At 41.9% G+C, this 60,948-nt stretch overlaps 1 pseudogene; it reads left to right on the plus strand.

Annotated features, from left to right (window-relative positions):
• Positions 1–4,306: 4,306 nt before the first annotated feature.
• LOC139415401 (meiosis-specific protein MEI4-like) lies at positions 4,307–40,590 on the plus strand (annotated as a pseudogene).
• The last annotated feature ends 20,358 nt before the right edge of the window (positions 40,591–60,948 follow it).

Consider the following 60,948-nt stretch of genomic DNA (forward strand, 5'->3'; position numbering starts at 1 on the left):
ATCTTATTTACATGAGTATTCAGACCCTTTGCTAATGAGACTCAAAATTGAGCTCAGGTGCATCCTGTTTCCATTGATCATCCTTGAGAAATTTCTACAGCTTGATTGGAGTCCACCTGTGGTAAATTCAATTGATTGGACATTATGTGGAAATGTACACGCCTCACGGTTAACAATGCAGGTCAGAGCAAAAACCAAGCCATGACATCAAAGGAATTGTCCGTAGGCACAGATCTGGGGAAGGGTACCAAAAACATTCTGCAGCATTGAAGGTCCCCAAGAACACAGTGGCCTCCATAATTCTTAAATGAAAGGAGTTTGGAACCACCAACACTTTCCTAGAGCTGGCCGCCCAGCCAAACTGAGCAATCGTGGGAGAAGGGCCTTGGTCAGGGAGGTGACCAAGAACCCGATGGTGATTCTGACAGAGCTCCTCTGTGGAAATGGGAGAACCTTCCAGAAGGACAACCATCTCTGCAGCACGCCACCAATCAGGCCTTTATGGTAGAGTGGCCAGACGGAAGCCCCTCCTCAGTAAAAGGCACATGACAGCCCATTTGGAGTCTGCCAAAAGGCACCTAAAGAACTCGAACCCTGAGAAACTAGATTCTCTGGTCAGATGAAATCAAGATTGAACTATTTGGCCTGAATGCCAAGCTTCACATCTAGAGAAAACCTGGCACTATCCCTACAGTGAAGCATGGTGGTGGCAGCATCATGCAGTGGGAATGTTTTTCAGAGAGAGGGACTGGGAGACTAGTCAGAATCTAGGGAAATATGAACAGAGCAAAGTACAGCGAGATCCTTGTTGAAAACCTGCTCCAGAACACTCAGGATCTCAGACTGGGGTGAAGGTTCACCTTCCAACAGGACAACAATCCTAAGCACACAGCAAAGACAACGCAGGAGTCGCTTCGGGGCAAGTTTCTGAATGTCCTTGAGCGGCCCAGCCAGAGCCTAGACTTGAACCCAATCGAACATCCCTGTAGAGACCTGAAAATGGAGAGACCTGACAGAGCTTGAGAGAATCTGCAGAGAAGAATGGAAGAAACTCCCCAAATACAGGTGTGCCGAGCTTGTAGTGTCATATTCAAGAAAACTCAAGGCTGTAATCACTGCCAAAGGTGCTTCAACAAAGTACTCAGTAAAGGGTCTGAATACTTATGTAAATGTCATATTTCTGGTTTTTATATGTAATAAATTAGCAAACATTTCTAAAAACCTGTTTTTGCTTTGTCATTATGGGGTATTGTTTATAGATTGATGAAGGGGGAAAAACAATAGAATATATTTTAGAATAAGTCTGTAACGTAACAAAATGTGGGAAAAGTCAAGGGGTCTGAATACTTTCCGAATGCACTGTAAATGGAGAAGGTTAAAACATGGTCAGCGCAGATCAAAATAGTGGCACTAAGTCTCGGAGTGAACAGGGGAGTGGTCCATGGTGCTGTCATTCAAGATCCTTTATTTACCCTGTTCATAATGAGAACGGGACAGTTTTATTTTGGCTTCTGCTCAGATGGATGAAGCCAGCGGGACCACAAGCAGCACATGACACCAAGGCTACAGACCTACCGCAGATCTCACTTGCAGTGTAGTGTTCTTTTTTTTATATGAGGTAGCGGCAAAAATTTGTACCAACAGATGTAGCCTATTGAATAGCCCATCAACCCTGTTCCTGGAGTGCTACCATCCTGCAGGGTTTCACTCCACAGTTGTAACTAACCCAATTCATCTTATAAACCAGCTAATTCTCGGAATAAGGTGCGCTAGATTAGGATTGGAATGCAAAACATAAAGAATGGTAGCTCTCCAGGAACAGAGTTGGATATTCCTGTTATAAAATGTGCATAAAATGCATCCTCCAATTGCAACGTCTGCCTATGCCCACACATATTGTCTCAAGAACATGTTCTATTTTAATACCCTCAGACACCAAGTTAGGCATACCTCATTTCAAAATAGGCCATCATCAATGTCCATCGGGAATGATAATTCTTCACGTTTTACCGGTGAAACTGCATCTGCATGCCAATCATTTGATTGATCTCAATCAGTGTCATGGGAATAGCCTATGCATTTCGATCTTGTTGAATTACTGTTTCGTTAGCGAGTTAGAGCAGATGATAATAGCCTTTCATGTATTTTGTTTTAATCAAAGCATATATCCTGCATAGTGGCTCTGAGTTTTGGCTTATTATATATATTTTTTGACTATTCAGCTTCAGCTAACTATCCTAAAATCTCATAAAAAATGTGGTGTTTTTGGTGTAACAGTAATGTTATAGGCCTGCTATGCTATTCGGTTCTGCTCTATAAAATACTAATGAACTGTTATGTGATCTTGCAAGACATTGATTCAGCTTTGATCTAACTTTACTAAACAAGCACCATTGTGGGAATGATAATATTCTAATTGTAATCATAATAATAATAATAAGTGATGAGAAGGACTATTAGGCATATGCAACATTAATATGGAATTGGTCCCCACTTTGTTGCTATAACAGCCTCCACTCTTCTGGGAAGGCTTTCCACTAGATGTTGGAACATTGCTGCGGGTACATGCTTCCATTCAGCCACAAGAGCATTAGTGAGGCCGGGCACTGTTGGGCAGTTAGGCCTGGCTCGCAGACGATGTTCTAATTCATCCCAAAGGTGTTTGATGGGATTGAGGTCAGGGCTCTGTGCAGGCCAGTCAAGTTCTTCCACTCCGATCTCGACATACCATTTCTGTTTGTTCCTCGCTTTGTGCACAGGGGCATTGTCATACTGAAACAGGAAAGGGCCTTTCTCCAAACTTTTGCCACAAAGTTGTAAGCACAGAATAGTCTATAATGTCATTGTATAGTGTAGCATTAAGATTTCCCTGGAACTAAGGGGCCTAGGCCGAACAATGAAAAACAGCCCCAGAACCTTATTCCTCCTCCAACAAACTTTATCGTTGACACTATGCATTCGGGCAGGTAGCGTTTTCCTGGCAACCACCAAACCCAGATATGTCCGTTGGACTGCCAGATGGTGAAGCGTGATTTATCGTTCCAGAGAATGTGTTTCCACTGCTCCAGAGTCCAATGGCGGCAAGCTTTACACCACTCCAACCAACGCTTGGCATTGCGCATGGCAATCTTAGGGTTGTGTGCGGCTGCTCGGCCATGAAAACCCATTTCATGAAGCTCCAGACTAACAGTTATTGTGCTGACGTTGCTTCCAGAGGAAGTTTGGAACTCGATAGAGAGTGTTGCAACAGAGGACAGACGAGTTTTACTTGCTGTGTGCTTCAGCACTCGGCAGTCCCGTTCTGTCAGCTTGTGGGGCCTACCACTTCGTGGCTGAGCTGTTGTTGCTCCTATGCGTTTCCACTTCACAATAAAAGCGCTTACAGTTTACCGCTGCAGAAATTTGACGAACTGACTTGTTGGAAAGGCATCCTATGACGGTGCCATGTTAAAAGTCACTGAGCTCTTCACTAAGGCCATTGTACTGCCAATGTTTGTCTATGGAGATGGTTGTGTGCTCGATTTTATACACCTGTCAGCAACCGGTGTGGCTGAAATAAACTAATCTACTAATTTTAAGGCGTGTCCACATACTTTTGTATATATACAAGTACCAGTCAAATGTTTGGAAACACCTAGTCATTCAAGGGTTTTTCTTTATTTTACTATTTTCTACATTGTAGAATAATACAGAAGACATCCCAACTATGCAATAACACATATGGAATCATGTAGTAACCAAAATATTTGTTATATTTGAGATTCTTCAAAGTAGTCCCCCTTTACCTGGATTACATATTTACACACTCTTGGCATTCTCTCAACCAGCTTCATGAGGTAGTCACCTGAAATGCATTTCAATTAACAGGTGTGTCTTTTCAAAAGTTAATTTGTGGAATTTCTTTCCTTCTTAATGTGTTTGAACCAATCAGTTGTGTTGAGACAAGGTAGGGGTGGTATATAGAAGATAGCTCTCTATTTGGTAAAATACCAAGTCCAAATTATGGCATGAACAGCTAAAATAATTATTTTTGAAGTAGTGGATATGTTCAGTAGTGAAAACGATTGCAGTTAAGATCAGTAACATGTGTGCGCGCTCTGAAACGATTGACTGCGATCATCGTGCGCGAGAGGCTAACCAACTACCAATGAACTATCTAGCCAGCTAATGTGCTCCTATACAAACTGACAGTCCAGGTGTCAATATCTGATATTTTCAGCATGACATGGTTAACGTTAGCTAGCTAAAATGACCGTTGCGGTATTCCGCCTCATCGGGTTATGAACTCAGCTTGATGGATCACAAAATGGAGCAAAGTCCTCCTGCTAACGTTACCGATGGTGAGCAAGCTAACGTTTGGTTAGCTAGTGGTAGTTTGTAGCATGACTCGTTTGTTTGTTTTAACCAAGGTTTGTTTACAATTTCCAGGGTTGTGCAGCAATTTATCGAGACATTGCTGGGCTAGTAGCCGGCTTCTTGCAAACGCTGCGCTAACAGTTGCTAGCTTTTTCGTCGAAGATGGCTAATAATCTCGTCCCCCGTCTGGGGCCCAGGCTAATTGAGCTAGTTAGTGTAGGGGGACGTGTCTAGTAGTGAACATGATTAGGAGATAGCTAGCTAGGTAACAGAACAACATTACATAGCTACTTTGACAAGATAATTGTTTTTGGTTGCTTTCAGTCATAGACATCGCGGAATGGGGTGATCGGAAAGCTCAACACGCAGAAGCTGTTGTCCTAATAAAGAGTAAATCTTCCAGGAGAAGTGGTCGACAGCACGCAGAACATTTTATCAGGATGAGTGCTGGAAAACCAAAGCCCAGGGCACGTATAGAACAATGAGACCGATATTTCACTGGATGTATAAATGTGAAGCATTCGCTTGGTGTTTACTACTATTATTATTGCTGTTGGTCCCACCATTTTTGTTATATGTATACTTTGACAATGTAAGTAATTTAACTTGCCATGTCAATGAAGTCTATTGAATTTAATTGAGAAAGCCCACTGGCGAGCAGTAAGAAGATTGGAACGAGATAGATATTGGCCAACATTCTCCACATTTTCTCATAGATTAAACATTTGATCTCAATACAGTTTTCTGTTCCCAAAACTAGAATCTGTTATGAACAGAGTGGATTGATGTTTGTATACTTTACCCTTTTGAAAAAGTTGTTTAGAAGGGGTGCAAAGGCTAAATGTAGTTATTGCACATTTCACAGGGTAGGCGTTCCCTAACGTAAATATGCAGATGATGCTAGAACGCACCAACAGGATCTCGCTTGATCGTGCTTCGCTCAGCTCCCCTCCTTGTGTGCTCTGCCCACTATGGCTCATTTGTTCCCATTGGAAACGACAGACCATGGTCTATCTTGGTTTGGTTATGAAAATCTTTTCCCAGGGCAACCAGGAGGAAATGCTTAGACTGCGACAAGAGCTCCTACTCACCCAGATGCTTTCAAAGCCGAAGAACACCAGTGGAGCAGGTGCTGGTGGGTCTCTTTCATCCATCCCCTCCCCCTGCTAGCTAACCCCCTCTCCCCCAAGTGTGACTCATAGTACACCTCATAATATTTAAAAATGTGTCACCAAGATTGGTCAATCACATATACAATACAGTAGGCCCATTGTACTTTAGAGCTGCTGGAGATGCCCAGAGCCACAGTGGCTCTACAGCTTTGTACTGCCACGGTAAATAGCCTCCCTCCAGTTTATTATTTTGTTCAATTGATGAACAGCCTAATTCATGCTCATTAAATGTAGCTCATTGTCAGTTAGTAAAGGACTGCTCTGCATGTCTGGCATGGATGGTAATTGGATTACAATGTCTATGTGAGGAGTGGACAAGCTGCTGTTTTCAGAGTCTATCTATTAGCCGGGTGTATTATTGAACTGAAGGGCATTGTTGCTAATGCATCTAGCTCATTAATGAGGTTATGGACACACAAGGTTGCTTTGGAAACAAGGCCCATCGTCCTTTGATGTGCAAAACACATTTAAGAATGCGGCTATATGAAATTACACAAGGTGACAGTGGATTGCTATAAAGGTGAGAGAGACATGATTGAATGAGGTTTAATAACATAGCTAATTGGGTGAAAACAGCAATGTTTTAGATACAATGCTTCATTCAGTGTCACAGAATATAATGAGGCTGACAATGAGATGTGAATGGTGATCCTAATAAGCTCATGTCTGTCTGACTTGGTGCAACCTGCAGGAGATGGTTTCATGGGCTCTCTCAGGACCTTGTGGGCCCAAGCTCGTTGAAAAATCAGCTCAACTCAGACATGGACTCTGGCTGTGGGACAGAAAACAACAGACACTGCAACCCACTCAAGACTCTGCAGAACCACCCAGTGCCCAGCCAGCCTTCCCACCTGTCACCACCATGGCTCCCCAGATACCATTCTCCAGTCTGTGTGAGTTAGGCCCTTGGGGAAAGGCCATGCTGCTCTGTATGCAGTTCCTCCCATGCCTATGTTGGCTGAACAGGGTGGAGGGGGAGTTGATGGGAGCAGAGGCTGGAGGGCTCAGCCTGAACAGGGATGGAGATGGGGACAGGTTGGTGGGGGAAGACTCAGTGTGCCAGCTGCTGTCCTGTGTGGTGGCAGCTAGTAGGGATGCCAGGGCCCTGCCCCCTCACTCACTGCTCCTGCGGTGTCCCTAGTGGCAGCTCAGGCAGTGGACCACTGGCTCTCCCACAGACAGTCCTCCCTGAAGTTTGTGGCACACATGGAAGATGCCCTGAAAGAGCTCACTGAGATGCTATTATGCAGCAATGACCAGCTCAACAGGGTAAGAGAACATAGTGCACAGCTTATCGTAGTGAATTCATGAGAATAACTTTTATAGTGTGATATGTGTGTAGGTGTTTGAAATGCATCATTCTTACATTATAAACTGGGTGGTTCGAGCCCTGACTGCTGATTGGCTGACAGCCGTGGTATATCAGACCGTATACCACGCGTATGACAAAACATGTATTTTTACTGCTCTAATTATGTTGGTAACCAGTTTATAATAGCAATAAGGCACCTCTGGGGTTTGTGATACATGGCCAATATACCACGGCTAAGGTCAGTGTCCATGCACTTCGCTTTGCGTCGTGCCTAAGAACAGCCCTTACACGGAACCCAAACCGGCTGCGCGTGTGCGCCATGGTGCATAAATTTATTTTGTCCCCCCCACACCAAACGCGATCACGACACGCAGGTTAAAATATCCAAACAAACTCTGAACCAATTATATTAATTTGGGGACAGGTTGATAAGCATTAAACATGTATAGCAATTTAGCTAGCTAGCTTGCACTTGCTAGCGAATTTGTCCTATTTAGCTAGCTTGCTGTTGCTAGCTAATTTGTCCTGGGATATAAACATTGAGTTGTTATTTTACCTGAAATGCACAAGGTCCTCTACTCCGACAATTAACCCACACATTAAACGGTCAACCGAATCGTTTCTAGTCATCTCTCTTCCTTCCAGGCTTTTTCTTCTCTTGACTTTATAATGCAATTGGCAACTTTCATAAATTAGGTGCATTACTGCCACTGACCTCGTTAGTCTTTCAGTCACCCATGTGGGTATAACCAATGAGGAGATTTATTTGTCACATACACATGGTTAGCGGATGTTATTGTGAGTGTAGCGAAATGTTTGTGCTTCTAGTTCCGTCCATGCAGTAGTATCTAACAATTTCACAACTACCTTATACACACAAAAGGAATAGAAAGGAATGAATAAGAATATGTACATAAAAATATATATGGATGAGCGATGGCCGAACGATATAGGCAAGATGCAGTAGATGGTATAGAGTACATTATATACATATGAGATGAGTAGTGTAGGGTATGTAAACATTATATAAAGTGGCATAGTTTAAAGTGACTAGTGATACATTTATTACATCCAATTTTTTTATTATTAAAGTGGCTAGAGATTGAGTGGCTGCTGCCAACATACTGACTCAATGTTAGTGATGGCTGTTTAACAGTCTGTTGGCCTTGAGATTAGAAGCTGTTTTTCAGTCTCTCTGTCCCAGCTTTGATGCACCTGAACTGACCTTGACTTCTGGATGATAGCGGGGTGAACAGGCAGTGGCTCGGGTGATTGTTGTCCTTGATGATCTTTTTGGCCTTCCTGTGACATCGGGTGGTGTAGGTGTCCAGGACGGCAGGTAGTTACCCCCCGGTGATGCGCTGTGCAGACCTCACTACCCTCTGGAGAGCCTTACGGTTGTGGGCGGAGCGGTGATTCAGCCCGACAGGATGCTCTCAATCTGTAAAAGTTTGAGTGTTTTTGGTGACAAGCTGAATTTCTTCAGCCTCCTGAGATTGAAGAGGCGCTGTTGCGCCTTCTTCACCACGCTGTCTGTGTGGGTGGACCATTTCAGTTTGTCCGTGATATGTACGCTGAGGAACTTAACTTTCCACCTTCTCCACTACTATCTTGTTGATGTGGATAGGGGGTGCTCCCTCTGCTGTTTCCTGAAGTCCACGATCAGCTCCATTGTTTTGTTGACTTGAGTGTGAGGTTTTAATTTGACAGCGTGCATGGCTACGCAGTCATTGGAGTACAGGAGAGGGCTGAGAATGCATCCTTGTGGGGCCCCAGTGTTGAGGATCAGCGGGGTGGAGATGTTGTTTCCTACCCTCACCACCTGGGGGCGGCCAGTCAGGAAGTCCAGGACCCAGTTGCACAAGGCGGAGTTGAGACCCAGTTCTTGGGAACTGGAACAATGGTGGCCCTCTTGAGTCATGTGGGAACAGCAGACTGGGATAAGGATTGATTGAATATGTCCGTAAACACACAAGCCAGTTGGTCTGCGCATGCTCTGAGGACGCGGCCAGGGATGCCGTCTGGTCGGCAGCCTTGCGAGGGTTAACACGTCTAAATGCTTTACTCACGTTGGCTGCGGTGAAGGAGAGCCCTCAGGTTTTGGTAACGGGCTGTGTCGTTGTAACTATATTGTCCTCAAAGCAAGCAAAGAAGTTGTTTAGTTTGTCTGGGAGCAGGACATTGTGGTCCGCGACGGGCTAGTTTTCTTTTTGTAGTCCATGATTGACTGTAGACCCTGCCACATACCTCTCGTGTCTGAGCCGTTGAATTGTGAATCTACTTTGTCTCTATACTGACGATTAGCTTGTTTGATTGCCTTGTGGAGGGATTAGCTACACTGTTTGTATTCAGTCATGTTTCCGTTCGCCTTGCCCTGATTAAAAGCAGTGGTTCGCACTTTCAGTTTTGCATGAATGCTGCCATCAATCCACGGTTTCTGGTTGGGGAAGGTTTTAATAGTTGCTGTGGGTACAACATCACCAATGCACTTGGGGGGGGGGGGGGGGGGGGGGGTTATACAGCTGTGATTATAATCAAATACAATTATTTAGTTGTAAGGAATTCTAGGACAGGTGAGCAAAGGGACTTGAGTTCCTATATGTTGTTATGATCACACCACGTCTCGTTACTCATAAGGCATACCCCCCCCCCCCGCCCTTCTTACCAGAGAGATGTTTGTTTCTGTCGGCGCGATGCGTGAAGATACCAGGTGGCTGTACCGACTCCAATAGCGTGTCTCGAGTGAGCCACGTTTCCGTGAAACAAAGAACGTTACAATCTCTGTATCTCGGGAAGGCAACTCTTGCTCGGATTTCGTCTACCTTGTTGTCAAGAGACTGGAGATTGGCGAGTAGTGAACTCGGGAGCGGTGCGCGATGTGCCCGTCTACGGAGCCTGACCAGAAGACCACTTCTTCTGCCCCTCCTGCGGCGCCGTTGTTTTGGGTCGCCGGCTGGGATCCGATCCATTGTCCTGGGTGGTGGACCAAACAGAGGATCCGCTTCGGGAAAGTCGTATTCCTGGTCATAATGTTGGTAAGTTGACGCTCTTATATCCAATAGTTCCTCCCGGCTCTATGTAATAAAACTTAAGATTTCCTGGGATAACAATGTAAGAAATAATACAAACAAAATACTGCATAGTTTCCTGAGAACGCGAAGCGAGGCGGCCATCTCTGTCGGCGCCATCTCTAGCAATTTGGCTTCTATAAACCAATGAGGAGATGGGAGAGGCAAGACTTGCAGTGCGATCTGCGTCAGAAATAGAACTGACTTCTATTTTAGCCCTTGGCAACGCAGATGCTCATTGGCGCGCGCAATAACTGAATAACATAGGTTTCTACATTTATTTTGCAACTCTCGCACGTGACGCGAGCGTTGTAGTTAGCCTTGTTATATACCGCACCCCCTCGTGCCTTATTTCTTAATTCTAAAACTGTATACCTATATTGTTCTCATTTTAATCTCAATGTGTAAGATCTTCCCATGACTAAATGTAACGTCAAGTTGACCTGAGATCGATAAATTCATGACCCTTGGAAAGAAATGACGGTCATCAAGTGGCATTGAAGTTTATAGGTGCTTATAGGTGCTGTTAACCTTCATTCAAAGCCCACCGAAGCTATAACTGATGAAGTGGCCTTTGCTTTGACCCATGACACTAAAATCTAATGATCCACACACAGTTTATAGACAGCCATAATTTGTCCCACTGGGATATTGAGGGGAGAATGGTGAGGTTGGTAGAGTGCTTCTGATATTCATTCTTCATGTAAGTTTATAAGATAATACATTTTTCTATTTAACGTAACAGCAATGTATAACTCCTCCCAGACTGGTGATATTGTAGGAGGAAGTAAAGAAGTGCATGGAGAACAAGTGTGATATGAGATATGAAATGGGGGAACAGACCTGGCATTTTAAACAGCACCCCACCCGCTGTGTGTAATGACTCATGCGTTGACTGGCATTACCAATACTTATTAGCTTCTGAGGGGACAGACAATCACCTTAGTGTCAACAGGCTTGAATAAAGGCTGTCACAGTTGAGTTGTGAAGGGCGTGTTGTCCCTCTCTAAATGAAGATTAATAGGTGGGAGGATACACAGTGTCTGCCATAATTATTGACACAGTGACAATCTTCGGTTTTGTTTTGGCTCTACTCCAGCACTTTGGAGTTGAAATGATACAATGATTATGGGGTTAAAGTGCAGACTGTCAGTTTTAATTTGAGGGTATTCGTCTATATCGGGGGAACCGTTTAGAAATTACAGCACTTTTTGTACCTAGTCTCCCCCATGTTAGGGGACCAAAAGTATTGGGATAAATTCACTTATATTTGTATTAAAGTAATCAAGTTTAGTATTTTGAAAATAAGAATTTGTTCTTAACTGATTTGCCTAGTTAAATAAAGGTCAAATTAAAAAATTAAAATTACATTTGGTCCCATATTCCTAGCATGCAATGATTACATCAAGCTTGTGACTCAACAAGCTTCTTGGATGCATTTGCTGTTTGTTTTGGTTGTCTTCCAGATAATTTTATAGCAAGTAGAAATTAATGGTAAATATTGTATTGTCATTTTGGAGTCATTTTTATTGTAAATAAGAATATAATGTTTCTAAACACTCAACATTAATGTGGATGGTACCATGTTTACGGATAGGCCTGAATCAATCGTGAATAATGATGAGTGAGAAAGTTAGATGCACAAATATCATACCCCCAAGACATGCTAACCTCTCACGATTACAATAACAGGGGAGGTTAGGATTTTTGTGGGTCTAACTTTCTCACTCCTCATTATTCACAATTAATTCAGGACGATCCATAATCATGGTATCCAATGATTTGGTACCATGAAAATACCCTAAAATTAAAGCTGACAGTCTGCTCTATAACCTCATATTCATAGTATCATTTACAAATCCAAAGTGCTAGAATACAGAACCAAAACAGGGTTGCAAATTTGGGGGAATATTCAGAGGTGGAAACTTTCCGTGGGAATATTAGGGAATTAAGAGAAATATATGGGAATTATCGGAAATATATGCAAATTAATATTGTTTTTTTCCAACTGCTTACACAAGTTTTCAAAACTGTCTCCTTTTTTTCAAAACTCTACACACAATTCCTAAAACTGCACACACAAAATGCAAAATGCCTCACATCTCCTTCAAAATGTAACACTGCATTCAAAATGCCATAAACACATGTCAGAATGAAGCATTTGCATCAAATGGCAAACACTGCTTTCATAATAGTATATTTTTGGATATACCATGTAAATGCTGTTGTTCTAAATCTGAAGCTCTTTGGTCTTTCATAGGCTTATATCTACATTTCAATACAATGTTCTACAGTGAAAGTAATCTGCTGAGAGGGGTAACAAGTACACTGTAAACACCAATACAATGTTCTACAGTGAAAGTAATCTGCTGAGAGGGGTAACAAGTACACTGTAAACACCAATGCAATGTAGAAACAGAAAATATTTATTAGGCCAAACAATACTGTTGTTTACAGTAGCATACAACAAAACCATAAACATATGTAAACCAAAAGTATATTCTTTAGAATACAGTAAAGAACACAATTGTGTGTGTGGGGTCCCGGGGGGTCAGTAAAGGAATTGTAGGGGGGGGGGGGGGCAGTCACCAGTGCTAAGCTACGCTTCATCTCTTCTCCGGCCTGGGTCTGGCCACAATACTTCGTCCACATCACAAGATACGTTTTATCTTGCCAAACATCGAGGGAAGTATCTCCTAGCATGGCGTATCCAACCTTGGACAGAGGCAACCTCTATGACCCCAGATGCGTCCTCCATTGCCTGGAAAAGCGGCATGCGGGCATAGGGTTGGCGATCATACACTTTCCAGCACCAGGCTGAGAAGAATTCCTCTATGGGATTTAGAAAAGGTGAATATGGGGGTAGGTACAAAACTACAAATTGTGGATGGGTGGCAAACCAGTTTTGGACCAGAACAGCTCGGTGAAAACTAACATTGTCCCATAAAACCACAAATCTAGCAGGCTCCTGATCTGGATCAGGGACAAGCATTGTGTAAATTACATCCAGAAAAGTGAGCATATGGCCAGTGTTGTACGGACCCAGTGTGGCATTGTGATGGAGGACCCCGTTTTGAGTGATGGCAGCACACAATTGTATTTCTATATTACCCCCACGCTGTCCAGGGACATTGGTAATTGCCCTCTGTCCTATTACATTTCTTCCGCTGCGCCTGGTTTTGGTGAGGTTGAAGTCAACCTCATCCACATAAATAAATTCATGGCGAATTACATGGGCATCCAGCTCCAATACTCTCTGTAACAGACAAAAGGATATACAGATGAGTAAATATGGTATGTCTGAAGTACTGGAAGTAGTGTTGCATACATACCTCTACAAAGTCAGGTCGCATATTCTTGACTCTGTTAGAGTTTCTCTCAAATGGCACCTTGTGAAGTTGTTTCATCGTCACTCTGTGCCGTTGGAGGATGCGTTGTATGGTCGACAGGCTTACAGCATTGATGTTGTTAAATATGGTGTCATTATTCAAGATATGCTCTCTTATCTCTCGAATCCTAATTGCATTGTTGGCCAAAACCATATTTATAATTGCAGTCTCTTGTACATCTGTAAACAAGTGTCCTCATCCTCCATGATGTCTTTGCCTTTCCACTCTGTACAGAATTCAAACACAGTATGTGTTCAGCATAGGTACTGTAAACAATGTACAAAAAAAGGTAGTACAGCATGATAACCAACCTCATTCATTCAATGCAGTGCAGTAAATGGATGGCTTAGAGTTAAATGTTTATGCAATACTATGCAGTCATACGTATTTTACAGTACATTACTGTAATGCTAAAATAGTCATTAGATAGTTGCATACCTGTTCTCATTTCTGAAGGTTCGAATTATGGACGCCACTGTAAATCAACTCAAGTTGGGCTGGACTCTCAGTCCAGTCTCTCTCATGGTCACACCGTGGTTGATCACATGATCAACAAGTGTTGCCCTAATCTCATCAGAGATGGCTGTCCTTCCTTCTCTTCTTTGCCCTCGTCCTCTTCTTCCTCTTCCTCCCTCCTACTCCTCTTGCTCTCTGTCCATTGTTGGCATCCATTGTTCAAAACAGGTAATCTGACCTTTGACCTATTTATAGGCCTATACTACAGTAAAGCAGGGATTGGTTAGTGATCAGTTAAGCTATTAGTGTTTGCACATGTGAGGAGTGTGTGTGTGACCTGGTGAATAAGTGTAGCATTTTTATTGGTTGTGTTTGGAAAAGGAAAGCAAGTCACTTCCTGTTAGATTTTTGTGTTTTAGGTAGAGAATTGTGTGTAGTGTTTTGAAAAAAGTGTTTTATGCAATTGACAACTGAGTCAAAGGCTGAGAAAGAGCTTATGGTTTTGGATATTTGGTTTGTAGTTTAGCACTTTGAGTGAGAGGTTTCAAAAATCGTGTGACATGAAAATATTTTGTGTGTAAGCAGTTGCAAAAAACTGTAATACCATTTAAATGTAGATGTTTTTTGGATATATTGGATATATTTACCATATCATATGGAGACAGAAGCATATACCGTTTACCTTATCATAAGTAGACATAATTGCAAATGATTAAATCCTTCCAATAGAAACACAAAAAAAAACAATTTAGTTACGAATTGAACTTTAATTAAATGAGTTGACTCTTCACATGGGATGATTTCACTGAACAACAAAATAAAGGGAATAGTGAATTATCCCCAATGATCCATCGCATCTCCCAAAAATGTTTTCAACATACAATGATAGTCTAGGCTTCCGTGTCTTCTCCCTGGACCTCCTCAATGTCCACCTCTTGAACATTAGACTCTGAGGCCTCATCTTCACTGTCACTTTCCAACCATGTTGAGGATGGCTCATTGTCAGGCTCAAAAAGCCCAAAATGTTCCCAGGTGAAAACCAATCTTTCAACCCTTGTATTGGTCAGCTTGTTGCATGCTTTGGTGTGTGTTCCCAAACAAGGACCAGTTGCGCTCTGAGGCGGCTGATGTTGGTGGGATTTGGAGGATGATGGAGGCAACACAGGAAAGAGCCTCAGATCCACAAAGTCCCTTCCACCAGGTGGCTGTTGTGATATGTTGGCACGACTGCCATATTGCATCTCCATCCCAAAGCCCTTGCTTGGAAGTGTACTTTGCCAGACTGCCAAGAACCTTGCCCTCATCCAGGCCAAGGTGGCGAGACATGGTAGTGATTGCACCATAGGCCTAGTTGATTTCTGCACCAGACAGGATGCTCTTGCCAGCATACTACACTTAGGGACCAACATGTACGCTGTGGTGTGTATGGGCTTCAGGCAGAAGTCACGCTTTTTGATGTGTTTCAGAACTACAGTTTCCTCTGCTTGTAACAACAGTGAAGTGGGCAGGGCAGTACGGATGTCTTCTCTTACATCTGGGACCAGAGTCTGAACATTAGACAGGATGGCATTGTCTCCCTCAATCCGCGCAATGGCTACTGCTATAGGTTTCAGGAGTTTCAGGCTGCTTACCACTCTCTTCCAAAATACATCATCCAGGAGGATCCTCTTGATGGGGCTGTCCATATCGGCAGACTGTGAAATGGCCATTTCTTGGAGAGACTCCTTCCCCTCCAGGAGATTGTCAAACATGATGACAACACCACCCCGACGGGTGTTGCTGGGCAGCTTCAATGTGGTGCTCTTATTCTTCTCACTTTCTTTGGTGAGGTAGATTACTGCTATAACTTGATGACCCTTCACATACCTAATCATTTCCTTGGCTCTCTTGTAGAGTGTATCCATTGTTTCAGTGCCATGATGTCCTTGAGGAGCAGATTCAATGCATGAGGAGCAGATTCAATGCATGAGCAGCACAGCCAATGGGTGTGACGTGAGGGTAGGATTCCTCCACTTTAGACCAAGCAGCTTTTATGTTCGCAGCATTGTCTGTTACCAGTGCAGATACCTTCTGTGGTCCAAGGTCATTGATGACTGCCTTCAGATCATCTGCAATGTAGAGACCGGTGTGTCTGTTGTCCCTTGTGTCTGTGCCCTTGTAGAATACTGGTTGAGGGGTGGAGATGATGTAGTTAATTATTCCTTGCCCACAAACATTTGACCACCCATCAGAGTTGATTTCAAAACAGTCTGCTTTCTCTATGATTTGCTTGACCTTCACTCGAACTCTGTTGATCTCTGCATCCAGCAAATTAGAAGATAAAGCATGTCTGGTTGGAGGGGTGTATGCTGGGCAAAGAACATTCAGAACATTCAGATATCTCTTCCAATACACATTGCCTGTGAGCATCAGAGGTGAACCAGTTGCATACACAGCTCGAGCAAGACATTCATCAGCATTTCTGACTACATTCCTTCATTGAGTCCAGGAGGACCATGAGCTGAGGACCAAAAGCTCACAGTTTGTTTGATTGACTGAGGAAGGGTAATGGTTTTAGTCATTGCTAACAGTTTTGTTGCTGCACCGTTACGATGCAAACATCTTCCTTGACTTCACTGTGCACATATGGAGGGTGCCAGATAGTTTTGTGCCATTCTGTTATAGGGCCGTTCTAGTGGCCACATAGCGATGATGTTAGAGTAGGCTTTATGTTGTTTCAGCAGGAGTGTCACTACTGAGTATTCTTTTTTGGAGAGGGAGGAGGGGAGATGGAGGGGGCCTCATAGTTCTGTCCTGTTACAGTAGATTCTAGGTGGCGCTAGAATACGCTGTATGCCGGAGGAGTGTCACTGCTGCTGGGAATTCTTTTTGGAGATGGAGTCATCGTAGATACCGTAGGAGTTGTTGAAATGATTCCCAGCTCCATCCTGTAATTAGCGTAATAGCTGCTGCTGCTACTGGGGCTTGTTGATGTTATTTGCGATTGTGGGCGTGGAAGTAGTGGGATCCACCAGTGCTGTGTGATTTTCTATTTTTACCCCTCATTTAATTTAAAGTAGATTCATTCAAATTAACCCCCCCTGGGAAATTACGCCAGATCCAGTCCTATTGCTGGCTAGAGCACATTGTACAGTAGCTATGCCTTTTCTGCTGGTTAAATATGTGTTTACCATGTTAGGGAATGGTGGTTTTGTAACAACTGGGTTGATCCACCAATTTGATACCCTTTTAAATTGTGTAAAAATACAATTAAAAAGGGGGGGAATAAATAATTGCCTATACTAAGTGTCTATTAAGTGCCAAATAAAGTAACAGGGTTGACTGTAACAAGGTTGACGACTTAATCTTAATTCAGACATAAATCCCCTTCTGAAATTAATGCAAGCTTCACTAAAACATTTCAATTATAAAAAAACAAACATTTCTAGCCTATCTACAGTGTATTCGGAAAGTATTCAGACCCCTTCACTTTTCCTACATTTTGTTACGTTACAGCCTTATTCTAAAATATAGTAAATTATGTTTTTTCCTCAAATCTACGCACAATACCCTATAATGACAAACCAAAAACAGGTTTTTACACATTTTTGCAAATGTATATAAAAAAAAAAAGATCCCTTATTTACATAAGTATCCAGACCCTTTGCTTTGAGACTAGAAAGCTCCGGTGCATCCTGTTTCCATTGATCATTCTTGAGATATTTCTACAATTATATTGGAGTCCACCTGTTGTAAATTCAACTGATTGTACATGATTTGGAAAGGCACACACCTGTCTATATAAGGTCCCACAGTTGACAGTGCATGTCAGAGCAAAAACCAAGTCATGAGGTCGAAGAAATTGTCCGTAGAGCTCCGAGACAGGATTGTGTCGAGGGACAGATCTGGGGAAGGGTACCAAAACATTTCTGCAGCATTGAAGGTCCCCAAGAACACAGTGGCCCCCATCATTCTTAAATTGAAGAAGTTTGGAAACAACAAGACTCTCCCTAGAGCCGGCCACCCGGCCAAACTGAATAATCAGGGAAGAAGGGCCTTGGTCAGGGAGGTGACCAAGAAACCAATGGTCACTTTAACAGAGCTCCAGAGTTCCTCTGTGGAGATGGGAGAACCTTCCAGAAGGACAACCATCTCTGCAACACTCCACCAATCAAGCCTTTATGGTAGTGGCCAGAAGCCACTCCTCTGTAAAAGGCACATGACAGCCCACGTGGAGTTTTCCAAAAGGCATGTAAAGGACTCTCAGACCATGAGAAACAAGATTCTTTGGTCAGATAAAACCAAGATTGAACTCTTTGGCCTGAATGCCAAGCATCACGTCTGGAGGAAACATGGCACCATCCCTACGGTGAAGCATGGTGGTGTCAGCATCATGCTGTGGGGATGTTGTTCGGCGGCAGGGACTGGGAGACTAGTCAGAATCGAGGGAAAGATGAACGGAGAAAATTCAATGTTTGTGCACAAAATATCAAAGGGATGCAAAAGGCACTGTTATCAGTTGATGTTATTCTTCAATAACACAGACCCCAAAGCAAATCAGGGGGAGAAAAATAGGTTTATTCAAAAATAACAAATCATAGATTTTATGCTAGAAAGTAGATGGTCGATGTTCATTCTTCCCTGTCCTCAATGATTCTCCACAGAACAAAGTGACAGGATGTACTTTATAACCCCCAAACCTAGCCTGTCGTTGATCAATTAAAATTCCTTGCAGTAAAATTGGGCCAATGGCCAAATAACAAGTATCCTGTTTCAGGCTCAATGTATTGATGAATGAGATCTTGCCACATGTAGTAGGAATCCAGGACTGAAACCCCTACACAGATTCTAACCAGATGTTGAACTGAAAAACAGCTATTTCCATTGATCGTTAATTCCCTGTTGACCTCTAGTCCTCTGTGTTGTGTATTATCTTAAAATATTCTTACAGCACTAATTCAGTGGAATGACCCAACTAACACAAGTATTCATGTTCATCAGCATCTTCACATGGGGCATGGATGGAGGAAATCCTTAATTGAAGTGTATGTTGTGTTACTATTCCTGTTCTATATTGCGCTTTAGGCCTCTAAGAATTTGAATTTATCATGTGATCGATTTTTCGTTCCAAGCACCGTTTTCATTAGTTTACACAAGGATTTAGAGTTGAGCATGTTATGTTCCTTTACTGCCTCTGAATATCTGTCTGATATGTTGATCAAATCTATACCTTGTCTTTGAATACACAATGTATTCTCTATCCATGGAAATACAGATGGACAGTTTCCATCATGATGATGAAATTAGGTTATAGAGGCCTCTCTCAATAGGCAACACTCATATATCATTTACACTGACTGCAGCCCCCAGCCTTGGTGATGATGATGGCAATGCTGGGGCTCTTGTGTCTGAATGGATTCCTTGCCCCTCTGTCTGTCTGTAATGGCTCCACAGCTGTCTGGGACTGAGGACTAGAGGACCAGAGACAGGCCAGTCTACTCTAGTCGTGGAGGTGAAGCCGAAGTGAAGCGCCCAGACAATGAAATTGCATATCTTGACTCCCCAGAGGCGTCAGCCAAATGTCACTCTCATAGCAATACTAGCTTTATTTCATGACTGTATTTCTTTGAGAATAGCACCCAGCTTGGTTTTCTGTCTGGTCACGTACTAGTCTCACTTTTACTGTTTTATCATGCCCCCCTTTTTCTCTGAGGGAGTTCAGTTATTGGCTGTCTCTCTCATGTGAAGGCTTACATTGTCTAGTTTATTCTCTTGGCGATGTGGAACCTTAGACCTATAGTCTCATCTGAATACGTCTTGTATCATAGTATTTACAGTAGCCTATTGTATAGCATTCACACTGTGTAGAGATGACGTTATACTGTCACCGTTCTCATCTCTGCTGTTCCAAACAAATCCTCAGTAGCCTACAGATGTACTTGTGTGTGTCTGTCTGCTTTGGGAGAGAGAATCTCAACACTACAGTGCTGAAAGCAGGGTGGGGGTACAGTGTTGTCTGTGATTTATCTTCATTATAGATTTGTTGGACCAAAAAGTACATTTCCCACCCTGATGAAGATCCTACACACTGTACTAGAGCTAGCTAGCACTGATGGAGCAACTCTGGGTTGATTAATGCAATCTTGTTTACTGTAATCGCTGCTCCCACCTTATGCTACTACATGTCTGGTTTTTCCAAACAAAATGTAATCCCTACAGGCCTTTGTTCGAAAAAGAAAAGTGTGATGGTATCTCCCAAAACATCATCTAATCCATAATCTCACCCCCCTCTCTAAGACCAAACCAAACAAACTGCTCTTTGGTTTGACTCATACTGTAGGTGACAGAGGACACAAGTAAATCCACTGAACTGACAGGCGTTTAGGTCTTTGTAACCTCGTGTGGATCAGCACAGTGGCCAGGTTGAGTGATGGGATATGATGGGTGGTGTTAACGTGTGTCCTCCGTCAGTTTCCAGGTTGAGTGATGGGGTATGTGGTGGTGTGAGTGTTACTGTGTCCTGTGTTTAAGTGTGTCCGTCTGGCCTCTGTCAGTTCCAGGTTGAGGAGAGGCTGACAGAGTGTTTGACCCTGCTGGGAGGGAACAGCTTGCTGAGGTCCCTGCTCATCCGTCATGTCCTGTCTGAGATCAACCGGCTAGCAGAGCACGTCTTGATCACCTGCCAGGTTAGGACCAGAACACACACGGGGGGAGGATGTTACAAGTGTATAGGATGACTCAAATCATTTATAGTACTGCTTATTATGTACATGTAGAGTACTCTCTCACACACACACAAAGGTAAGTTCCTTGAAGTAAATGTTGAAGAAAAAGTTGTCAGTGGTCCCCACAGTGCTAGTCTGACTGACTCGGTACCGGTACCGGTACCCCCTGTATAAAGCATCGTTATTGTTAATTTTATATATTTTTTACTTTAGTTTTATTTAGTCTATTTTCTTAACTCTTATTTTTCTTAACTGCATTGTTGGTTAAAGGTTTGTTTGTAAGCATTTCACAGTTGTATTCGGCGCATGTGACTGATAAAATTTGATTATCCTAGCCTTCATGGTGTGATGGTGGGTGCATTTCTCTGAATGCTAGTGTATACAGACAGCCCAGCCGCCAGCGGTCCTGGGGAATTTTAATGTGTGAATGGGGAAAGGAAAGCCGATTATTATTCTCCCTTCCCTTGTCGCTTTACTCCCACAGTAGAGAGACAGTCAGTCATGCATGTTTGTGGGTCTTTCCTACACCCCATACAGAACATCCCTTACTGAAGCAGCCCTGAGCAAAAGCAAAACTCACATTGCTGCTGCATCAAGTGAATGAGAAAATATAATTTCTGTCACATCAGAGTCTTTATAAAAACGACCTTTTCTCTGCCGAGAATATTGATGTTGGGTTATTTAAGTACACTGGCTGCTACTATAGCTGTAGCAGGACTAAGGTATAGGAGAACATTTATGGAATACACTGAATAATTAATCTGCAAACTGAACTTCCTGATAAGGAACAAACCACTGTCATTTGGTCTAATGATAATATATTCAGATTATCTGTAATTGCTCACTTAATTTTTGGTATTGTTGACTTGCCCCGGACCCCTCTAACATTGTCTTGATACTTCAAAGCACTTTAAAGCCATTGTGCCCTTGGATAATTGTAAGCACTTGACCCCCCCTGCTCTCATCGCAAAATAAGGGCAGGCTTAAATTGCTTGTGAAGACTTCTGTTTGAAGACTTAGGGCTCAGACACAGCAATAGCGTTTGCTGGCCGAGAATAGTTAGCACTTCTGAATGTAATTTGAGACCCGAGTCCTCACTGATTTCACATGTAGAATCGCATGAAAAATGTCGGCAGTCAAGCGTCTACAGCGGGTGGTCCCTAAAACAGAACGATGTGGATCTAGCGTTCATCTGCAAATCATTCAGCGCCACTGTGTTTTAGGGACCACTCGCTGTAGACGATTGACTGCCCGTCATTTTTCACACGATTCTACAAGTAAAATTGGTGCGCAGTCGGTTTGCAGAATAGGTTCAGAGGTGCTAAGTACTCTCGGGCCAGCAAACGCTACAGCTGTACAGTAGCCCTTTAGCCATCAGACTGGCTAATGAGTACATCCCCCTGGGAGTATGGAATTCCATGGGTAAGTCCCAAACTGCTCGCTATTACCTTTATATTGTACCACTTTTGACCTGGGCCCATAGGGCTCTGATTAAAATTAGTGCACTATATAGAGGGAATAGGGTTCCATTTGGGACACAGACCATGTAATGGGGTTGAGAGGGCTGAGGTGCGCTCAACAGAAGACCTTGAATGGGCTGTTGGCTTGCATTAGCACTGTGGTACATTACAACTACAACAGACTTCATTTGGTTTACAAGCTTATCTGTGTTGTTGTTGAACGTTTGCATGAAAATGGAGACATAACCCAAGGACAGGCCTCTTGTGGGTTGATTAAGAGGCTTGGAATATGCTCTCTATGCAATAATACACAAATGCTTTGGAGAAGGGGCCAGTACATTGAGAGCTGAGCTTCGTGATTTGCACTTCAGAACACAGCGAGGGGATTGCATAACACATCAAGCCTCCGTTACTGCACATTGCCTCTGGGCAGTTTGTGTTTTATAGGAATATCTACAGATGTATGATCTTAGTCTGGGACCAAAAGGCTCCTGAACAGCTTCTACCCCCAAGCCATAAGACTGCTGATCAGTTAATCAAATGGCTACCTGGACTATTTACATTAACCCCCTTTTTATGCACTGACTCTCTTGCACTGGCTCTATGCACACTCACTAGAGTACCCACACATACTACACTGACACTCCAACACACACACACACACACACACAGACACTTTTACACTTCACATACACTGCTGCTACTCTGTTTATTACCTATCCTGATTGCCTTCTCGCTTTTTCCCCTATGTACATACCTCAACTACCTCTGCACATTGACTCGGTACCGGTACTAATTGTATATAGTCTCATTATTGTTATTTTGTGTTACTACTTCCTTATTTTTAGTTAGCCAACAGAAATTCTCAAAGATAAATTTGCATCCTGCAGCTCAAACTCCAAAAAGTTCTGAGACACTGTAAAGTCCATGGAGAATAAGAGCACCTCCTCCCAGCTGCCCACTGCGCTGAGGCTAGGAAACACTGTCACCACCGATAAATCCACGATAATCGAGGATTTCAATAAGCATTTCTCTACTGCTGGCTATGCTTTCCTCCTGGCTACCTCGGCCAACAGCTCTGCACCCCCGGCAGCTACTTGCCCATGCCTTCCCAGCTTCTCCTTCACCCAAATCCAGATAGCAGATGTTCTGAAAGAGCTGCAAAACCTGGACCCGTACAATTCAGCTGGGCTAGACAATCCAGACCCTCTCTTTCTAAAATTATCCACCGCCATTGTTGCAACCCCTATTACTAGTCTGTTCAACCTCTCTTTCATATTGTCTGAGATTCCTAAAGATTGGAAAGCTGCCGCGGTCATCCCCCTCTTCAAAGGAGGTGACACTCTAGACCCAAACTGTTACAGACCTATATCCATCCTGCCCTGCCTTTCCAAAGTCTTCGAAAGCCAAGTTAACAAACAGATCACTGACCATTTTCGAATCGCACCGTACCTTCTCCGCTGTTCAATCCGGTTTCCGAGCTGGTCACGGGTGCACCTCAGCCATGTTCAAGGTACTAAACGATATCATAACCGCCATCGATATAAGACAGGACTGTGCAGCCGTCTTCATCGACCTGGCCAAGGCTTTTTTTTTTTTTTTTTATGTTCTTTTGCACACCAGTATTTGTACTTGCACATCTATCACTCCAGTGTTAATTTGCTAAATTGGAATTTCTTCGCTACTATGGCCTATTTATTGCCTTACCTCCTTACTCCATTTGCACACACTGTATATAGATTTTTCTATTGTTATTGACTGTACTTTTGTTTATCCCATGTGTAACTCTGTTGTTTTTTGTTGCACTGCTTTGCTTCATCTTGGCCAGGTCGCAGTTGTAAATGAGAACTTGTTCTCAACTGTATTTTTGATTGTATGTTTGTTTATTCCATGTGTAACTCTGTGTTGTATGTGTCGAACTGCTTTGCTTTATCTTTGCCAGGTCGCAGTTGCAAATGAGAACTTGTTCTCAACTAGCCTACCTGGTTAAATAAATGTGAAATAAATACATTTTAAAAATTAACTTCTTATGGCTGGGGAGCAGTATTGAGTAGCTTGGATGAATAAGGTGCCCAGAGTAAACTGCCTGCTACTCAGGCCCAGAAGCTAAGATATGCATATTACTAGTAGATTTTGATAGAAAACACTGACGTTTCTAAAACTGTTTGAATGATGTCTGTGAGTATAACAGAACTCATATGGCAGGCAAAAACCTGAGAGAAAAAACAGGAAGTGGGACATCTGAGGTTTGTAGATTATCAAGTCTTTGCCTATCCAATATACAGTGTAAAATTGGGTCCGATTGCACTTCCTAAGGTTTCCACTAGATGTCAACAGTCTTTAGAACCTTGTTTCAGGCTTATACTGTGAAGGGGAGAGAATAAATAAGAGCTGTTTGAGTCAGGTGTCTGGCAGAAAGCCATAAGTTCGGTCTCGCGCGCACCTGTGAGAGTTAGCTGCGTTCCTTTTCCTTTCTAAAGACAAAGGAATTGTCCAGTTGGAATTTTATTGAAAATGTATGATAAAAACATCCTAAAGATTGATTCTATACATCGTTTGACATGTTTCTACGAACTGTAATGGAACTGTCGTCTGAACTAAGTGCCTGTGCCGTGTGAATTTTGATTTTTTTTGGTCTCTGAGCGCTGTACTCAGATTATTGCATGGTGCGCTTTTTCCGTAACGCTTTTTTGAAATCTGACACAGTGGTTGCGTTAAGGAGAGGTATATCTATAATTCCATGTATAACACTTGTATTTTCATCAACATTTATGATGAGTTTTTCTGTAAATTGATGTGGCTCTCTGCAAAATCAGAGAAGCAAAACATTACTGAACATAATGCGCCAATGTAAACTGAGATTTTTGGATATAAATATGAACTTTATCGAACAAAACGTACATGTACTGTGTAACATGAAGTCCTATGAGTGTCATCTGATGAAGATCATCAATGGTTAGTGATTCATTTTATCTCTATTTCTGCTTTTTGTGACTCCTCTCTTTGGCTGGAAACATGGCTGTGTTTTTATAGCCAAAGACTAGGTGCTGACCTAACATAATCATATGGTGTGCTTTCGCTGTAAAGCCTTTTTGAAATCGGACACTGTGGTGGCATTAACAACAAGTTTATCTTTTAAAATGGTGTATAATACTTGTATGTTTTGAGGAATTTTAATTTTGAGATTTCTGTTTGAATTTGGCGCCCTGCACTCATTGGCTGTTGTCAAATCGATCCCGTTAACGAGATTTCAGCCATAAGAAGTTAAATAAATAAAATCTGGCCTACCTGGTTAAATAAAGGTGAAATAAATAAAGAAACTGCATTGTTGGAATTCAGCTCATGTGGCAAATATATTTAAAAACATGTTTCATTGGTTTGATTTTGAATTTTAGCCAGTTTGCTACAGAAGGAAAATAATCCTGCAGCAACAGGAATCGTGAATTATTATGTGAATCATAATTAATGGAATTGTATTGTAGGGGTTGATACATTTTTCGTTAGGGCAAATCAAATCTGATATTTTAAAGTGGAAATTACAAACTTGAAGTATTTTTAAACCTTGAATACTCAACAAGTTAGCATTTCCTGCTCTGTAGGAACATTATCAGCGACAAAAGAGTGATCAAATTAAGATCCTACATATGTAGAGCTGTGTTTGAGTCCTGGGAAATAAAGTTTGAAGACTGAACACATTCGAATCTAGCCCTGGCTCTAAGCCCAGAGCCCATCTGTCTGTCTGTCCACCCCAAAATCCTATTTTTTGTTTTTACCAATAACAGACAACAGACTGCACTTACTGTCTTCCTGAGGACAAAGTCCTCAGAATCAGTCTATTCTATATTGTTTGAAATTCAGTCCGAAATCACTCTCACTAGAGTATGATCGAGTCCAGTTTATTGGCATTTAGGCTGCTTGAAAATGCTTTGGATTGCCTATAATGGAGACATTTTAAAATCACTGAAATACCCAGCTGCAGTGAGATCACCTGAATTCCAGGGTGGAAACATTTGAACAAACAACACCATAGTATTTCATTAGTGAGCAAGCTCTATTTTCTAGCTCTGGCCACAGGGACTCTGTGTCCAGGCCATGGAGAACACAAAATTGTGAGCCAGACTTAAAGTATCTGTTACAAATGGCACCCTTTTACCTATATACTGCACTACTTTTGACCAGGGCCTTTTTTACTTTTAATCACCCGCAACCTGCATTGAGAATGACAGCTGGGCTAAGGAAACTACCTAAATCATATCAACTGGAACAGCCATCTCAGTAACAGCTGCAAAATGTCCAACTAACAGATTGTATTGCTTTAGAAAATGTATTATCTTTTTTTTGTAGCATAAGATTAAAAATCAACCAATCAATGCACATAAAAAAACACAAGTACTGAAACAAACAATTCTGAAAAATCAACCTGCAATAGAACATGCTGGGAAATATGATAATGATGGGCATGGTTGAGCAAACATGAATTTGTAATTTACCAACTTTAACACATTAGCTCAAATTCTAGGCCTTTTGAAGTTCTCAATTTACATAGTAATGTTGATTTAAGCCATGGGTTAAGTTGGCTTTTTTACATTTGTTGCCTTCAAAGGCTAAAATGAATTTGGAATTTTACTCAAGCTTTTTCAAATTCAGCTCACTTCGAGCAGAGTTTGTTGAGTAAACAAACTTTAACAGATTAGCTCTGATTTCTCAACTTTAAATATTATTAATCATTAGTTATACTAGAGACATGAGGGGTGCCATAGTCTTGGGTCTACACCAAAAGTTAATGGTTATGTGTAGGAGGAATGTACATGGTGGATGCAGTTAAGCTTGATATGTAGGGAAGACAATCACATGTTGGCAGGCACTGATAAAGGTGGAGAGCTGTGGATTGGTGAGGAAGGGGGTCGAGGTCAGGTCACATTAAGGGAGAAGGAACAGTTTATTGCCTGTTTCACTTAACTTCCTGCCTAGCAATAAAGATGTCATGTTTAGAGAGGAGGAGGAGACTCCGCTCAAATTGGGGTGTATATATACTACCACTGGTGGAAGTCATATATATGTCTGTTCAGCTGTTTGATCCTTTGGGGTGAATAAACTTGGTTGGAGCTTTCATGGTGTCCGTCAATTTCTTACTCTGATATTTAGAACAGCTCCAATTATTGTCCTTTTTTATGTCCACCCCACAGAATAACGCTGATTAAGCAATTGGTTGAGTTGGCTTTTTTTTTTTTCTACAGAGAATGCCCCATACCCCTGACCACTAGAAATGGGAGGTAGGCAAGGTATCCCCATCTGTCTGTTTAGGCTAGACCCTTCACAAGGTAACACAGGCAGGGGTTGCCCAGGGACCAGAAAAATGATTTTATCAGCCATGTCACTAGTTGCATCCTGCTTTTCTGTTAATGTAGCTGTCTAGAAACGGCAAATTATAACACAGTTCTCAGGACGACAGGGAGATGATGCTCAATTATGTTTCAAATTGTTTCAACGATGAGTCGGAGCGCTACATGATCTGGTTGCACTCTGAGAAGAAGTCATTTGGGATGAAATGGTTGGATAAATGTTTTGTTGCCCGGTGGACATTGTAAACATGATTACTATGAGAATGATATCGTTTCTAATGTGTTTTTCTACAAGTATGTGCCATAGGCTACTATGTCTAGCCTTATACTGACCCAAAGAGTGGGTTTGCCGTAGATCTCTAGTAATGAAAATCAATTAAAGAATGATTACTCTTCTTAAGTCATTATTATTTCATTGGCAGATTTAAAAAGGGTAGGGTTGTAGGGTTGTTCCATCACAAAGTTTAGCACATTTAGGCTCCAGTTTGCAGACTGAACGCTGTGGAGGGCTGTCTGACAGACGTGAACCCCAAGTGCGCCCCCACGGTGGCGGGTGGGAGGGCTGCCACTACCCTTCAACCAGTGTAGCATACAAATAAGCCCAGCCATCTGGGACCCGTGTTGCTTTGTCACAGGCCATGACAGTCACACACAGTACAGAATAACCACAGCCCATAGGACAAACAGTACAAACACTCACTCTCCACTTCTTCAATAGCACTAGAACACTGAGTGTAGGCATAACTGTGTGTGTACCCTCTGTTGCCCTGCACAGGGGGTCGGACTGTGCTTTATGTAAAGTTAAAATCATGGTTCAATGGCTGGCCTTGTTATTTTGTAATTAATACAAACACTATTTAACAGAGCCATGTATTTAGATATATGGCTCTGCTATTTACTGATGGTTGTCTTTTTCCTCTTACTAAATCAGGGGTTACTCCAAGGACAGACCCCATAGCCTGAACATGATCTATCAGACTTGGGGTCCAAGCAGCAAACATTTGTATTTTGTCTAATTTAGACCCCATTTAGTCGACTGGTCGATTGTTTGGTCGATAGGCTGTTGGTCGACCGAAATTTCTTTAGTCGAGCAGTCAGTCACAATTGATTGGTCGAAGGAACAGACGACTCTCGGTCGGCCAAGATTTTTTTTAGTCGGGGACAGCCCTGGTCTAATTAGTGCTAGCTAGCCCAGTCTTAAGTCTGGAACAATGGAACAATACAGTTTAAGAAAAATACCTAAAAAATAAGAAATAAAGTAACAAATAATTCAAGAGCAGCAGTAAAATAACAATAGTGAGGCTATATACCAGTACAGAGTCAATGTGCGGAGGCACCAGTTAGTTGAGGTAATTGGCTGGCACCAGTTTTATTTATCGGCTTACTTCTTTTATAGGCCAAAAGTCGACTATTACCAGCTAACGGAAACCCTTGACAGGTGTTAAATTCTGCATTGGCTTTGATACTGGATGATCCAATTGCTGATGACTTTGTTTTGTACAACATTTTGACATCACCGCAAATTACTTCAATGATGGCCGTCTCAGACTGAAGTATGTAGTGAACGATAGAGCAGCGGAAAAATTCAGTTTGGGCCATCAGGCAAAGAGCTGGAGGAAATGAGCGTCAGAGCTTGTTCTTGTAAAGGGCAATGCAATGGCAGCTAAAAACGGTTCTATTTGGCTCCAGAAAACGACAGTAAGCAGACCTCCTTAGTTTTCATCCCTAAATGTCACCAGCGCGATATCTGTACTTCAAACACATTTTTTTTTTTACCAAAGCCTAAAAGCCCACACAGTAATTAGCTTCCCCTTTCATTACTGGGATAGAGTAGGCTAATCTTGCCTGAGTTGGGGAGGATGACCACAGAAAGTTGAGTAGGATTATCTTCCCTGAGTTGGGAAGGATTCAGACTGCCCAGATCTCTGAAAGTTGAGAACGTAATTATGTCGTCATTGTCAGTTTCAGATGTGTCTTTTTAGAGACATTTTTATAGACTTAAGAGCAGCCCACTACCCGTTGCATTTCTCAATGACTCTTTCTAATGCAAGCACTTTCATCATAACATCCTGTACATGTCGCCATGGCAGCCTGAAGGCTGTGCATAAGCTATTTCAGCTGCGGGACACTGCCTGCCATACCACGACAGAGTCAACAGCTGAGACTCTAACCACACACACACACACACACACCACACACACACACACACGTCCTCCATTAGTTAGTGATAGTCAGAAACCTTGCTTAGGACATTCCATACCCGCAGTACATCAGGATATAAATATAGCCACCCTCTGAGGGGGACACAGACCCTGCCTATGCCCTGGGTTTACTGTAAAGAGACTTGTCAGGACAAATATTCCTCTCTCTCACACATGCGCATGAACACACACACACACACACACACACTCAGAGGGTGTCCTGCAGGACCGGAGACATTTACAAAGACAAACTCCTCTTTTCTAGGTGCATTATTCCTACCAGAAAAAAACGAAGTCCTTTTGTACTAAAACAATTGGTCGTCATTTTAGCTTTTCACTCACTGTAAAACTCATACAAAGGTCAGTGATTTCCAGCACGTCTGAGTCAGCAGTAGTGTAATAAGTGAAGAAAGACACCGTTGTTTAGGAACGGCTTCCGCACCAGTGACGCACATTTTTTGTTAGGGCAAATCAAGTCTGACATTTTTAAATCGGAAATTACAAACTTTATTAGCCTTTTTAAACCTTGAATACACTACAAGTTTGCATTCTGTACTGTGCAGGAAAATTTGCAGCCACAAAAGAGTGATCAAATTAAGATCCTACATCTGTAAGGAATAGTTATTTTTATCTGCTCTGGGCACTCCTAAAAGGAGAAAGTGACGAGTAGACTGTTCGTGAAGATATCAAACTCACATAGCCTAGTAATGCATGGTGTGCAGTGCACCTGAGGGAAAACGCCGTCCTCTGCCAATTTATCCTCTCCTGTTGGTCAGGAGAAAAACAGTGTGTATGTTCATGTCTCTGTGCCAGCAAGCTTGTGAGCATGAGTAAGCATGCTTACTTGTACATGTTTGCATGCGTCCGTGTAGTTGTCTCTGCATAAAAGTCATGTTATTTTGGCATTGTTTATGTTCCCAGCTGACATGCACTGGGCTGAAGCCCCATATATTGTATCCAGCAAGCATTCGTGGCTGAAGCATATTGTTTTCCTTACGCTGTAAGCAGCCCACAGCTGAATGTAATTGGGGACCCCTCCTATCCAGCAAGCCTACAAGGCTGCTAGGGAACTTGACTTATGGCTCCCAGCATTTCATGATGCTGATGGTCATTATAACTCTGGCACTTCTGACTGAGCTATGTCTCTCATTATACATTTCTGTTCCGTACATTTACGAGAAGTAATGTGTGTGTAGGCTATAACAAACTGCCGTCTCACTCTCGCTCTTATATATATATATATATATATATACTGCTCAAAAAAATAAAGGGAACACTTAAACAACACAATGTAACTCCAAGTCAATCACATTTCTGTGAAATCAAACTGTTCACTTAGGAAGCAACACTGATTGACAATAAATGGAAATTATAGGCAATTAGCAAGACACCCCCAATAAAGGAGTGGTTCTGCAGGTGATAACCACAGACCACTTCTCAGTTCCTATGCTTCCTGGCTGATGTTTTGGTCACTTTTGAATGCTGGCGGTGCTTTCACTCTAGTGGTAGCATGAGACTGAGTCTACAACCCACACAAGTGGCTCAGGTAGTGCAGCCCATCCAGGATGGCACATCAATGCAAGCTGTGGCAAGAAGGTTTGCTGTGTCTGTCAGCATAGTGTCCAGAGCATGGAGGCGCTACCAGGAGACAGGCCAGTACATCAGGAGACGTGGAGGAGGCCGTAGGAGGGCAACAACCCAGCAGCAGGACCGCTACCTCTGCCTTTGTGCAAGGAGGAGCAGGAGGAGCACTGCCAGAGCCCTGCAAAATGACCTCCAGCAGGCCACAAATGTGCATGTGTCTGCTCAAACGGTCAGAAACAGACTCCATGGTATGAGGGCCCGACGTCCACAGGTGGGGGTTGTGCTTACAGCCCAACACCGTGCAGGACGTTTGGCATTTGCCAGAGAACACCAAGAATGGCAAATTTGCCACTGGCGCCCTGTGCTCTTCACAGATGAAAGCAGGTTCACACTGAGCACATGTGACAGACGTGACAGTCTGGAGACGCCGTGGAGAACGTTCTGCTGCCTGCAACATCCTCCAGCATGACCGGTTTGGCGGTGGGTCAGTCATGGTGTGGGGTGGCATTTCTTTGGGGAGCCGCACAGCCCTCCATGTGCTCACCAGAGGTAGACTGACTGCCATTAGGTACCGAGATGAGATCCTTGTGAGACCATATGCTGGTGCGGTTGGCCCTGGGTTCCTAACGCAAGACAATGCTAAACCTCATGTGGCTGGAGTGTGTCAGCAGTTCCTGCAAGAGGAAGGCATTGATGCTATGGACTGGCCTGCCCGTTCCCCAGACATGAATCCAATTGAGCACATCTGGGACATCATGTCTCGCTCCATCCACCAACGCCACGTTGCACCACAGACTGTCCAGGAGTTGGCGGATGCTTTAGTCCAGGTCTGGGAGGAGATCCCTCAGGAGACCATCCGCCACCTCATCAGGAGCATGCCCAGGCGTTGCAGGGAGGTCATACAGGCACGTGGAGGCCACACACACTACTGAGCCTCATTTTGACTTTTAAGGACATTACATCAAAGTTGGATCAGCCTGTAGTGTCCAAATCCAGACCGCCATGGGTTGATAAATTTGATTTGCATTGATAATTTTTGTGTGATTTTGTTTTCAGCACATTCAACTATGTAAAGAAAAAAGTATTTAATAAGAATATTTCATTCATTCAGATCTAGGATGTGTTATTTTAGTGTTCCCTTTATTTTTTTGAGCAGTGTGTGTGTATATATATATATATATATATATATATATATTCTACACAGTTTGTGCGTCCTGCCTATTGCTTTTCCGCCCAGGCCAGTGACAGGTTTGAAGAACGATCAGATTAGGAGTTGCAGCAGAAGGATTGCTAGACCATTAAATAGCCGGGATCAAAGTTGTCCTCAGCCCCTCAAAGCAGCAGAGATGTCATTAGAGCTCTAACCGAGGGGGAAAATCAAGCTGTTTGATCAAAGTCATGTTATGAGGAGACAAAGCCCGTAGTCACCGGTGCGCCGGTAAATTGCCACCCCCTTCTGCAGTCCTAGATGGACTCTCACACACTCTGCTGATGAGCACTAGAGCAAACACGTGACAACCTCTCTAGGCAGACTGCAGAGAATATATAGAAGCACAATCATAGACCCTGAAGTGATTTCCTACTTCTGTGTCTTTACTGAGAGCCTTGTTAAATAACATGGCCATTTTTATTTCAAAGTTTGCATTACATTTTCCAAACAAATCTGTAATTGAAAACTATAGAAAAGAGCTAGGTAAGGAGACTGCCTGTTACGCGAATGCAGTAAGCCAAGGTAAGTTGCTAGCTAGCATTAAACTTATCTTATAAAAAACAATCAATCATAATCACTAGTTAACTAGACATGGTTGATGATATTACTAGATATTATCTAGCGTGTCCTGCGTTGCATATAATCTGACTGAGCATACAAGTATCTAAGTATCTGACTGAGCGGTGGTAGACAGAAGTAGGCGCGTAAACATTCATTCAAACAGCACTTTCGTGCGTTTTGCCAGCAGCTCTTCGTTGTGCGTCAAGCATTGTGCTGTTTATGACTTCAAGCCTATCAACTCCCGAAATGAGGCTGGTGTAACCGAAGTGAAATGGCTAGCTAGTTAGCTCACACTAATAGCATTTCAAACGTCACTCGTTCTGAGCCTTCTAGTAGTTGTTCCCCTTGCTCTGCATGGGTAACGCTGCTTTGATGGTGGCTGTTGTCGTTGTGTTGCTGGCTCGAGCTCAGGGAGGAGCGAGGAGAGGGACGGAAGCGATACTGGCAATACTAAAGTGCCTATAAGAACATCCAATAGTTGAGGCGGCAGGGTAGCCTAGTGGTTGGAGTGTTGGACTAGTAACTAAAAGGTTGCAAGTTCAAATCCCTGAGCTGAGAAGGTACAAATCTGTCGTTCTGCCCCTGAACAGGCCACTGTTCCTAGGCCGTCATTGAAAATAATAATTTGTTCTTAACCGACTTGCCTAGTTAAATAAAAATAGTCAAAGGTTGATGAAATACAAATGATATAGAGGGAAATAGTTCTATAATAACTAAAACTTCTTACCTGGGAATATTGAAGACTCACGTTAAAAGGAACCACCAGCTTTCATATGTTCTGAGCAAGGAACTGAAACGTTAGCTTTCTTATTCTCCAACAATTTATTTTGCATTATTTAAACCAAATTGAAAATGTTTTATTATTTACGCTTAATTGATTTTATTGATGTATTATATTAAGTTAAAATAAGTGTTCATTCAGTATTGTTGTAATTGTCATTATTACAAATAAATACATTTTAAAAATCGTCCGATTAATCCGTATCGGCTTTTTTTTGGTCCTCCAATAATCGGTATCGGTATCGGCGTTGAAAAATCATAATCGTTCGACCTCTACTGGGGAGTATTACCATACCCTCTCTCTGGTGGTCTCCTATGTGCCTTCTCAAAACACAGAAGTGTCTAGACTACAAGTACACCCCCTGGACAGGATGCTAGTCAGTCGCAGGGCTTTACCCCCAATCCATCTCCTTAATGCTGAGTGCAGAGAGCCATCCGGCCCATTCTTTGTGTTTGTGACTCGACCAGGAAGCTATGTGTCATCTGTTTTGTGGTTCTGGGTACATGAGTCGGGGTTCAGGTTGCACTGTGTCCTGTCCTGTCCTGCCACTTGCTGGCTGACTGGGAGCTGAACCGCAGGACTGACATGTTGAGGACAGACAGACTGACTGCACTGACTGACTGCTCTGGGCTTTTTAGGAATAAACAGACCTGATAAAGAGAGCAGAGGTGCCTGGGTAAGGACCGGCTGAGGAGAGAGGTGACTGAGGAGAAGGTGGACTGAACTCGCTGTGGTGTCAGGCCCTCAAGCAGGTGGGCAGGTAGGCAGAGGAGGCTATAGCGTGTGGAGTATCTAGCTATCAATACACCGTTATTTGGGGAAATGGATGGAATATTGAATAGTGCAGTTCAACCCATGTTGAAATAAGCCCCTCAGAAGGTTGATGTTACACTCATCCAGTGAGTCAACATCTAGATATTCACTACATCACATCGGTTCTGACTGAGCTAAGACCTCAAGAGACTGTTTCCTAAAGAACTGCAAAGTAATTTTCTTCCGCAGAGAATAGCCTAGATTTGAATAGTGTGGATTTTGAGACAAGCTTAAGGAGCTTGATGTTTTTTTTGTCTTGTAACAAAGTAAATGTTCTCACACTAGAAGCGGTCAAGTTGCAGTCGTATAGAAATCGGAGAATGCATTCGTGGATGAGATGGGATCGATTAGCTGTCAGAGAAATCGTTGTATTGTCAGTCCACCGCCTTGAAAGACACTCTAACGAGTGGCTTTCTCTGAGGGAGAAGAAAAATCAATTCCTTGTCTTGAGCTGGGGTGATGACGGCAGTGTGAGCTAGTGTTGTCCAAGTCTGTAGTGCTGGCTACAATAGGCCAGATCAGATGGCTATCAGGAAGGATTTTATTCACTAAGCCTATCTGCTCTGCTCTTCTCTGCGCTCCACAGTTTACACAGACCTCATGACATAAAATGGGATTGTAAAGACAGGACCAACTGTCCTGGCAAGAAGCCATTTTTAGGCAGCGGTTGTTTGTTTTTGCTGAAAGAGATTTATTGTAACTTATCGTGAGTTATGGTCCAGGAGATGTTTTTGATCACATTCACACCTCATAGCTGCACAGATAATTTATCTGCTTGATGATGCTTATGAATAACTTTCACAGCAGAGCATAACATTATTTACAATACAGTGTAGTACAATGCATTATAACTCATGTTCATGATTGAAATGGGAGTTCAAAAGTTCACTTTTTGAATGATTTGAAATGGGTACTGGTTATCTCTTGGCTGCTGAAATAAGGTGACTTATGCTAAGTGTAAGCCTATCAACCATTCTTTCTTGATAGCCAAGTGACCTCGACCCCAAAGGCTATTCAATTTACAAAATCGGATTTAAAAGTTTGGAAGAGTAACCCTCCAATAATGCTGCCTGCTGGCAAGTTTAGTTTGACATTTTGATTTGAACTCTCTACTATTTTGGATTGTACAGCGAATCTGCCACAGAAACAAGCTTTGTCGTTTTGATGAAATGGCGCTTAAGTAAAGTTAACAGTGTTTGTGATGAATGTATATTTGCTTTTGTGTTGTTAGCTCTGTTCTGAAATGAGCAAACGCTACCTGAGTATATTGTACATCCGCCAAAACAGACATTCTATATATAGTCTCTGTATATTGTTTCATAGTTGACTAGACATAGAGTACTTTGAATATTAGATTCTAGGCATAACTGGTCTATCCACAGTGCATATTCATTGTTCAGGCCACATTGGAGGCTGTTTTACCATCACCCATTTTAACCATCAGTCGATCACCTTTTCTGTCCTTCTCTAGCAGTTAAATAATTTTGTAATGATTGCCTAGCCAAAATCTTGAACAGCCACATTACATCAGGAAGGTTGTGTTTTAAGTGGCCAGTGACAGCGTAGCCTGCTGGAGTTAGTCAGGGCACCATCAGGCCCGTTTTTCTTCTAAATATGGTCTATTAAAGGAGCGCAAAGTCTAGGTCCAAAGGTCTTCTTAACAGCTTCTAGCTCCAAGCCATAAGACTCCTGAACAGCTAATCAAAGAGCTACCCAGACCCCTCTTACACTGCTGCTACTCTGTTTATTATCTATGCATAGTCACTTTAACTCTACCTAAATGTACATATTAAGAAAAAAAAGTTTTAACTTCTTAAAACATTATTGGTTAAGGGCTTGTAAGTAGGCATTTCACTGTAAGGCCTACACCTTTTGTATTCGGCGCATGTGACAATAACATTTGATTTGATTTGAAATGGCACTATATTTGCTATATAGTCCACAACTTTTGACCAGGACCAATAGGGCTCTGGTCAAAGGTAGTGCACTATGTGCAGCCATTTGGGACAAAAGTAGTGCACTATAAGGAATTTGGATGCAGACCAAAGTCCTGGGGCTTCATTTGTCAATATTGGGTAGGACTATTCTAAAATACTACTAAAATGCTACTTACGAACGGAGTTTATAATGTTCGTACGCATAGAAGTGTGATTTATCACAGTCCCTCGAGCATCATAGCACACTAGTAGGAGAACTTTTGATAAATACCAATTGTTCTCAGTGCTTGTGCATGACTATTTACATTTTGAAATGCCCCTAATTAACCATATATGGTCAATCATCCCTTTAATACCCTTTACAACACTGTATCATGAAATAGCCTACAAAGGTGCAACTGAAAAAAACAAAGAACAAAGGCTGTAGTAGAGGTGCTAGTGTCAGATTATTTTTATTTAACCTTTATTTAACCAGGTAAGACCCATCGAGGTTAAAACCTATTTTACGAGGGCGACCTGGCAAGAAGACTAAACAGGGAAGGAGCAGCATGTACATAAAATACTAAATACACACAAACGGCAAAGTGTCATAAGTTACAGATACAATTGAAGATTAGAAACAACTGCAGCTATCACAATCCAATTGAGTACAACCAAGGTTTTATTTGGCTCGCTCAGTTGTGGTTTGACCAGTAAAACTGCTACAAAGAGAGGACCATTAGGACAATTCAAGTTGCTTTACGATGGCAAATATACTTCAAATGAGTAAGCAACACACCAATAAGCCATCCATCCAGCTGTAGAGACAGCTTCCTGCTGTGGGCATATTGCTGATCTGCAGAATGAACGAGTCGTACATTACACCTGGTCACCTTGCCACCACATTCAGCAGCGTTTTTTGAGCATCACATAATAGTGGAATCATTTTCTGTTCGTTTTGGGATGGTGCTTTTATGGTGATGTGGGCGTCATCTGTTGCTCCGTTTGTAGGCTATTTGGGAACCCATTGATGACAGAAACCCCCCTTGACTTTAACCTGCTGTGCGATGGTGTCTAGAAATTGTATGTTAGTTCATTTTGCTGAAGATTGCATCCAAAACATTAGCTCATCGAGGGATGTGAGATGCCGATAGCACTTTGATGTGCAACAGAATAGCATATATTTCTGAAATCCTCACAAAGATCCTATATGATTGGTTTTGGGAAACGGTATCTTATGAGCCAATCTGTACCCTCTGCGAAAAAGTCCCACCTGTCTCTAAAAGCATGCTCTCTGCGAAATGCAGCGTGTGCCAAATCTTCCAACAGAGCAGTATCAGCCATCTTTCATTTCCCATTATCTCAGTCTTTTATAGTATTTCAATGATGGTTTCACTTTCACACGTGCCCTGTGAGTCTCCTCTGAACAGTTGATGTTGAGATGTGTCTGTTACTTGAAGCATTTATTTGGGCTTCAATTTCTGAGGCTGGTAACTGTAATGAACCTCTGCAGCAGAGGGAACTCTGGGTCTTCCTTTCCTGTGGCTGTCCTCGTGAGAGCCAGTTTCATCATAGCGCTTGATTGTTTTTGCGACTACTCTTGAAGAAACTTTCAAAGTTAATTCAAATGCATTCCTGGTGACTACCTCATGAAGCTGGTTGAGAGAATACCAACAGCTTTGAGTGTTCAAAGCTGTCAAAAAGTAGAAAATAGTAAAAATAAAGAAAACCCTGGAATGAGTAGGTGTGTCCATACTTTTGACTGGTCCTGTATACATTTTCCCATTCTATACCCTTTAGACAGCTCTATTGTGCCTCCCACATCACTGTGTTTCTTTCTCTCACTCTCTCTCAATCTGTCTTTATTTCTCTCTCTGAATCTCTCTCTTAATCTGTCTTTATTTCTCTCTCTGAATCTCTCTCTGAATCTCTCTCTCAATCTGTCTTTATTTCTCTCTCTGAATCTCTCTCTTAATCTGTCTTTATTTCTCTCTCTGAATCTCTCTCTGAATCTCTCTCTGAATCTCTCTCTGAATCTCTCTCTCAATCTGTCTTTATTTCTCTCTCTGAATCTCTCTCTAAATCTCTCTCTCAATCTGTCTTTATTTCTCTCTCTGAATCTCTCTCTGAATCTCTCTCTGAATCTCTCTCTGAATCTGTCTTTATTTATTTCTCTGAATCTCTCTCTCAATCTCTCTCTGAATCTCTCTCTCAATCTGTCTTTATTTCTCTCTCGGTCTCTCTCTCTGAGATTGTGAAAGCTGGCTCTGCAGTCAGGAGACTACATACTGTCCCTCTCTCTAACGGTAACGAGCCCCAGGTCTAATCAAACGGACGATTTTAATGTAACAAATTTACTGTACTTATTATCGTAACAAATGCACTGATACAGGGAAATTATATGTAGCCTGTCAAGATATGTTGCATGAATTCACAATGGAAATACAATTACATCGACATTTAAAAAATATATATTAGTCCTACGCTCACAATTTCACAAATGTATCTCTTTCTCTCGCAATCTGTCTCGTTCACTCTCTGTTTTCCCCATCGTCTCACCAATTATCTTTTTTTTCTCTTGCTTGCTCGCTCTTTCTCGCTTTCTCTCATGCTCTTGCTCGCTCTCTCTCGCTCTCTTTCTCGCTTTCTCTCATGCTCTTTCTCGCTTTCTCTCGTGCTTTCTCTCTCTGAATTTGAGAGCTGGCTCTGCAATCAGAGAGAGGGACCGTATGTACTGTCCTAAAGGTAATGAGCCGATTTGTATTCCGTTCAGGGTCCACTTCATTATCTCAATCCTCTGATGCTATCAAGGTTTAAGCACATAATGATGAGAATCCCTGTAGAGTAGGGTTGGGCGATATCCAGATTTAATAAACTGTATCGACCAAGCCTACTGTAGAGTAGACAGACAGATAGATCCAGTGCAACACTGAAGGCCCCTCACAGTGCTGTGTTGAGAGGTAGGATTCCTGGTGCTCCCATTTATAGAAGCACCAGGAGACCAATCCAAGGCCCTACTAATGACAGTAGCAGAAAGTTACTTCTTCCTGAGGGGAGAGGAGTGACAGAATAGTGCACAGAACCCCCACTGATCGAGGTGTTGCAGTACATTTCGGGACTTCCTCTACATTTTGTTTCCTCACCTGCTGTAATATTAATGGACAAATGTACAATCTTGTTTTCTATGATGCAACCTATTAGGGGAATGGATTGGGTTGTGAAACATTTCTAAGCGTTTTGAATTCTGTAGTCAATTGATCATACTTTCCCAGGTTGTTGTGGTTTGGGAATGCACCTTTTAACAGTAGGACAGCCACCTGAGATGTGACAGGAGACGTCATGGCGGCGGCAATATTGAGAATAAAACATGAGCACCCCAGGAAGGTGAGGTGTATGTATGTGCTCTAACCCTGATGGGCTCTGAGTGAGCCTGAAAGGAGAGAGTATGCCACATCCTGTCAGCTCTCTGGAGGCTGCTCGCCTGGAGCCGCACCTGACAGCCATCTGGCTGCTAATGTATTCACTGACACTCGACACACACACACACACACATGCACACACACACACACACACACAAACGCTAACCACAGACACACACACAACAGTCACATACACAAACACTACAATCACACACAGCACACACAACTACACAAACACACACAAACATATGCACACAGTGACTTCTTATTGCCTCAAAGTACACGTCTTGCATAAGTCCAACTTTTTGTAGTTCACTTTTTGTCAATAGTTTTTCTGCCTTTAACTTCAGTTGAGTAGATCATTATTTCATTGCCCTTTTTAGTAGCCTGTACAATTTATATAGCCAAACTGTATCTTTTATTGCAGCTTTCCTTGAGAGGTACAAATATTAACAATGAAGAGCGAGATGCCTTTAGCTTGTTCTATATTCCAGACATGTAGTTTACTTTCATTTCCTGTGTGATGTGTGTTTTCCAGGGGGAGAGCAGGTTGACGTGTCCCAGTATGAAAACTCCTTCTACCTGGTCTGGCTCCTGGAGCAGCTCCTACATGGACCTCCAGGGGCCGCAGTGGGGCCAGGACACCAATGGACGTAGGAGCAGAGGGCCCTGCTGGGCAGCCTGGAACACAGCATCCTTCTCCTGTCTGACTTCCCCTGTTTAGCCTACATGTGGAGGATAGGGGCTCTCCTCGCCCCCTCTGTTCCAGGAACGAGCATGGCGCCACCACGGCCACACAGGCGTGTAATTCCACCTCCAGGATGTTTCCACTTCAAAGGGCTGTAGAAGTTGGTGCAGATACAGTCAATTTGACTGACATGACAGGATTGAAGAGACAGGACTTAACAAACTGGAGAAGGAGGTGGTGGGAGGTGCGTTATTCATTGAGGTTGGCAACCTCTTCAGAAGAATAATCTATAAATAGTGTGGCGCTAAACCAAAGCCTGTCATTATTCTTGTTGGGAAAAGTGTGGCAATTAAACAATAAGACCCGAGGGGGTGTGGTACAGTATATGGCCAATACACCACGGCTAAGGGCTGTTCTTAGGCACAACTCAACACGGAGTGCCTGGACACAGCCCTTAGCCGTGGGGGTTTGTGATATTGGGGCGGCAGGGAAGCCTAGTGGTTAGAGCGTTGGACTAGTAACCGAAAGGTTGCAAGTTCATATCCCCGAGCTGACAAGTTACAAATCTGTCGTTCTGCCCCTGAACAGGCAGTTAACCCACTGTTCCTAGGCCGTCATTGAAAATAAGAATTTGTTCTTAACTGACTTGCCTAGTTAAATAAATAAAGGTCAAATAAATATATGGCAAATATACCAAGGTGCCTTACTGCTATTATAAACTGGATACCAAGGTAATTAGAGCAGTAAAAATGATTGTTTTGACATGCCTGTGGTATACTGTCTTATTTACCATGGCTTTCAGCCACTCAGCATTCAGGGCTCGAACCACAGTTTATAATGTGAAATAGACTATTGTGGCTGGCATTAGAATTACAATGGAAAGCATTGCATTTTTTATGAGAATTATTATTTATTTATTTACAGACTGTGTGAATGTAGAATGGATATACTGAGTGCTGTATGAGCTGGAATATCTTACTGTAAAGAAGGTATGTCCGGAAAGTTTTTAGGTATTTACATTTTCATTTGTTGATTCTATTAGCAAGATGTAGTGAAGCAATTTTACAAATGGATTTGAAAATAAATCAAATCCAAAATGTTTCTATTCCAGATTGTATCCTTGATTCAAGTCCAGGTAAATATTTAGTTACTGGACTTTGATATGTGTTTATAGAAATGTGTACTGATATTTAAGACATGCTTGTATAGAGCTTGTCATTAGAGTCTGACTTGTAGTGTTCTAGAGCAGCAATACAGTAAGTCTGACTTGTAGTGTTCTATAGGAGGGATACAGTAAGTCTGACTTGTTGTAGTGTTCTATAGGAGGGATACAGTAAGTCTGACTTGTTGTAGTGTTCTATAGGAGGGATACAGTAAGTCTGACTTGTTGTAGTGTTCTATAGGAGGGATACAGTAAGTCTGACTTGTTGTAGTGTTCTATAGGAGGGATACAGTAAGTCTGACTTGTTGTAGTGTTCTATAGGAGGGATACAGTAAGTCTGACTTGTTGTAGTGTTCTATAGGAGGGATACAGTATGTCTGATTTACTGCCATGTTCTATAGCAGCGATGGCTGTGTCCTAACAGACTGAACAGGTTATATTAGTGCTGCATGACCCTCCCCAGTTTGTTATCCTCTTCTAAATAGCTGTGGACGGGAGGTGAGGCAGACGGCCTGTGATGACTGCCAGATCTGCTATGTTTCCCCCGGCTGTAACCCGGTTTATTTGTGTTGTGTGTAATTAATGGTCATGAGTTCAAATCGCTGTACAACTTAATACATTTGCATCTCAAATGGCACCCTACTCTTAGAAAAAGGGTTCCAAAAGGGTTCTGCGGCTGTCCCTATAGGAGAACACTTTTTGGTTCCAGGTAAAAGTATTTTGGGTAGAACTGGAACCGGGGTTCTTCATATGGGGACAGCCGCAGAACCCTTTTTTCTAAGAGTGTAGGGGAAAGCCGAATACCTTAGATGGGGAAAAAAGATGCTAAGAGTGTATTCCCTATATAGTGCACTACCAGGGCAAAAGTATATAGGGAATAGTGTGCAGTTTGAGGCGGTGCATAGAGAATGACTAGCTCTCTGAGAAGGCCTGGCTCTGCTGGTAGGCATTACTCCCATTGTTTCTGTCTCTGTGTCCCTGCCTGCCTCCCTGCCTGTGATCTCCTCATCTTTCATATCCTGTTGCTAGCAGGGCCAGGAAGGATTCGCCTGCAGAGAAAAAAACGACAGCTTTTACGTGCCTAGACATCTAATGTGTTTTGGTTCAAAGAGAAACAGAAATATAAAGGAGGCAGGCAGAAATATCTCATTGCATACGTACATGCAATGACCAAGGCACTAAGATAAAACACATCTCTGGGCAAAAGACGTACATGGTTGCTACTTGCGTCATTGTTAGGCCACACTCTTCATAGAATTACATAGAACACTGAACTGCATGATCTCTATGGAGCTCTCTTTGTGCAGAGGCATTATCCTCCGTTAATACGTCAAAAGCAAACAACAGTGCAGTGAAGGTAGAGTCCGTAGAATTTACAAAGATAATGAATTCTATTATCATTCTAATTCGGTGGTAGAGTCATCGGCCAGGTGATGCTGCACTAAGACAGGCTGAATGTCAAGGTAACCAGATGCAACGCCTGGAATACAGTGACTTCAAGTATTCACACCCCTTTACTTTTCCAAAATGTTGTGTTACAGCCTGAATTTAAAATGGGAAAACATTTACATTTTGTCACTGTTTTTAGATATTTTTTTACAAATGAATTTAAAAAATGTAAGCTGAAGTGATCTTGAGTCGGTAAGTATTCAACTACTTTGTTATGGCAAGCCTCATTTTTAAGTTACATAATACGTTGCATGAACTCACTCTGTGTGCAATAATAGTGTTTAAAAACATTTTTAATGACTATCTCTTCTCTGTACCCTACACATATACAATTATCTTTAAGGTCCCTCAGTCAAGCAGTGAATTTCAAACAATGATTCAACCACAGACGAAGGAGGTTTTCCAGTGCCTTGTAAAGAAGGGCACCTATTAGTAGATGGGTAAAAAAACAAACAGACTTTGAATATTTCTTTGAGCATGGTGAAATTATTTATAACACTTTGGATGGTGTATCAATGCATCCAGTCACTACATAGATACAGCCATCCTTCCTAACTCAGTTGCCAGAGAGGAAGGAAACCGATCAGGGATTTCACCATGAGGCCAACGGTGACTTTAAATCAGTTAGAGTTTAATGCCTGTAATACAGTGCCTTGCGAAAGTATTCGGCCCCCTTGAACTTTGCGACCTTTTGCCACATTTCAGGCTTCAAACATAAAGATATAAAACTGTATTTTTTTGTGAAGAATCAACAACAAGTGGGACACAATCATGAAGTGGAACGACATTTATTGGATATTTCAAACTTTTTTAACAAATCAAAAACTGAAAAATTGGACGTGCAAAATTATTCAGCCCCTTTACTTTCAGTGCAGCAAACTCTCTCCAGAAGTTCAGTGAGGATCTCTGAATGATCCAATGTTGACCTAAATGACTAATGATGATAAATACAATCCACCTGTGTGTAATCAAGTCTCCGTATAAATGCACCTGCACTGTGATAGTCTCAGAGGTCCGTTAAAAGCGCAGAGAGCATCATGAAGAACGAGGAACACACCAGGCAGGTCCGAGATACTGTTGTGAAGAAGTTTAAAGCCGGATTTGGATACAAAAAGATTTCCCAAGCTTTAAACATGGAGCACCAAGGAGCACTGTGCAAGCGATAATATTGAAATGGAAGGAGTATCAGACCACTGCAAATCTACCAAGACCTGGCCGTCCCTCTAAACTTTCAGCTCATACAAGGAGAAGAGTGATCAGAGATGCAGCCAAGAGGCCCATGATCACTCTGGATGAACTGCAAAGATCTACAGCTGAGGTGGGAGACTCTGTCCATAGGACAACAATCAGTCGTATATTGCACAAATCTGGCCTTTATGGAAGAGTGGCAAGAAGAAAGCCATTTCTTAAAGATATCCATAAAAAGTGTTGTTTAAAGTTTGCCACAAGCCACCTGGGAGACACACTAAACATGTGGAAGAAGGTGCTCTGGTCAGATGAAACCAAAATTGAACTTTTTGGCAACAATGCAAAACGTTATGTTTGGCGTAAAAGCAACACAGCTGAACACACCATCCCCACTGTCAAACATGGTGGTGGCAGCATCATGGTTTGGGCCTGCTTTTCTTCAGCAGGGACAGGGAAGATGGTTAAAATTGATGGGAAGATGGATGGAGCCAAATACAGGACCATTCTGGAAGAAAACCTGATGGAGTCTGCAAAAGACCTGAGACTGGGACGGAGATTTGTCTTCCAACAAGACAATGATCCAAAACATAAAGCAAAATCTACAATGGAATGGTTCAAAAATAAACATATCCAGGTGTTAGAATGGCCAAGTCAAAGTCCAGACCTGAATCCAATCGAGAATCTGTGGAAAGAACTGAAAACTGCTGTTCACAAATGCTCTCCATCCAACCTCACTGAGCTCGAGCTGTTTTGCAAGGAGGAATGGGAAAAAATTTCAGTCTCTCGATGTGCAAAACTGATAGAGACTTCCCCTGGCGACTTACAGCTGTAATCGCAGCAAAAGGTGGCGCTACAAAAATTAACTTAAGGGGGCTGAATAATTTTTCACGCCCAATTTTTCAGTTTTTGATTTGTTAAAAAAGTTTGAAATATCCAATAAATGTCGTTCCACTTCATGATTGTGTCCCACTTGTTGTTGATTCTTCACCAAAAAATACAGTTTTATATCTTTATGTTTGAAGCCTTAAATGTGGCAAAAGGTCGCAAAGTTCAAGGGGGGGCGAATACTTTCGCAAGGCACTGTAGGTAATAGGAGAAAAATGGATGGATCAACAACACTGTAGTTACTCCACAATACTAATCTAATTGACAGAGTGAAAAGAAGGAAGTCGGTACAGAATACAAATATTACAGAACATGCATCCTGTTTGCAACAAGGAACTAAATACAGCAAAAAATGTGTCAAATTAATTAACTTTTTGTCCTGAATACAACGTGGTATGTTACTGAGTACCACTCTCAATATTTTTGTTGCATAGTGGTGGTTGCATTGTTATGTGTATGCTTGTAATCGTTAAGGATTGGGGATTTTTTTCAGGATGATAAATTAATGGAATGGAGCTAAGCAAATAGAAAATAGTAAAAATAAAGAAAAACCCTTGAATGAGTAGGTGTTGTAAAACTTTTGACCGGTAGTGTATAGTACTTCGTCACTACACCCCCACCTGACTCCAGATCCTGGCCAAGGTTGTATCCAGCTTAAATCCATGTTGTAGTGAGGCTTTATCCAGCCAGTTTGTCTTTTAGTTTCGGTCACTTTAACCCTCGAGGTAATGGTACCTCTAGGGTTAAAGTGACTGAAATACAATGTAGCACCTATATACGCACACACACACACACAGGCAGGCAGCTCTACTTATCTCTGTATTGCCTTTTCCTTGACCAAGTCCTAGAGGATTTTCCTCGTACCTTAAAGGTCACAACTAGGATAGTGCACTATAAAGGGAATAGTGTGCCATTTGGGACACAACCCTAAAGGTGCATGCACAGGTGAACCATACCTCTCTGTTTATAGATCACTGTCGACGGGCGCAAATACTCTCCTATCAGAGTAGAGGATTTAACCTTGACACACAAAAGAGACACTGAATGATTCCCTCATCTCTAATGTGAGATCAAGGTTTAATGTTCAACCAATTATGCTATAAGATTAATAAAATGTTGATAATGAAAAAGATGACTCCTCTAAAACATATTTTTCAGCAAGGTTTCACGCACAGTATTTATTAGACTAATCTTTAAAACCTCTATGGGATCGGTGTCCCACCCACGAGCTAACGTAGGCTAATGTGATTAGCATGAGGTTGTAAGTAACGAGAACATTTCCCAGGACATAGACATTTTTGATATGGGCATATAGCTTAAATTCTTGTTCATCTAACTGCACTGTCCAATTTACAGTAGCTATTACAGTGAATGAATACCATGCTATTGTTTGAGGAGAGTGCACAGTTATGAACTTGAAAATGTATTAATAAACCAATTAGGCACATTTGGGCAGTCTTGATACAACATTTTGAACAGAAATGCAATGGTTGAATCAGTCTAAAACTTTGCGGATACACTGCTGTCATCTAGTGGCCAAAATCAAAATTGCACCTAACCTGGAATAGTACATTATGGCCTTTCTCTTGCATTTCAAAGATGATGGGACAAAAACAATGTTTTTCTTTGGATTATCTTTTACCAGATCTAATGTGTTATTCTCCTACATTTCACATTTCCACAAACTTCAAAGTATTTCCTTTCAAATGGTATCAATGATATGCATATCCTTGCTTCAGGTCCTGAGCTACAGGGTCCGATCCTTGAGAGTTCCCCCAAATGACAAAATTACATTGGTTTTGGTTTTGCTTTATACTGCTTACAGGGTATGGAAACCAATATGTCATTTGGTTGAACTATCCATTTAACATAGTGTAATTACTATATGAGCTGTGACAAAAATGACTCTAAGGCCAAGCACTTAAAATGAACTTTTTGCAACCCTGATTAACTTATAAGACTGATGTCATTGATGTCTGCTTGGTCCATATGCTTGTTTTTTTAAGTTATAGAAAAGCAATTTTACATTTACTGATTGTAATTATTTAATTACTACAAAGCTATTACCATCCTGAGTTGAAACATTAAAACCCATTCATTAGGAGTCAGAGAAAGGATTATGAACCTCAGGAAATGTCAGTTGAATGTGAACCAGCAGATCAAAAGTCTCTCTACTTTGAAAAGTTGCAATGTAAAGTGGTGGAGAGATATTTAATTTTATAATAATCTGTAGAATACCATTTTATTTAACCTTTATTTAATCAAGAAAATACCTGTGAGGTTAGAAAAAATCTATACAATTCATAATAAATAAATGGTTCCATTTATATTAAACTTACTGTACAGGCCATAAACAACATGCATTATAAAGAAGTACAGTACTACTCTTAAGTCAACTCTGATATATAGTGTATTACTGACTATACAGTATATTACTTACTATACAGTATATACTTACTATACATATATTACTGACTATACAGTATCTTACTGACTATACATATATTACTGACTATACAGTATCTTACTTACTACAGTGCCCTCCATTAATATTGGCACCCTTGGTAAATATGAGCAAAACGGGCTATGATTTTTTTTTATTTACTGTTTATCCTCTTGGTCTTTCATTTTAATTCAAGTAAAATAATTTAAAGAAAAAATGTATTCTTATCATGAAACAAATATTTTTCTCAAATATGTGTGCCACAGTTATTGGCACCCCTTCATTCAATACTGTGTGCAACCTCCCTTTGCCAAGATAACAGTTCTGAGTCTTCTTCTATAATGCGTAATGAGGTTGGAGAACACATGGCAAGGGATCGGAGACCATTCCTCCATACAGAATCTCTCCAGATCCTTAGGATTCTGAGGTCCACGCTTGTGGACTCTCCTCTTCAGCTCATCCCACAGGTTTTCTATGAGGTTTAGGCCAGGGGACTGGGATGGCCATGGCAAAACCTTGATTCTGTGGTCAGTGAACCCTTTTTGTGTTGATTTTGAAGTGTGTTTTAGATCATTGTCCTGCTGGTAGATCTAACCATGGCCCAGTTTAAGCTTCCTGCAGAGGCAGTCAGGTTTTTATTTAATATCTGCTGGCATGATACCATAGAGTCCATGATACCATGTATCCTAACAAGTTGTCCAGGGCCTTTGGAAGAAAAACAGCCCCAACATCAAAGATCCACCACTATACTTCAGTTGGGTTGAGGTACTTTTCTGCATGGCTACCTTTCTGTCTATGCCAAACCCACCTCTGGTGTTTGTTTCCAATAAGCTATATTTTGGTCTCATCTGACCATAGAACCCGGTCACATTGAAAGTTCCAGTAACGTTTGGCAAACTGTAGGTGCTTGAGTTTGTTGTTTGATGACAGCAAAGGCATTTTATGGCAACCCTCCTAAACAACTTGTGGTTATGTGGGTGGCATCTGATTGTAGTTTGAGACTTTCTGACCCCAAGACCCAACTAACGTCTGCAATTCTCCAGCTGTGATCCTTGGAGATTTTTTGGCTACTTAAACCATCCTCCTCACTGTGCGTGGGGTCAATATAGACACAGATCCTCTTCCAGGCCGATTGTTAAAATCTCCAGTTGCTTTAAACTTCTTAAGTATTGTCCTGCTAGTGGAAATGGGCATTTTCAACTATTTAGCTATTTTCTCATAGCCATTTCCTGATTTGTGCAGCTCAACAACCTTTTGTCGCACATCATTACTGTATTCTCGGGTCTTGCTTGTTTGTCTTGCTTGTTTGTAGGTGACCAAATACTTATTTTCCACCATAATTTGCAAATAAATTCATAAAAAATCCTACAATGTGATTTTCTGGATTTTTTTTCTCATTTTGTCTGTCATAGTTGAAGTGTACCTATGATGAAAATTACAGGCCTCTCATCTTTTTAAGTGGGAGAACTTGCACAATTGGTGTCTGACTAAATAATACTTTTTTGCCCCACTGTGTGTGTGTGTGTGTGTGTGTGTGTGTGTGTGTGTATATATATATATATATATATATATATATATATATATATATATATATATATATATATTACACATGACTTACTATACAGTATATTACTGACGATGCAGTATATTACTGACGATGCAGTATATTACTTACAACCCACTTATTGCCTCTGAATGGTTAGCAGTTAGCACTTTTACTTAGTCATAAAGTGGTGCCCGGTCGGTTTACGTCAGTGCCACAACTCAAGTGTGACATGTGGGCTGTGGGCTCAAGGGCAGTGCTGTGATCTATGACACAGACCCAGGATGACTCCTGGGTCTGTGTCATAGATCACAGCACTGCCCTTGAGCCCACAGCCCACATGTCACACTTGAGTTGTGGCGATGATGCGTCCGTCGTAACAGTGTTAATGCAATTTCTCTGACGGTGTCTGAGCCATCTTCAAGCTTGATAAAAGTTATGAAACGTTTGACGATTTATGCCAGAGCTACTCTGGGTTCATGTATGTAGGAATTACGTTCATGTTAGTATGAAGGGGCAATCTGGGTATCAAACTAAAACAAAGCAGTGACCCTGTCACTTTTTTTGGTGAACAGTTGAAGGCTGGAGAAACGTAATGTCCAAAAATGGATGTAGAAATCCCAGATTGCCACTTTAACTCTCATCTGAACTTCATGCTGTTGCAGTATCAAGTCTCTCTCTCTTGTGAAACCAGGTTTAGTTACAACTTTTATTTTAGAAAAGTCAGAAGAGCCCCTGGAATACCACATAAAGCAGGAATGTCATACAGACAGTGAAAAATCACTGAGGATCCCAACCATGCATATCCCATGAAACCACACTCTCCCCTCTTGTACTCACACACATACCTTGTCAAGGTTATACCGTACAGAAAGATTATTAAGATGCCATTAGTAAGCATGCCTGTCCCTCCCAGATGTCTCCATGTCAGGACACTTCAGAGGAGGGATTAAAAGTCGTCCTCAGCATATTCCATTGTTTGCCATTTGCTAATTTTATCGATAGGAGAAAAGAAGAATGGCCTTGTCAATCCTTAAGTATTCCCATGAATGACTCTCTTGCTGACACTCAAATTGTGAAAAGTACATCATCTTTCTGTGCTCTGGAATACTGTTATGTGACACTTGTCATTGATGCCTTCCGGTAAAATGTATAATGAATGATAGTGATATAAATAAACCCACTGTTAATATTGTTTGAATGTCCTCTCTTGCTATTTCAACTGCAAGCCCCCTCTGTCTCTCTCTTTCTCTCGATAGCTTTCGCTTTCTCTATCGCTTTCGCTTTCTCTCTCTCACTCTCTCACTCACTCACTCACTGACTCACACACACACACACACACACACACACACACACACACACACACACACACACACACACACTCCTACTTATGAATGTGTTGGAATCAGGGAGAATAATGTAATATACAGTATTTTGACAAGGTGTAAATTGAGGCTGACTTATCCTCATTTGTCTTAATTCTACATGTTTTGGAATCTCTGTCAAGATGACAGCATTATTTTCCCTCTACATTCTGAAATATGACATCTCAGTGGAAGCGGAACACAGTGTCTGCATCCCAAATGGCACCCGATTCCCTTTATAGCGCCAAGGCCATGGTCAAAAGTAGTGCACTATAATGGGATTAGGGTGCCCACAGTCAGAGTACTCAGGAGGAGCTACACATGTCCATCAATCTTCATATAAGGAAATGAGGGCCGTCTTCAGTTCTTCACACTCCAATGGGTCATATTGGACAGGTACATTATGAGGATTTATGGATGGAACTTAACACCACTGTGAACAATGTTGATTCTCCGGCTTGTTTGCAGTTATCTGACGTAATGATTAATAAGTCATGCTAAAAGGAAAATCCATGATGATGACTGACTGTAAAACTACACAGTGTGTTTGCTATTTTTGGATCTTGATTTTCAACTGGACTGATTTAGATCAGGGAAAACAGATGTTGGCATCTTCTCACTAATTCTTCACAGTAATTTATCAATTAAGTTCCAGCAGGACTACTGAGAATACAGCTGTGGGGATAAACCTGCTTCAACAATAGGTCATATTTTGTGACAAATATAATAATATGATAATAATATACAGTGGGGAGAACAAGTATTTGATACACTGCCGATTTTGCAGGTTTTCCTACTTACAAATCATGTAGAGGTCTGTCATTTTTATCATAGGTACACTTCAACTATGAGAGACGGAATCTAAAACAAAAATCCAGAAAATCACATTGTATGATTTGTAAGTAATTAATTAGCATTTTATTGTATGACATACTGTAAGTATTTGATACATAAGAAAAGCAGAACTTAATATTTGGTACAGAAACCTTTGTTTGCAATTACAGAGATCATAAGTTTCCTGTAGTTCTTGACCAGGTTTGCACACACTGCAGCAGGGATTTTGGCCCACTCCTCCATACAGACCTTCTCCAGATCCTTCAGGTTTCGGGGCTGTCGCTGGGCAATACGGACTTTCAGCTCCCTCCAAAGATGTTCTATTGGGTTCAGGTCTGGAGACTGGCTAGGCCACTCCAGGACCTTGAGATACTTCTTATGTAGCCACTCCTTAGTTGCCCTGGCTGTGTGTTTTGGGTCGTTGTGATACTGAAAGACCCAGCCACGACACATCTTCAATGCTCTTACTGAGGGAAGGAGGTTGTGGGCCAAGATCTCGCGATACATGGCCCCATCCATCCTCCCCTCAATACGGTGCAGTCGTCCTGTCCCCTTTGCAGAAAAGCATCCCCAAAGAATGATGTTTCCACCTCCATGCTTCACGGTTGGGATGGTATTCTTGGGGTTGTACTCATCCTTCTTCTTCCTCCAAACACGGCGAGTGGAGTTTAGACCAAAAAGCTCTATTTTTGTCTCATCAGACCACATGATCTTCTCCCATTCCTCCTCTGGATCATCCAGATGGTCATTGGCAAACTTCAGACGGGCCTGGACATGCACTGGCTTGAGCAGGGGGACCTTGCTTGCGCTGCAGGATTTTAATCCATGACGGCGTAGTGTGTTACTAATGGTTTTCTTTGAGATTGTGGTCCCAGCTCTCTTCAGGTCATTGACCAGGTCCTGCCCTGTAGTTCTGGGCTGATCCCTCACCTTCCTCATGCTCATTGATGCCCCACGAGGTGAGATCTTGCATGGAGCCCCAGACCGAGGGTGATTGACCGTCATCTTGAACTCCTTCCATTTTCTAATAATTGCGCCAACAGTTGTTGCCTTCTCACCAAGCTGCTTGCCTATTGTCCTGTAGCCCATCCCAGCCTTGTGCAGGTCTACAATTTTATCCCTGATGTCCTTACACAGCTCTCTGGTCTTGGCCATTGTGGAGAGGTTGGAGTCTGTTTGATTGAGTGTGTGGACAGGTGTCTTTTATACAGGTAACGAGTTCAAACAGGTGCAATTAATACAGGTAATGAGTGGAGAACAGGAGGGATTCTTAAAGAAAAACTAACAGGTCTGTGAGAGCCGGAATTCTTACTGGTTGGTAGGTGATCAAATACTTATGTCATGCAATAAAATGCAAATGAATTACTTAAAAATCATACAATGTGATTTTCTGGATTTTTGTTTAGATTCCGTCTCTCAGAGTTGAAGTGTACCTATGATAAAAAATTACAGACCTCTACATGCTTTGTAAGTGGGAAAACCTGCAAAATCGGCAGTGTATCAAATACTTGTTCTCCCCACGGTATGTCCTAGAATGTCTTTCATTCTAACCCTCTCTTTGTTAACTCATAAGCAGTTATTAGTTATTCTTAGGATGTGTGTGTTCCAAATAACACCCTATCCCCTACATAGTGCACTACTTTTGACACGGTCAGAGGTTTACAGACCAAATAGGAAAATTAGCTTCCAATTACAAAAACTCAACGACCTATGTGTGTGCCAACATGACTTTCAAACTGGAACCTTGTACATTGTAGTGTTCTTATAATGGAACTCAGGTTCTTAGGACAGACAGACATGTGTGACGCACTAGTTTAACCTAAAGATCCAGCGAGTTGTGCATTAGATGGTGTGCTGTCTACAGAAACGGACTGTCCAGATGGGCTGGTCCATCTTTAGCCCCGTTGGCCTGCCTAAATTAGGAGGGTTACACAGAATTATCGTTATTTGGGTAATAATGGGGGCCTCGAGGAGGAAAATGTGACGTGTGGAGGCCTCAAGGAATAATTTTTTACTGGTGTGTTAAAGTCATTCCGACATCTGCAGTGGCCGTACAGCATTTACTGCCATGTCCGGTTGTCCCAACACACCAGGGCCTAGATTTTCAAAAATTATCTATTTCGGCTATCGGATAGGATTAAATTCCTAGAAATAGATTTGAATATAACGAGAGTGCCCATTCAAGTCAATGATTTGTCAGTTCTATTCATTCTATTTCTATGCGTTTAATCCTATCCGATAGACGAAATCCAGATAGATGGCTTTTGAAAGACTGGGCCCTGCGCTTCTGCAGGGGCAGAACCTCCATCCTGTTATACTCCTGTTTGTGACCTTTGTATTTTAAAGCTCCTCATCACGACCCTAATGAAACAGCTGCTATTATAGTTATAATGACATGATCTGCTGCTCCCCATACAAAACAGGTAATGCGTCCCAAATGAAACACTATTCCCTATACAGTGCATTACTTTTGACATTATGTTGCCAAAATGTGTATTATGTTTCCATGACATTTTTGATACTGTAGCAGAGGCAGTATGTGTTGGAATTAGCCCACTCTTGTCGTTCATTTGTGGGCAGTGGTGCTTCAAAAACAGGGTTTGGTTGGAAGATCACAAACAGCACTAATCGGTCATAAATTATAATGTCGTCCATGAGAGTTCAGGTTGCTTAATAAGAAGGTTCTTCTCTCTCCACCACTGAGCTCTGTTGTTTTTGTCTCTGACACAAAATGCCTTTTGTATAAATTACCACCAAATTCCCTTGATTCAGTTTTTCAATTTAGCAAGAGAGCATGACACCCACCGAACTGAAATTCTGTTTTAATTTATCTAAAGCAATTTGGGGCTTTCGCTTCCACTCTGACTCTGTGATTATATGTTAATAAGCCACACAACTAAGTGAAATGGCGAGGACACTGAAAAGCTTTTGTGTTATAGGGTCCCTCGCATCCCTTTTCTCTTCAATTTACTTCTGACTGAAATGGAATTAGTTTCATCATGTGACCCATCATGTGTCTATGTACGCTGACGACTCAACAGTATAAACGTTGGCTACAACAATAAAATAAATAACTGACACCCTTAACATAGAGCTCCAGTCAGTTTTAGAATGGGTAGCTAGCGAAAAGGTGGTGCTAAATATCCCAAAAATGAAAAGCCTCATTTTTGAGACAAATCACTCGCTCAACGCTAAACCTTGTTTAGATCTATTATTGATAATGTGGCTATTGAGCAAGTTGAGGACACTAAACTGCTGGGTGTAAACCGAAATAGCAAGCTGTCATGGTCAAAACATATAGACTCAATGGTTGCTAAAATGGGAAGAGGTCTGTCCATGATAGGGCATTTCTCTGCCTTCTTGACATCTCAGTTGACGAGACAGGTTTTACAGGCCATAGATTTGTTGCACTACTGCCCAGTTGTATGGTCATGTGCGGCAAAGAGGGACATAGGTAAATTGCAGTTGGTCCAGAACAAAGAGACATGTATCGCACTTACAGTGCATTTGGAAAGTATTCAGACCCCTTGACTTTTTCCACATTTTGTTAGGTTACAACCTATAATGAGTGCCGCCACTATTTCAGTCCAAGTCTAGCACTGGTGCAGAACTTGCAGTATTCAAACTCTATTCAGCTATTTTAAGATGAATGCACTAACTGTAAGTCACTCTGGATAAGAGTGTCTGCTAAAATGTAAATGTAAACATCCATTCTTATCCAACCTGCATCCTCATTCAGTTACAGACTAGTTGAAGGACAATGGTGCTGATTAGCTTGCAAACATAAACACAGTCTGTCTGAATGGATTCTGATGTCCTCACAGGATAACGAGGATAACGAGCGTCTGCTATCTCTGTTAACAGACCCACAATGAGTCATACTCACAGGAACCTCTCACGTTGTTCATTCCATCCCCAGATAGAGCATACCACATCCCTACAGCAACAGTCTGAAGACAAAACCTATAAATCCCTTGGACATTTTAGGATTGGACTAGGGAGCGTGAGAAGATAATCCATGACCTATTAAGATGGAAATGTACTTAATGAAATATAGACAAGAGCAACTGGATGACAAAGTCAACTCTGTTGTAATTACATACCGTTTTTCTAGTCATTTTTCCGACTTCCATTTTACATAACAGTATTCCTGTGTCTCAGACTAATTACTGTTAGTTCAAGGTCAAGGAAAGCTGAACTAAATTGTTAAAATGAGATTAGTTGTTTGATAGCTAGCTGTGGCTAAATAGTTTATGGTGTGGATAATATGATTTGAGGAAATCTTCATTCTTTCACATAATGTTGTGGCCCTGGAGTCAGAGATCTGATGAAATCTAGTGCTGCAGTAGGCCTGTGTGTACAGTAGTCAGAGTAACAATGATATTGTAATAGGACAGGTTTATTGTACATCCAGTTTCAATTAAATGTAGTGATCATTGACTCCAACCAATAATAACCTTGGGTAACCAACCAAGCAAAAAAAAAGTTATGCTTAAATGGATTGGAAGGAATTGTTAGTTACACATCATTCCACACAAATCGCAATAATTCAGACCCTGGAAGTATGTGGTTCTACTATGACAAACTATTGACTTACTGTATTGACTATTGAGGTTTTCCATGTTAATCCCAGGATGAAACCTAGAGGCTGGTCCTACCCCATACTGCCCCTGGTGGTCAAAGAAGTCAATGTCACAGGAGCAAGGTTGTGTCATCTATTGATCAAGTTCTTGGACTTTGCCTCTACTGAATCTTTACATAAAGGATTGTCCTCCTCACATGGGGCACCATCTACGATTTACGATTTGAAAACATCAGCAGAGTGTATCGAACTGAGTACAAAAGTGCACATAAACAATGTTCTGTCTTTCTCCTCTAAAAGTTAGGTGACCTACAAAGGTAATTTTTTGTAAAAAAAAAAAAATCCTGAACACAGCAGCATGATGAGTTAATTATGAAATTCCATCAGAAACGCATTAAAGTTTGACTTACTTGTTGTATTTATAACAAGCACGTAGAGCACTTAGCAAGAAGATGTTCTGGAATAAGTGGCCTTGGGTTCCTATCCTATGGTCCACTCTGGCTACAGAATGCCACCCACATGCCTGTGGTGGCTCCTCAGTCTTCACTCAACTACATAGATGATGCAATCAAACTATATCTTGAGGAGAAGAGGAATAAACATGGTATAATTAAGAGGATTTGCATACCATTAGTATTCTCTGACAATGTCAGCAATGACCCCAGAGGATGAGAGCGCACTAACAATGTTCACAGATACATAAATTAGACTGGAGAACAAAACAGCGGTGAGGCAGGGGAACGGTGCTGAGAGTAAAGACTGAGGCTTTGTCCTAAATTGTTCCGTATTCCCTACTTAGTGCACTGCTTCAAAAGTTTTTGGGACAAATACAGAGCACTGGAACTGAATGGAAATGTGGCCTTAAGGGTCAGGGGTCAGGAGTGTACTAATTGAAGTTTATGGTTGGTGGGGAGCTCCATGTCACCTCATGGATGTGTTTCGGAACCGGTATTTACATCAATGTGTTGCTATGAGGCAGATACCCTACTTTATAATCTCCCCCAATCAACCACACTGAATAAAACATGCTATGGTAATAAAACATATACATGATATGTGATATGCAAAAAAAAGTTAGCATAAGGTCACATGTCATCCACCTGGCTGTACACAATCTATTTGAAGTTGACAGAAGTTCACTCAGGCTGATCGATCAGTCACTAACTTTAGATTAATCTAATGTTGACAGTAATGGCTCTATGAAGGCAATAACACATGAAAATCAAATAAAAGGAAATTATATTTGTCACAGGAGCCGAATACAACAGGTGTAGTAGACCTTAGAGTGAAATGCTTACTTACAAGCCCTAAACCAACGATGCAGTTTAAAACAAATATGAATAAGAATAAGAAATAAAAGTAACAAGTCATTAAAGAGCAGCAGTAAAATAACAATAGCAAGACTATTTACAGGGGGGTACCGGTACAGAGTCAATGTTCGGGGGCACCAGTTAGTTGAGGTAAAATGTACATGTAGGTAGAGTTATCGCACAAGGTGTACCTGTGTAATAATCATGCTGTTTAATCAGCTTTTTGATATTCCACACCTGTCAGGTGGATGGATTATCTTGGCAAAGGAGAAATGCTCACTAACAGGGATGTAAACAAATTTGTGCACAATATTTGAGAGAAATGCGCTTTTTGTGAGTATGGAACATTTCTGGGATCTCTGACTTCAACTCATGAAACATTGGACCAACACTTTAAATGTTGCGTTGATATTTTTGTTCAGTATATCAGTAAAGAAATAACTGTGTTTTCATCATAGCTAGTTCTAGACTCTAGGAGCTACACTACGCATTTTAAAAGGAGCAGGAAAAAGCATACACTTTTGACTGGGACCATCTGTACTTGTCTCTGCACATGTGTGGAGAACATTGATATATTTTAATTGTGAGAAGTAAGTGCTGCGGTGTCAGAGAGTCAAGATAGAAACAATTACAGAAATCCATTAACTTGTCTTTTATAGGGGCTGACTGTATGACAGGAGGTAAGATTAGCACATAGTGCCCAAATGATTCTGCATCGTTCAACATTTCAGCACTCAGCCAGGTGACTACTGATACTTAAAGAGTCAGTTGCATTAGAAACCCTCCCACATCTGACTCTTTCCTCAGACTTACTTTGACTAAATTATTAAATCAAATCAAATCAAAGCAAATGTTATTTGTCATATGCGCCGAATACAACAGTGAAATGCTTACTTACAAGCCCTTAACCAACAATTCAGTTTTAACAAAATGCCTAAAAAGTAAGAAATAAAAGTAACAAATAATTAAAGAGCAACAGTAAAATAACAATAGTGAGGCTATATACAGGGGGTACCGGTACAGAGTCAATGTGCGGGGGCACCAGTTAGTCGAGGTAATTGGAGTAATATATACATGTACTGTAGGTAGAGTTATTAAAGTGACTATGCATAGATAATAAACAGAGAGTAGCAGCACCGTAAAAGAGGAGGGGGGGGGGGGGGCAATGCAAATAGTCTGGGTGGCCATTTAATTATATATGCAGGAGTCTTATGGCTTGGGGTAGAAGCTGTTTAGAACCCTCTTTGACATAAACTTGGCACTCCGGTACCGCTTGACATGCGGTAGCAGAGAGAACAGTCTATGACTAGGTTGGCTGGAGTCCTTGAACATTTTTAGGGCCTTCCTCTGACACCGCCTGGTATAGAGGTCCTGGAAGCTTGTCCCCGGGGATGTACTGGGCCATTCGCACTACCCTCTGTAGTGCCTTGTGATCAGAGGCCAAGCAGTTGCCATACCAGGCGGTGATGCAATGGGTCAGGATGCTCTCGATGATGCAGCTGTAGAAGGAGGACCCATGCCAATTTTTTTAGTCTCATGAGGGGGAATAGGTTTTGTCATGCCCTCTTCACGACTATCTTGGTGTGCTTGGACCATGTTAGTTTGTTGGTGATGTGGACACCAAGGAACTTGAAACTCTCAACCAGCCCCACTACAGCCCCATCGATGAGAATGGGGGCGTGCTCGGTCCTCTTTTTCCTGTAGTCCACAATCATCTCCTTTGTCTTGATCACGTTGAGGGAGAGGTTGTTGTCCTGGCACCACACAGCCAGATCTCTGACCTCCTCCCTATAGGCTGTCTCGTCATTGTCGGTGATCAGGCCTACCACTGTTGTGTCATCGGCAAACTTAATGATGGTGTTGGAGTCGTGCCTGGCCATGCAGTCATGAGTGAACAGGGAGTACAGGAGGGGACCCCTGAGGGGCCCCTGTATTTAGGATCAGCTTGACAGATGTGTTGTTAATACCCTAACCACATGGGGATGGCCCGTCAGGAAGTCCAGGATCCAGTTCAGAGGGAGGGGTTTAGTCCCAGGGTCCTTCGAGGGCACTATGGTGTTGAACGCTGAGCTGAAGTCAATGAATAGCATTCTCACATTGGTGTTCCTATTTCCCAGGTGGGAAAGGGCAGTGTGGAGTGCAATAGAGATTGCATCATCTGTGGATCTATTAGGGTGGTATGCAAATTGGAGTGGGTCTAGGGTTTCTGGGATAATGGTGTTGATGTGAGCCATGACCAGCCTTTCAAAGCACTTCATGGCTACAGACGTGAGTGCTATGGGTCAGTAGTCATTTAGGCAGGTTACCTTAGTGTTCTTGGGCACAGGGACTATAGTGGTCTGCTTGAAACATGTTGGTATTGCAGACTCAGACAGGGAGAGGTTGAAAATGTCAGTGAAGACACTTGCCAGTTGGTCAGCACATGCTATGAGTACATGTCCTGGTAATCCGTCTGGCCCTGTGGCCTTGTGAATGTTGACCTGTTTAAAGGTCTTACTCACATCGGCTGCAGAGGGCGTGATCACACAGTCTTCCGGAACAGCTGATGCTCTCATGCATGTTTCAGTGTTCTTTGCCTCGAAGCGAGCATAGGAGTAGTTTAGCTCATCTGGTAAACTTGTATGTACGTACAGTCACTGTGGGGATGACGTCATCGATGCACTTATTGATGAAGCCAATCACTGATGTGGTGTACTCCTCAATGCCATCGGCGGAATCCGGGAACATATTCCAGTCTGTGTTAGCAAAACAATCCTGTAGCTTAGCATCTGCTTCATCTGACCACTTTTTTTGTTGATCGAGTCACTGGTGCTTCCTGCTTTAATCTTTGCTTGTAAGCAGGAATCAGGAGGATAGAATTATGGTCAGATTTGCCAAATGGAGGGCGAGGGAGAGCTTTGTATGCGTCTCTGTATGTGGAGTAAAGGTGGTCCAGAGTTTTTTCCCTCTGGTTGCACATTTAACATGCTGATAGAAATTCGGTAAGACGGATTTAAGTTTCGCTGCATTAAAGTCCCCGGCTACTAGGAGCGCCGCCTCTGGGTGAGCATTTTCCTGTTTGCTTATGGTGGTATACAGCTCATTCAGTGTGGTCTTAGTGCCAGCATGAGTCTGTGGTGGTAGGTAGCTACGGAAAATACAGATGAAAACTCTCTAAGTAGATAGTGTGGTCTACAGCTTGTTATGAAATAATCTACCTGTCTTCATTACAACAAGAAGGCCGACAGGTTGCTATTAGCCCTCCTGTTGCGTTCGTTTCATGTTAATTAATTCAGTTTTCTCGGTCCAAAATGACCACTCCATAATTGCTGGTTTATAAATCCATAATAATACATATATTATCACCTAATGTTGTGTTAGATCTTTTTTATCAACTTCAGTTCTTGTGAATATTACAAGTTTTGAACTTCTATTTGCTATTTATGGCCTGTAGGCCTCATAACCTGAGCTCATTGACCTGAGCTCATACAAGTCATATTTAGTAACAAATAGCATAATGTATGGATAATTTTGACTATAACAAATACTCAGATGAAACATATTGTGCTATTTATCACAGTCTACTTTCTGTCAAAGTTTAACAATGACATTTGTTTTGAAACCATTTCACATTTTTAAATAGCGGCAGGATTTTATGTCATCAACCCGGGATATGGCGTGTCTCGTTGGCCCTGGGATCATCCTGATAACATTTTCAGCCCACAGTTGACCTCTCCTCTCAGTTGGGGATGAAGACCAGGACAAATTCCCATCTTT

This window comes from Oncorhynchus clarkii, chromosome 8 (genome assembly GCF_045791955.1).
Source record: "Oncorhynchus clarkii lewisi isolate Uvic-CL-2024 chromosome 8, UVic_Ocla_1.0, whole genome shotgun sequence".
In the NCBI taxonomy this organism is placed as follows: domain Eukaryota; kingdom Metazoa; phylum Chordata; class Actinopteri; order Salmoniformes; family Salmonidae; genus Oncorhynchus; species Oncorhynchus clarkii.